The sequence below is a fragment of the Silene latifolia genome, chromosome X, assembly GCF_048544455.1.
Source record: "Silene latifolia isolate original U9 population chromosome X, ASM4854445v1, whole genome shotgun sequence".
Taxonomy (NCBI): Eukaryota; Viridiplantae; Streptophyta; class Magnoliopsida; order Caryophyllales; family Caryophyllaceae; genus Silene; species Silene latifolia.
The window spans coordinates 10,645,015-10,715,328 of NC_133537.1; the positions used below are offsets into that span (position 1 = coordinate 10,645,015).

The 70,314-nt window shown below is 35.2% G+C and overlaps 2 protein-coding genes across 2 annotated transcripts; one reads left to right on the plus strand and one right to left on the minus strand.

Annotated features, from left to right (window-relative positions):
- Nucleotides 1-12,647: 12,647 nt before the first annotated feature.
- Nucleotides 12,648-14,446, plus strand: LOC141621209 (cytochrome P450 94C1-like). The gene has a single exon (XM_074437869.1). The coding sequence runs from the start codon at nucleotides 12,676-12,678 to the stop codon at nucleotides 14,227-14,229; it is 1,554 nt and encodes a 517-aa protein (XP_074293970.1). The 5' UTR covers nucleotides 12,648-12,675; the 3' UTR covers nucleotides 14,230-14,446.
- Nucleotides 14,447-24,619: 10,173 nt separating this feature from the next.
- On the minus strand, nucleotides 24,620-46,146 carry LOC141622828 (DNA polymerase epsilon catalytic subunit A-like). Its single transcript, XM_074438848.1, has 48 exons — nucleotides 45,870-46,146; nucleotides 45,250-45,315; nucleotides 45,092-45,151; nucleotides 44,914-45,009; nucleotides 44,004-44,164; nucleotides 43,812-43,900; nucleotides 43,467-43,684; nucleotides 42,589-42,675; nucleotides 42,369-42,503; nucleotides 41,996-42,118; nucleotides 41,661-41,744; nucleotides 41,018-41,182; nucleotides 40,758-40,934; nucleotides 40,081-40,194; nucleotides 38,994-39,098; nucleotides 37,792-37,910; nucleotides 37,561-37,702; nucleotides 37,387-37,481; nucleotides 36,976-37,081; nucleotides 36,796-36,875; nucleotides 36,540-36,716; nucleotides 36,344-36,431; nucleotides 35,359-35,439; nucleotides 35,116-35,259; nucleotides 33,708-33,803; nucleotides 33,312-33,512; nucleotides 32,969-33,023; nucleotides 32,722-32,864; nucleotides 32,069-32,641; nucleotides 31,789-31,980; nucleotides 31,639-31,713; nucleotides 30,721-30,911; nucleotides 30,240-30,423; nucleotides 30,096-30,160; nucleotides 29,124-29,256; nucleotides 28,934-29,035; nucleotides 28,759-28,842; nucleotides 28,396-28,470; nucleotides 28,139-28,198; nucleotides 27,798-28,060; nucleotides 27,668-27,716; nucleotides 27,021-27,181; nucleotides 26,870-26,936; nucleotides 26,508-26,642; nucleotides 26,250-26,420; nucleotides 25,954-26,163; nucleotides 25,379-25,485; nucleotides 24,620-25,143 (listed from the first exon to the last, which is right to left on the minus strand). The coding sequence occupies exons 1-48, from the start codon at nucleotides 46,065-46,067 to the stop codon at nucleotides 24,783-24,785; spliced, it is 6,663 nt and encodes a 2,220-aa protein (XP_074294949.1). The 5' UTR covers nucleotides 46,068-46,146; the 3' UTR covers nucleotides 24,620-24,782.
- Between the last annotated feature and the right edge of the window lie 24,168 nt (nucleotides 46,147-70,314).

Here is a 70,314-nt window from a genome sequence, read left to right on the forward strand (position 1 = left end):
GTATTCTGCGCATGTCGAACTTCTTCCTCGGCTTGGTTCTGTTCAGGCCGTACCATATCCCCCCTCCACATGGTTGTGTAATGGACATCGAATGTGGAAAAGAGAATGGCGCTGGCCGAGACCAAGGTTGAGCGTGCCGTTTATGCTTTTGATTGCCCCCGGCCGGTGCTATCTTTGCTTTGTTGATCAGCTGGCCGTTAGCAAGTAGATACCAAGGAGCGTGTCAAAGAAGATTTGTCACTGTATGTCGATTGACATTCCGTGGTTACATGCTTGACACGTGGCCTGGTGCTGATTGGTGGACGCTTCATGGGCTTTGCTCTGATTGGTCCACTGAATGGGCTTTGCTCTATAACTAGAGCAGTGTGCCCCTCATTTTGACTTGCAAACTTCATTTTCTTCAAAAATTTTCTCTCTCTAGTTTTTCGAAGAGTTTTTCTCTCTCTTATTTTTCAGAGCGTTACTCGGCGTAACACTTTCTTCCAAGGTAAACAAACAAATTTTTCCCAACTTTTATTTGTTAAGTATTTGTTGTCACCATGTCTTCTGCTGATGCTCTGCCTAGTACCTCAACTCCGGGCGAACGTCGCGTCCCGATGAACAGGGAGCCACCGGTTGTCACCCCGATAGGGTTTGGGGGTCGCAAGTCGCCTTCTCCTGAAATTGATGAGAAATTTTTGGAGGATTTTGATGATGACGATGATGAGGCGACCCAACCGATTCCGAGAGGCCGCGTAGATTTGTGGCACGGCGAAGCCTGCTCGATCAATCCTGATCGCGTTTGGACAAACAAGTTCGCCTCTGTCTCCGGGCCTGAACTTTTTGAAGACCATTACTCCTTCGGCAGGGGGTATAGAATTATTGTCCCTGAGGGTGATCAGGCAGTCTGTTGCCCTCCCGAAGGCTGTATCGACGTGTACATCAGACATCTGGAGTATGGGCTCCGATTTCCTCTTAATGAACACGTCGCGGCCATAATCAAAGCCATGAACGTCGCCTTGGCACAACTGCATCCGTTGGCCATCAGGACGATTATTGGCTTCGTATGGCTTTGTCTCTTTAAGGGGGAGGCCCTAACGGTGAACCTTTTCCGCCGGCTCCATCATCTTCGGCAGACTACCCTAGGCGGTACGGGGTGGTACAGCGTGCAGACGGAGCCGGGTTACGTGACCGTTACCAAGCTGACATCTTGCAAATACTGGAAGGGGCGGTGGGTATATGTCGAGGTTCCGGAGGACTATCCACTGCCCCGGTCCTTCCAGAGCCGCGTCAATTTGCGGTGTGAGAGTCAGGGGGAGCATGATAGATATATCTCCCGTAATAAGATTAAGATGGACGCCAAGAAGGTCTATCTTAAGGAGGACGAAATGCGGGCAATGAGCATGTTTGAGGCCGAGAAGGATGGCACGCCGAGGGGATGGATGCCCCCGACGCAGATCGCCCTTCAAGACAAGCCGCTTTGCCACGTCGGCCTCATACCGGCCCTCGGCCAGGGTGAGTGGGGTCGGTATGAGGCCCACCTTTGCTTTTTATGCTTCTGTATTTGAGCCTTGTTTTACTTCTTTTGCTTAACTGTTGGCTTTGTTTCTTGCAGATCGATTTGGCCGGGATTTCTCCGTCTCCACTCTAAACAAGTTGGGACTTGACCGAGACGGGAGAGTTGTTGAGCTGCACCCTAAGGCCGCGCCACGTGATCGCAGACCGACCCCGCACGAGCTTATGGAGCAGGCGTTGAAGGCAATGGATGTGGGAGCGACTCAGGCAGAGATTGGCGGTAACGTGCCGCGCCGAAAACCAAAAGCAATGTCTTCGGCGGCTACGGCGTCAACTCCAACCCGATCTCCAATCCCCGTAGTCCAAAAGGAGCAGGTGGTCGTCGATGTTGAAGAGGACGTCACCGTTGTGGAGGGTCCTCCTCCTTCAAATAAGAGAAAAGAGGCAACGCCTGCCGCTGCTGCTGTTACCGAGGCCGAGAAAGAAAAGGGGTCAGCCAGCCCTCTGTCCAAGAAGGCTAAGACTGGTACGGATCTAACCCATGGCTCGGATTTAGCAGGTTCTTTAGGCATTCGATGACAAGGCTTTCGATATGTCAATGAATGTTGACATGGATGCTTTGTCCGGGTTTTTATAGATCGGCCGTCGCGCCCATCGTTCTCACTGAACGGCAATTGGAGAAGCAGCCTGTGCAGACGGGCGATAAAAATGTCACCGCCGACTCCTCATCCCAGAAGGTTTCCTGCGATCAGCTCAGGGCGGACGGCGTAAAGTTGGCCAAAAGGTGGTGAAGTGGGGTGAACTAGCTAAGACTCGGCCTTATCGAGCAAGAAAAGCTTATGGCTCAATCTGCCCCTGCGCTCGAACGGCTTAGGCTTGAGCTTGCCCCTGCTAAGAAGGAGGCCGAGAGGACGAAGAGGGACTTCCTCGCCACCATGAAGGACTTCCTCGCTGAGCGAAAGTTTAAGGAGGACGCTGAGAAGGCGGTACTGGCCGAGAGAGCTAAGGTTGAGTCTGCCTTGGCTGATGTTGCTAAGCTGCGGGAGGAGAGAAACAAGTTTGAGGGCGGCTATAAGGCCATGGTTGAGCAGAGGGAAAAATGGAAGTCCCTGCATTCCGCCGAGGCGAAGGAGCATAAGAGCACAAAGGCTATCCTTGCTCATAGGGAGAAGGATATTGAGATGCTTAAAACTGTCATCATCCCTGAGATGTGTGCCGTGCACGGGACCAAGTCAAGATGCTACCAGGGATGCGATTAAAGAGCTCCTTCTGAAGGTACCTTCCCGTGGCAAGATTTTGACAAGGCTTCTTGATGAGAAGGCGATTTGCTTTGTGGAGGCCAAGGCCGCGGATGAGGCGAAGGCGGCGAAGGCTGCTCAGGAAGCTGAGGCCAAGGCGGCCCGTGATGCTAAGGTGAAGGAGGCTAGAGAGGAGGCTGAGAGGGCAAAGACAAGTGAAACTGCCAAGTCATCCTCCGGGCCGCCCATCGTTGGTGATCTTTGCCTCTGCTGCCGCGGTGGTGGAGCAAAGAACAAGCATAGGGGGACGGGCGGTCGTCACCAGATTCACCCGGCCCTTCGTACAGCTTCAGCTGTTCGGGGGCCAACTATTGAGCATTTCCTCCTTGCCATCCTTTTGGCGCTTCATGTCTTATGTTGTAATCTTTTGTTGTACCTTCTTTTTTTTGTTAAACTTTGGTAGGTTGTGTTTAGGCTATCCCTATGGGGACGGCCGTCGACTTCGTTTTGCCTCACTTGTAAACATTTTTCAATAAAGTTTGTTTATTTGCCTTCGGCTTGGCCGAGGCTTTTGATCTCATCCTCCATTAAGTTGTCTTCTTACGTTTTTAAACATATTGAGCGTTTTTTTTCGTTTTACCTTCGGCTTGGCCGAGGCAGTTAGATTGCGTATCTCAACTGTACTTAAAGGTTTTTAAACATGTTGGCATGTCGGTCGCTTCCTCCTCCACTCCCGGTCTTAGCCGAGGCGGTCATATTTGCGCTTCCTAACTGCTGTTGTGAACATGTTAGCGTATCGGTCGTTTCCCCGTCACTCCCGGCTTTGGCCGAGGCAATCGAGGTTACGGCTCGACAGCGTTCGTATCTATAGACATATTGATCGCTTCCTCGCCACTCCGGATTGGCCGAGGCAATCGAGTTGCGTTCTCAACTGTACTTATACGTTCTTAAGCATGTTGGTTGCTTTCGCGAGTATCAACTGCATTTGTAGTGATTTGTCATTTGGCGTCTACTAAGCATGTTGGTCGCTTTCGCGAGTATCAATCGCATTTGTAGTGATTGCCGGCTTTGGCCGTGGCGTCTACTAGTGATTGCTTGACTTTGGCCGTGGCGTCTACTTTGGTACGACTACGGAGGGGACAAGCATTTCGATGGAAAACTTGGATCATTCTTCATAAGATATAATCACGCGTTAGGGTGCCCACAACGGTCTCGGACACCTCCGCCGCTATACAAAATATTTCCTAAGGTTGTCTGTGTTCCAGTGGCTCATAAGAGGCACACCCTCCATGTCTGTCAGCCGGTATGTCCCCGGCCTCATTTCTTCAACCACCCTGTAGGGTCCTTTCCAGTTGGCCGTCATTTTACCATGGATGTTTCCTTTGTTTGTTGCGGTTGACTTTCTCAGGACTAGATCTCCTACTCTTAAGTCCCTTTTGTGGACCCTACGGTTGTATGCTCTTCTCATCCGGTTTTGATATACTGCCAAGTTGAGCTGTGCCGTATCTCGACTTTCTTCGACCAGGTCTAGGGAGGCTCTCACGCCTTCCTCATTTTCGACTGGGTCAAAAGTTTGCGTTCTGAATGTCGGCACCGCTGCTTCAATTGGCGGACGGCCTCGAGACCCATAGACTAGGTGGAATGGGTACCACTGTTGCTTCTTTCTCCGTGGTTCGAAGTGACCACAGGACGCCGGGTAGTTCATCAGCCCATCTTCCCTTTAGATCTTCAACCTTCTTTTTCAACCCGTTCAGTATTGTTTTATTAGCTGCTTCCGCCTACCCGTTGCTCTGAGAGTGGCAGACGGAGGAGTATGCAAATTTGATACCGAGCTCTTCCAACCAATTCATCACCATGTCGCTCCAAAACGCTCGGCCGTGGTCAAATACAATGACTTGGGGTAGCCCAAAACGAGTTATGATGTTCTCCCAAATCACCTTTCTTACGGCCGCCCTAGTCTTGGCAGGTACCGCGACCGCTTCGACCCATTTGGTGAAGTAGTCAACGACGACAATCAGGTACTTCCTTCCTCCGGAGGCCGTCGGAAATGGTCCTAATAAATCCATCCCCCACTGTGCAAATGGTAGGGGACTAAGCACTGGTTGCAGGTCTCGGGAAGGTGCATGTATCACCGGAGCATGCATCTGACAATTCTTGCACTTCTTGGTTTTTGCTCTAGAATCTTTCAGCATGGTAGGCCAGAAGTAGCCGGCTCGGAGAGCTTTGTGGGTTAACTTTCTCGCCCCCATGTGGTGTCCGCAGATGCCTTCGTGAATCTCTGTCAGTATGAGCTCCGCGTCGGCTGGGCCAACACATTTCAAGAGTGGTCTTATCACGGACCTTCTGTATAATTCTCCTTCGAACACCAAGTACCTTGCGGCGATCCTTCTTATCTTCTGAGACAGACTGCGGTCCTCCGGCAACTCTTTTGTCAGCTTTTATTTCATTATCGGAGTCATCCACGTCGTCTCGGCTTCGATGTTGCCCACCATGTCGACGGTCTCAGTGATGCTTTTAGCATTTCTGATATCCACCAGCACGGTTCGACTGACATTCTTGATGCTTGAACTGGCAAGTTTTGAGAGAGCGTCGGCTCGGTTGTTTTCAGACCTGGGGATGCACTGTATTTGGAAAGATTTCAATTTTGAGGTGTCAGCTTTTACCCTTTCCAGGTACCTCACCATCCCATCGTCTCGAGTCTCATACTCTCCTCTGATTTGATTAGTCACTAAGAGTGAATCTGTTTTCACCACAACATGCTCCACCCCGGCAGTTCTAGCTAACTCGACTCCAGTTATCACCGCCTCATATTCGGATTCGTTATTTGAGGCCGAGAAGGTAAACTTCAAGGCGTACTCAAACTCGTTTCCGTTAGGGCTGATGATAAGGATGTCGGCTCCTGAGCTGTTCGCCGTGGAGGACCCGTCGGTATACACTTCCCACACGCCGGGATGTGATTCTTCTTGATATGTGCACTCGGCCAGGAAGTCTGCAAGCGCTTGCCCCTTTATCGAAGGCCTCGGCTTGTACTGAATGCCAAAGTCGGAGAGCTCCGCCGCCCATTTGATAAGTCTGCCGGATTTTTCGAATTTTTCTAATGCTTTCTCCAATGGCTGGTCGGTTAAGACCGTCACGGGATGTGTGTCGAAGTAGGGTTTCAACTTCCTTGCGGCAACGACGACGGCGAGGGCTGCCTTTTCGATTAGTGGGTAATTTCTTTTGGCGGCCAGCAGTGTATGGCTGATAAAGTAAATTGAGTGTTGCTGCTTATTTTCTTCCCTGACGATTACGGCACTGACCGTGGCCGAGGTAATCGCTAAGTATAGATATAGCGTCTCCCCGGCGTCGGCCTGGACAGGGTCGGAAGTGTTAGAAGGTGGGCTTTCAGTTGCTAGAAAGTCGTGCTCTGTTCCTCCCCCCAGCTAAAGTCTTTATTCCCTTTCAGCACTTTAAAGAAAGGAGTGCTCTTGTCGGCCGACCGAGAGATGAAGCGGGCGAGAGCCGCCATCCTTCCGGTCAGCATCATAACCTCTTTTCGATTTCTCGGCTCCGGTAGGTCTAGGATCGCTTTGAATTTCTCTGGATTGGCGTCAATTCCCCTGGCGCTGACAAACACGCCGAGGAACTTGCCAGCCCGGACACCGAAGTTGCATTTCTTTGGGTTAAGCTTCATTTTATATTTCCTTAGTGAACAAAATGTCTCGCTCAAATCGGCCAAGTGCTCGCTGTCAGACTTGCTTTTTACAATAGCATCGTCGACGTAAGCCTCGATGTTTCGCCTTTTTTTATTTTGGAACACTTTGTCCACCAGCCTAGTGTAAGTTGCGCCAGCGTTCTTCAAACCGAACGACATCATTTTATACATGTATGTGCCGTGAATGGTGATGAATGCGCACTTAGGCATGTCTTCCTCGGCCATGAATACCTGATGGTACCCTGAGAAGGCGTCTAGCAGGCTTAGCATATTGTAGCTTGCCGTGACGTCAATTAAACTATCTATTCGAGGCAAGGGATAACAATCTTTAGGGCACGCTTTATTAAGATTGGTAAAATCAACACACATCCTCCACGCCCCTGATGACTTCCTCACCATTACAACATTTGCTAGCCACTCAGGGTAAGTACAAGGCATGATAAAGCCCGCCTCTAATAATTTGTCTACTTCAGCTTTGATGGCCTCGTCCTTCTCGGCCGAGGAGTTCCTCATCTTCGCTTGACGGGCGGCGGTGGAGAGTACGTTCGGCTTGTGAACGATCACCTCCCGGCTCACGCCTGGCATCTCTCATTCGCCGAGTATGCGAAGACATCTTTGTTCTTCCTCAGCAGGTCTAAGAGATCGGCTCTGAATTTTGGCTCCAGGTCGGCACCGATAGTTACGGTGCGCTCTGGGTCAATTTCCACTTCCTCGGTCTCGGCTCCTTCGACCATACCGACATTAGTATCCATCGACTCGCCCTCCTGCTGTAAGGATGGGATCTTCCCTTTCTCCGATTTCTTCGCCACTTTGAGGGATTGCATGTTGCACCCCCTGGCAGATACTTGGATATTGACAATTTCATCTCTTTCGTCCTTTGAGACGAGCTTTTGTGCTTCCCCCCGGTCCGAGACGTACATTAATGTCGGGCCGGATGGACATTATCTGCATCGGCCTCGCTCAAAGTGACCCGGCCTATGAGAACATTGTAGGCGGATGAACCATCAATAACCACGAACTCGGATAAAACATTTTTAGCCGCGTCCGCTTGGCCGAACATCACGGCAGCGGTCTGATTGACCCTGGGGTACCAGGCCGGCCCCCAGAGAAGTCAGTATAGCGGGTTAGTGCGGGGGCTCGGGTCTCCAATCTTCAGACCGAGATTAAGAAAGCACTCCCTGAACATGATGTTCGTGTAGGCGCTTGTGTCAATCAGGCACCTTTTGACCAAATGGTTGGCTATATCCAGGTGGACTACAAGCGGGTCGCTGTGCGGGACAACGACTCCTTCGTAGTCCTTCTTTCCGATGGTTATATCGGGGATGGTGGAAGCGGGGATCGCTGTTTTGGGCACAAAGTTGATGGCTTGATACAACTCATTTAGGTGTCGTTTGTGCCCATTAGCTGACCCACCGTTCTCGTTTCCCCCGATGACAACCTGGATCACTCCCATCCTTTGGAATACGATTTTTTTGCCCGTCGGAGCTTGTTTGGGCCTCCGCTACATACTTCTTTGAGGGCCCCCTTTCGGATCGGCTCTTCGATGACGTTCCTCAGATGCCGACAGTTGTCGGTCTTATGGCCGGTGTGGTCGTGGTACTCGCAAAACTGGCTAGTGTCACCGTCCCCCCTCGCCTTGGGGGGCCTTGCCCACTTCTGTCCTTCATTCTTGCTTAGGGTAAAGACCTCGGCTGGAGATTTGACCAAGGGGGTGAGACTCTTGTACCGCTTACGGGTGTATGGTCCCGAACTCCCCGGCACCCGCCGAGTGTTGTTTCCTATTAAATCTCTCAGGCCGTGACCTATTCCCGTCACGGCGTCCTTCATCTACGTTGTCCCGGCGGCTCCTCCTTTCGAGTGCCCACTTCATGTGGCCTACCCAGGTTTTGTGATAGTCCTCCACCTTTACGGCTCGGTCGGCCATCTTTAAGCGGAGTCTAGGTTGAGGTCTTCGCACTTGATCGACTCATTTTTGAACTCGCCTTTCGGGAGGCCTTTCATCGGCGCGAAGGCCGCCGGTTCGGTGTTCGGCTCACGGATCTGCTTGAACCTTAGCGTCGAACCTCTTCACATAGCTTCGGAGGGACTCGTCCTCCCCCTGTCGGATAATTAGGAGATCCGAGGTTTCCACGGCCCTTCTCTTTGTTGCAAGCGTCTTGGGCTAGGAAATTGTCTCTCGGTCGGCATAACAAAGATACCGAGCCATTAGGTAGCCCCTTGTACCAACTCGAGCCATGCCATGCGGGGTCGTTGGGAAGACTCGGCACCACACCTCGTGTTGCTCCCATACCGACATGTAAGACTCGAAAGCCTCGGCATGGTCGGTTGGGTCGTTATCCCCTTTGTATGATAGGGCGGCATCTTGATTTAGTCGGCACGGGGACTTCGAGGACATAGGCACGAGGGGTGTCGACCACGTGTCGAATGACACGCGGCGATCGGCTCCTCGCAACCTTAGTCCGCTTCTCTCCCTACGGCGGGAAGGGCTTCTTGTTGTCCGACTTTGGTGAGTCGGACTTCTTTCATTCCTTCGGGGATGGCCTCGTTGTTGCCGCGGACAGCTGTCCTCCGCGAGTGGGGAAGGACTTAGGTCTCGCCATCGACACCACGGGCTCTGCCGGCGTCCTAGCATGCCCGGCTCCTTGTATCGCTCCGGACAAGTTGTTCGGAGTCACTTTATGGGCCCTGGTCACCTGTGGATGCGTTGCCGTCACCGTCGTCGTGATGGGGGTGATCGGCGTACTACCCATCAGGTCCAGGAATAGCTTTAGTTTGGTTGCATCGACCACATGTCCCATGACGGTGACTTGCCGGTAGGCGCGGTGAGCGGCTCTTTCGGCATCCCATACGCCGGTTCAATGACTCGGCCGGTGGGGGACTGCCCGATCTCAAAATTAGGGAACGTGTCATCCTGGAAGAATGCAGTTCCTTCACTCATAGTTTCTTGTTGTTTTGACATCTTCTTAGCTCTTTGAATGGTTTTGGTTCTTTTTTTTTTTTTGTAAGGTAGGTGACTAGCTTTTAGTATCTATTCCTCACAGATGGCGCCAATTGTTCCGGGTGTAATTCCGGAGCAGGATTGTGACCACTTAAGCTTGTTTGAATGATGTCGTTGCTTGTCTCTTCCTTTCACTCTCTCCTGTAAAGATGAACAAACTGAGGGCTCGGCTTGGTACCGAGCGTACTCACTCCGACGCTCAAGTCAGTAAACTTAAAGAGATAAGTTGTGTGTTAACTTGGCAAAGTATATTGTAGAGAGATAAGTGAGTTTATACCAGATTAAGATGATATTCAGATAGTTTGGGATCGTTTTCTCAATGGGAGATGATGAGTATTTATAGACTTTCACCTTTTGTCACGTAGTGGCCAAGTGGTCGTAGCAGGTGGAAAGACTATCTTACCCTCGGCCGAGGGACCCATGATGGCGGCAGGGCTGGTTGACTCCATCCGAGGGACCGGATGTGAGTACGCGGATATGCTTCTCGGCCGGCTAGTTGCCTAGCCGAGACCCAAGTGACAGGCCGACAGGCTGCGTCGGTTAGGCTGTTAATATGTTGACTTGCTGTCTTTTAGCTTTGACCTTGCTCAATGTGTTGACTCGGTCAGCGGGTGCAGAATATGCCCATCAATTTTAAACTCTCACTTGTTAGCAAATTAACCAACCCAAGTGGGTGAGACCATTATATTTTCTCCTCATTTCAAGGTGTTTTTGATTTTTTTAATAATTGTAAAATAATTAATAATCGTATATAAATCAATTGTAAAACATTAGTTGAGACGAATGAAGTATTATAGTTTGAATATTAATTTTCATGATAGTGCATGCATAATAAACACAGCCCATTAAGTTACTCTGTATAACCAACTGATATAAGTAAAGGCAATGGAACTTCTTAACCCAAAACTAACACAACCCATTGCATATTTGCATCCATTTCCACTTGCTGTATAAACCCACACTCATTCCATATCTTGTTACCGTATTTACCCATTTGGAAACCCTAATAAATCTTTCATCACCCATATTCATTTCCTTCAATTTCTGCTGCTCCTTTCAAATCCAATTTATGTTGCTTCGATCTTATTCCCTTCGCATCCTTTCTCCATCACTCGGCTAGTTCCCTCCTATATCTCATTCCGTTTACATCCGTTCTCCCTCCACTGCAACGCCGCCTCCATATCCCTGCCATTTTTTGGATTTCATTCTACCAGTAATATTATTTCATTCGCTACCTTACTCTCTAAAACTGGGCTTCCACTCAAACGAAGCAAAAAATCATGTATTTTAATGATTTTACAATTATTATATTTTAAATTCAAAAATTAAAGGTTCAAAATTTTTTATACAGAAAAATATTTGTTATTATAAAATGTTTCAAGTTTTTCTAGAATATATTTCTTGTAATTAAACTGAATTTTTTCATCTTGTATACTTTAATATACTCCGTATTAGTTAATTGATAGTTAGTATTTCAATTTCTTAGTAAATTAATAGTAAATTATTTTATAATTATAGTAAGGCACTACAATTTGTATACAATTAGTTAATTTTTTTATAATGTTCATTAGACAATGGGATTTTTAATAATTGTTCTAAAGTTTTTTACCTAATTTCTGTAATTTGTTGTAATGTTATTGATTTTTTTTTTCAGTTGTAATTTATTGTAGTTTAACTTTGGACTAAATTATTTTGGTGTAAAATTGTTTACTTCTATTTACATACAAAATGTGTATAAACCCATGTTTCACCAAAATTAAATTCATAAGTATTGCTGCGGGTCCCACATTTTTAGTTTTTTTTTTTTTAAAAGGTTGTATGTGATGAGGTGGCGTAATGAGGATGAGTTAAATGTTTTAGTATTTATAAAGATAAGATTTCAAAGGGGAGAACGAGTAACAAACTAGTCACAATATAAGAAAAGCTTTAAATATTTTCAAAAATTATAATTACAAAATTCAAAATTTCCATCTTCAGCGGAAATGACTAATGAGCGTTTCTGTTACTCCCTCCTTGCTCCACCGGTGGCGTGACCACCGTAGCATGTAGGCTATGGCCAGCCCATTAAAATACGCACATGCTTATATAACAAAAATGTACTTTAATCCACATGTTATTCAATATTCATGATATTAGTTTAAATGGTTTCATGGTAAATGTCACTATCCCTCCATTTTTAGTACATCTGTCAACTAGCTGTGTGTATCTACTTATGAATCGGCAATGACATAGGACTAGTTGTAAAGCCAATTTGGACTATGACAATCTATTTTTCATAATCCATTTGCATCATATGTGAAATTGAACTTGCCAATATAAAAAATTCATAATATTTTTCATCATAAATCGACGAATTAAAGTTCGAACAAAATTGATGAAACGGAAAAGAACCGAGTGAATGAAAAAGACATCAAAAATTCTCAGTTTTTAGAAGAAAGATATTTCTAATTAAATGCAGTTAAATAGTAAACTAATTAGTTAGCTTGCCCAACAACTTGATCTGCCTACTAATGCACGCAGAGTTACTTCACATGATACTTTATTAGGAAACATGTTTAAACCCTGTAAATATAACAATTCCACTATTATATTCGGTATAGGCTCTAACTCGTATGAAACCGTAATGATTTTATATTACCTCTTTCATCAGCAAAATAGTTATGATGAATTCTTATTAATTATTTCCTTTGTTTTCATTTTCGTTTAAGTTTCTTTACTTTTTCTTGGATAAAAAATTGAAACGAGTTAAAAAAAAAGACGAAGAATATTGTCTTTAGAATCTGTTAAATTGTAAGTCCTATAATATTTTAATAAATCGACCCGATATAGTGAATTTGAACATCACCGTATCTATATTGATGCAAAAATATATGGATTAGGCGTGGCCAAATAATATACACACATTTCGTTCTCAATTTAATATTTATAAGTGGATCTCTCCAAATAACTATTGTTGCTTTTATTTGCCACACTTCTTATTCCTAGACCATTTCTTAATCTTTAACTAAATAAAAAAATGATCCATTGGCCCCCCATCATGAAAAACAACAAAACTATAAAGGTAAAACATGAATCTATTAAATAATACAAAAGTCATGAATAAAATAGACTTTGATTTTCCAAAAAAATTAAATTAAATTAAAAGGACATGATGAAACCAACATTATATAAACCCCTCTCACCTCACAACTTCTTCTACCACATGCACAATAACATCAAAAAATTCAACCATTTTTCTCTCAAAAAAAAAAATGGATTACAAAAATTATCTATGCTATATCTTCTTCATATTCTCCTTCATAATAACATTTTTATTATTTTCATACTATTTATTTATTACAAAGTTAAATAAGTTTAATCATTATTATTGCAAGTGTGAAATATGTCATGCATTCATAACTTCAAGTTGGAGAGAAAAATTCACAAATTTACCAGATTGGTATACTTATTTATTAAGAAATTCTCCTACAAAAACAATCCATATTCATGTTCTTAACATTATAATCACAGCAAACCCAAATAATGTGGAATACATGCTTAAAACCAAGTTTGATAATTACCCAAAAGGCAAGCCAACCTTGGCTATCCTAGGGGATTTGCTTGGCCATGGGATCTTTAATGTCGACGGAGATCATTGGCGGTTTCAGAGGAAGTTGGCTAGCCTCGAGCTGGGCTCGAACTCAATTCGAGCTTATGCTCATGAGGTACTAGCTCATGAGATTACTGGTCGTCTGGTTCGTACTCTGGTAGAAGCTGAAAAGGTTAATAATGAAATTTTTTTGAGAGGTGGGTCCAATATTGACTTGGGGAGGTCAAAATTGTCAATGTTGGACTTACAAGTTGTCTTTAGGAAATTTTCCTATGACAATATTTGTAAATTTTCCTTTGGGGTTGACCCATTGAGCTTACCCGGGCTTGACGAGGCGTTTGACGTCGCGTCAAGCCTTTCAGCTCAGCGGGCCCTCCATCCATCTTCGCTTGTATGGCGGGCCAAGCGACTTCTCAACCTAGGGTCCGAGAGACGGCTTCGGGCCGCAATCAAGAAAGTCAACGTATTGGCTGAGAGTATTATCAAGGAAAATAGGGAAAATAAAAATATCAACAAAGGAAACTTGTTATCAAGGTTTATGGGAAGCGTTACGGATGACAAGTACCTTAGGGACATTGTGGTGAGTTTTCTATTAGCGGGCCGTGACACAAATGCGTCCGGCCTAACCGTGTTATTCTACCTCCTGGCTCGACACCCGGAGGTAGAAGCTCGGATAATTGAGGAGAGTGACCGGGTCATGGGATCAAATAAACCTGATCACGAGGCCCGGTCATTAGACATTCCCACATTGGACCAATTAAGGGAAATGCACTACTTGCACGCTACAATTTACGAGTGTATGAGGCTATTCCCACCCGTACAAATGGACTCGAAATTCGCTAATAACGCGGATGTGTTACCCGATGGGACCATCGTGGAGCCTGGCATGCGAGTCGCGTACCATCCGTATGCAATGGGCCGAATGGATGAAATATGGGGCCCGGATTGTATGGATTTTCGGCCCGAAAGATGGTTAAGTAATGAGGGTGTATTCAAGCCCGTAAGCCCGTTTAAATACCCGGTTTTTCAAGCGGGTGTACGGGTTTGCCTAGGCAAGGAAATGGCACTATTGACTATGAAGACCGTTGGTCTAGCACTTGTAAGACGGTTTAAAATTCGATTGGCGGATCCGGGTTGGGTACCGCATTTTGTTCCGGGTCTTACTGCCACCCTTAAAGGTGGCATGCCCGTTATTGTTGAACATCGTCCATCATAATTAATAATTAATTGTGATTGAGTAGTTGACTCGAATAATGTCAATCGTAATTAGTTATGGGCGGTGTTAATTGATTAATTAAGGTCCCTCTTAATTGTATAGCACATGCAATTATTGAAATTAATTAGATTAGATTGGGTTTTAATTAGCTACATAATTTTGAATAGATTTATGTTGTTTGTAGTTTAAAAACAAAAAAATATTATATTATTAAGTATTCAGCTTATCATTCTTCATTCTTCAATTTTAAATTTTTTTTATGCACGATTTTTTATGTAAGAGGGTAATACGGCTTACATAATAACCTGTATAAACAGATTATAAATCTTATGACTCTACGGTTCTGAAGCTGTTTCACAAAATAATAATTTAAGATGACCTTATAAACTTACAACATCAAAAAAATGTTTCTTTTATTTTTAACGTCGTAACTTTATTATTTTGTCAGAAATTGTTGTTTTCTACTGCATGGTAATGAAAAGGATCGACTTTTTCTTATTGTATACATATTTTTAGCATCCAATAAATATGTATGCATTGTCGTACGAAATGTCAAAATTATCTTGTCGTTAGACCAACGTTTTATTATTTATATAATTGTAACTAAATGTGGAATTTTAGTCATTAATGATTTAGAATTGGTCCAAAGTAAGACTATGCTATATCACATTATTAAATGATATAGAGTATTATAATGTGAAATATTTTAATTGTAATATGCTAATACTATGACACGAATCAATGAACCATGTTTTAAGATTCTTTTGCACAACATAATCAATACATATATATAAAGCAGAAACTTTTCGAGCGATATTAGAGAGTCCAACTTTTTTAGAAATCCTAACAAAAGTAGATTTCGAAAAAAGTTAAATAAATAAAACTATCCTAATAAAAGTAGATTTCATAGTATTTAAAACAAATTTTAATAAAATTATCCTAATATAAATAGATCAAATATATTTTAATAAAATTATCCTAATATAAGTAAATTAAAATTATCAAATAGATAATAATAATTCAAGTTATCGTATTTATTTTCCCCAACTTATGGTCTCATATATTTTTAGTTTGTATTCTCGCATGAAAATTCAAGAAGCTGGTGGATAAAAGATTAATTTATTTATAAAAGTGTTATGTTAAGATGATGTAGTGTAATCTTACGCGATTACACGAAATATAAATTACGATTTCATCAAAATGTAATCACTAAATAATCATTGGAGTGTGTGTATAGAAATCATAAACATAAATGCCTCTATATACATTCAAGTTATCAATACATAAAACATTTCACTAATCTATATATGTTACTATTTTTGTTTAACTAATTTACTTTGTATAAGAATGTGGAGATCATTAGATGGAGGAATGAAACCGAGAAAAACTGAAGTATAATTTGGGGGTTTAAACAACTCAAAGCTTTTGTGTAACAATGGAAAACTCACAGTGTTATTTATATGATGAATTGACGATGGATTGTAGACTCACGCATTAGTAGTATCACCTAATTTCATCTACTACAAAATTTCATATAAACCACCCGCATATATCTAAGTAATCTAACCATTACGAAATAGTAGGTGCTACATACTCAAAATACACTATGTAACTAATTATATTGTATATTAATGTCATACACATTATTCATATACTATATCTCAGATTTCATTATAAAAATTAAATGAAACCTAAAAAATGAGCTTAGAAGATAACTGGAAATTCGGAACCGATCAGTTAACTGACTAAATAAAAACTGCTTTTTAAACTAACCGAAAGATAAGTTTTTTTGATAATATGGCATAAAAGGACATAGTAAGTACTTCATATTTAATATTATAAATTGAAGTATTTAAAAAAAAAAAAAAAAAAAACAGGTAACTTATTACTCACATGCTTCGCTTATTTTGGTAAATAATTTATCCACCAAATACTTACAACAAAAAACATAAATGAAATTTTGGTTAGATAAATTTAAGTTTATTTTTCGAAAAAGGAGCCTAAATATGAGATTTTTAATTCCATGATCTCTTAACCTTCATAATATTAAATTAATTTCTTTTTGATATTTTTTTTGGGTCCATGTTTACTTACTTTTGAACCTATTGTTAGGAGTTAATCTTATGTTCCATTTTTAATTTTATAAACTTGATTAATAAAATAAATAGCTATTGGTTCAGAATAAATATTAGCAATGAGACATTGTAACACAAAGTACGTATATATCATAATCATGAGAAATAGAATAAATAAGCAATTGGTTCAAAGTAAATAGCATTCCATATTAAAAAATTGTTAACTCTACAATAACAAAAAAAAAAATGATCAAAAGGAAAATCTATCACAATTATCCAATTATATCTCTTTTGTCTTGGATACAGTGAATATAAATAAAGTTTCAGAATCAAACTGAATTTTAAATCACGTCAACCATGGGTGTTAGCTAGACATGGGTAAACAAAATATCGGAAATATTTGAAAACTATAGAATAAGCGAGAATATAACATTTTTATGGAACAAACTATTTTAAGATTTACACAAGTTGATCTATGGTTTTGAAATTTTTTACTTGTGACAAATAAGGGCATGTAATTTTTCTAACTAATATGGGTATGAGAAAACCTACATTCGTCCCGTCCCCTCGCCCATATGACATCTTTGCTTTTAGTCTTTTTTTCCCTATTATTCGAGACTTGGTAGAGTATTTTAGTTCCGTTAGACTTTGGGATCAAAATTCATTATCTTTTAGGAAATTCACACTAAATGTACGTCCTCTTCCCAATGATCCTATGTATTTCTTTTGCAGAGTCGTCAATACATTAGTCTAACCATAAAATACTTATTTGGTAACTCAACGATTTTAAATGATTTCATAAAACTAATAAATGATGTTTCCCCGTGCATTCTATGCAATAGAATCACAAATATTTTTTTATTGTTGTTTAGAGAATAATAATTCTATTGGAATTCAGTTTGGATTTGATGTTGCGATCGAGAAATTATACAAATAGGATTATACATCCAGTTGTACCATAAGCATTGTACAACCAGGTATAAGAACCCGAGTTTATATGTATTTTTTCTGAGCCAATTCAAAGTTCATGTTTTTAATGTGTAAATGGATGAGTTCAATACTTTCTAATAAAGCTCATATTATTTAACATGAAGCTCAGATACTTTATCATAAAGCTCAGATTCTACATTGTACACATATACAACTGGTTATATAATCAATGAATTGGAGAAGTTAATAAGAAGCAAATACTCTTAATTGTAAATATATATAATCAAGGTAAAATATGTTTAAGAAATCTAACATTTTATTTGAACACACTATATATAATTATGATAATTGTTGTTTTACGTAACATCATTCAGTTTTACGTAGTTGTTGTAGGTTAAAATAATTTACAAGACTCATAAAAGACTGTCTCCGTTATTAGGATTCATTTTGGTGAGCTCCACCATATTTACAAAAAAAGCGTTTTTTATTGAATTAAAAACCAATTGTGCTTGCGATAATGAAAAAGCAAAGTACATATTATAACTAAATCACTTGATGTTTTAAGTACTATTGAATGTCAAATTTTTACGGTAAAAGCACTAATAATTCATCAATCAACTATACTAATCATGAATTTTTTTTCATCAATGATTCAACATAGTTGGATTTTTTTTGTTACTTAAAAATATATTTTTACAGATAATCCTAATAAGAGCCCCGTGCATCGCACGGACTTTCCAACTAGTACTATAATAATGTAAAAGTTTCTGCCCAATTGATTGGACGCGAACTGATCTAATTGCATAAGTGTCATTATTATGTATAATTCCAAATCTATGAAGCTAAATTGATCACTCCTTAAATGAGCTTGTTATTAATAATCAATTTAACCTCGAGTCAAATCTAATTCACCAAAATTTTAGGTACGATTTAACTAGGCACGAATAATTTTGTTCTTTAAATCAGGTTAGCTTTTATCAGCTTTATCCTTTCCAACCTTTCCATCTAACTACAAACGGCGGAGTACTTCGTATATATCTAAGCTATTTATGTAATTACTCCGTAATTAGTTAGCCGTAATCGTAAAACACGTTTAATTAATTTGATTAAGCTGCGCCGTAATTAAATGTAATTAGTACATACACGAGTGTTTAAATTTGACTTATGAGTTTATAGTTATATGCTCTTACTCTTCTTAGAGCATGAACTAGCTAGCTAGCTTTCCCTTTATGGAGCCGACATTGTCTATTGCTACTCCTTTTTGCTCTTGCATGGCATTGGCATGCATGCAATTTTAATTTCAACGTGATTAATTTAAGAGAATCTTACCTTTGTTTGTCTTGCCTGTGATGTCTTTTCATAAAAATTCTCATAATTCTTTTTCCGTTTGCTCTCTCACTTGCGAAGTTACAGCTTGTAAGAGATCTTTACAAAGTGATTAAAAATATTCGTCTTCAATGAGAATTTGTTTTTTTTTTTTTTTTTTTCTTTTTTCCTTTTGTTTTACTCATTGACCATTATATCCTATGTTTTTAAATCAATTTCAAATCTAAGCTTGCTTTCTAGCACATCGTACTTTGGGTGAAATTTCGCTTTTAAGGAAAAAATCGTTTCTTAAGGCAATCATTCTGTCTTAAGTAAAACAGGTTAATTACTACCCTATATTTTTACTTTTGCTTTCTAGCACATAATTCAGATCAATCATCAATTATTTGTCTTCTTAAGTATTCTGTTTCTTTTTCCTCATCCATATATTCTATTTAACCTATCCATCTTAAATAAGAACTTATGTTTAAGAATAAGAAATTCATATTATATGATTATATGGATTTAGGTTGTCAAAAAACTAAAACTTTGATATAAGTTGAAAAAACCATATCAAAATGTCAGCATGGATATAAGATGGTTTCATAAAATAAGATCCTCCATTTACTTTTGCCCTAAACTCGCCGAAATGTGAGGAATATAAAGTCTAAAAGTTAGCACCGTAATCACAATTAAGGTGATCATAGCAAACTTGAGCACGGCATTCTTGTTAAAGAACACAAGGAATATTAGATTTTTTTTTTTTTTATTTTGAAAAAAGAATATTTGATTTTTTAATTATTTACGTATTATCGTGTAAGACGGTCTTACACAAAAGTGTTGTAAAATAGATCCTACCGATTGATAACTGTCTTTTAGCGTCCATGAGTGTTTTACACATTACTCCCTCCTATTCTAAATAACTCTCCCTATTTACTTTTTCGTCTATTCACAATACTCTCCTTATTTCCTTATTTGGCAAACTTTTATACTTATTTTAATCACCCAACCCCACAACAATACCCCAAAATACTCATACTTTATATTATTTTAATCACTTTACCCCACAACAATCCTTATTTTAATCATCTTACCCCCACAATAAAACTATTTTAATCACACAATACCTTCCCTCTCTCCAATCTCCTACCCCACTCCAATACTTTATCATATAATACTCCCCTCCCTTAATTTTCGTGCCCTCCATGAAAGGGGAGAGTTATGTAAAATAGGAGGGAGTATTAAACTCTGTTCTTCTGGGCTGAATGAAACTGAATTGAGCTGTGCTGAACTGAACTGAATTGTGATAAACTGAAGTGAAGTGAACTGAGCTGAGCTGAATGATAGCTGAAATTAAGACGAAAATTTAAAAACAAGTCCTTAGAAGACCGTGTGTTGCACTGTTGCACAATATTAATACAAAATCGCTTTACAAAAGAACCGTTAATTATTTACCATTTTTCATTACCTAAGGATTAAGAATAAGGATAATGGATTAATGGTGTAATGTTTAATAAGGAAAAAGGTGCATGTTTACAGCATTATTGATGGAGATGTCCACTAATTATGTAACCAATAATGTCAATGCGTCCCCTTTTTTTTTATTATATTCGGGATAAAATATATTTTCAATCTACTTTTTTGTTGTTCTATTCATATATAGAATATTAATTATTAATGTTTACGTAAAAAGTCGTAGCAAAAGGAATGAAGGTTTCAAAACCATGGGCTGCATTCGAGTATTGAAGTAGTGTACGTGTTCAACTGTTAATTACTGTAACGTGTGTCATACAATAAACAATTCTTTTCCAAAAGTTTATTAACCCTCCCTCTCGATTAATCGTTGTCCTTTGATTTTGGCATAAAAATCAAGAAAAGGAGAGAAGACCAATTATTAAATGACAAGTGTGAATGATCGAATTGATCATCAAATTCATTCTTAAAATAGAAAGGACAATCATTGGCTAAGATACCCAAAATAAAATAGAACAACAAATAATCGGAATAGAAGAAGTATTTAACACAATGAACTGTGAACTTAGTTGGATAATCAGTACATATTAATACGATCAGTTTGGGACTAACGAGACCACCCAAATTCCCGATCTTGTATGAAACAGTCTCGAACTCTCGATTTCGTATTAAACAGTCTTATGATCAAATATGATCAGTGGCGGATTTGAAAGGGAGGGTGTTTAGCAGGTGCGCTTGTCATAATGGCGTTTCTAGGACTCTAATAATGGGATTTGAGTTTGACTTATACTTTTTTTTACGAAAAATTTATATTGTACTTACAAGTCTATTGTTGTGCGGAAGCGTGAATATTGATGTGGGACATGTGTTTGCATCATAACATCTATGTTACTCTAACTCTTTTAATTTCCTCGCTTACCCGTGTCCGACACTCGACACTCGGACACCTCATTTTACACCAAAATATAGCCGAGTCCCGACACTTGGACTCATACCCGTGTCAGATACTTGTAAACGAGTCTGAGTAACATATATTACAACACAATTTTTTTTGTAATATGGTAGTAGATAATCATCAACGAACAAATAATATTGCTATGATCACATGTTTTCTATTCCCAATTAAAAGGAACACAATAGTTTTATAAATTTATAGGGGGATAATAAAATGAATTGAATAGAGTAAGTTATACGGTCAAATATTAAAACAATACCAAAATTTCATAGAGGAGTGAAAAGGAAAAATAAGCGAGAAAACTAAAAAGATATGAAAAAAAGAACACTAAAAGAGATAAATGCTACAATGGGAATTGAACCCCAGGCAAGCCGAATACTTGATTTTGGGACGTGCTAAATCCCGCAAAACATTTTACAAAATCCAACACAAAATCGCCGCTCATTCCAATTTTGCCCCTCCATTTCACATACAGATTTCACAAAAAAATAAACCCAACTTCAATCCCTTCTCTTTCTCTCTCCTCTCCCAATGACGTCGCCAATTGTATACAGAGGCACACAACACCTCAAATTAGTTTTGAGAATCACAAAATTGTACAAGCAAAATTGTTGATAAAGGAGAAAAGTTAATAAAATTGTAAACACAGGAATTTAAATTAAAATCAAAATTATCAAAATTACAAAAACAGACGGAAGAGAGTTTCTACTAGTTGTCTAGTCAAACATAGGGACATCACTCAAAATCGACATCGTTTGTCGGATAATTGAAGGACGTTAATTTAATCGCGCGACATCGGCGTTCGAGTTTTAAAGAATTCGGCGCCTGACGAATGAGGTGTGGGTATTGAAGAGTGACGACAAGCTAGCGGAGAGGTGATTGACATAATTATCGTTACCTATCGGTGGCCAGCGAAGAGGTTTGAGGCGGCGGAGGAGGGTAGACGGCTGGAGAGGAGAGAGAAATAAACGAGGGAGGGAATTGGAGTTGGGATTTTTTTTTTGGTGTGAAATGAGAGGGGTAAAATTGGAATAAGTGGTACTTTTGTGTAGGATTTACTAAAATGGTGTGTGGGATTTAGCAATTGCAACCAACACACCAACCGTATCTAGTGACCAAGGTTGTTTGATAGCCAATGACTTCAACTTATTTCATTTATCATTACTTGTTCACCCCGCTGAAATTTTTCGCCCCTAACTATAAATCTTGGCCCCACTATTGAATATGATTATAAATCTTGGCCCCTAACTTAATTTAGTGATCTGATCTAGCATTCTCATAGCTTGATTTCGTCTTTTAATACACCTGCTATACCTAAACAATATTTCTGTTCAAGAAATTGGCCATTTAAGTAAAAACAAAATTTAGAAGTCGATTTTACTAAGATATATCTCAAAACGGCTTGTTAAATACCCATTGACAACATAAAAACGTTATTTTTCAAACGGAATTACTTTTTCACATACGAACTTTACTTTTTCACATACATTTTGAGAAATAACATTTTTTTTTTCTTAAAAAAAAAAAGAAAAAAAAAAGACATTGTGCTTGTGGTGGACCATTCTTGTCCAAACAAGTAGTAGTATTTGTAAAGGTAAGTGTAAGACCAAAATTCAAACTACTTTAATATCAATCTACCTTAATTATTTTAAAAAATGTCAAGAATATGTCACTATATATTCCGTATTATTAATAAACATAATAATAAAAATTATGATAAAATGGTCCAAAATTGAAGGACGGCCTAATTAATTCGACTTCATAACAAAATATGTGATATAGACTTAGCAGTCCATAATACATAGTATAATGGATTGAAGTACATAAGTTAATAAGTTATTATGGTATTTTATAGATTAGCAATGCAATGAAAGCAACAAGTGAACAACCATGTGCTTTACTCATTATTTAATCTTGGCCTCCTCTTAATGAGGGTCTAATATTCAGAACGGCGATTTTGAAAATGACGAGGTTTGAACCAGGTTATAAATATCAATGTACCACTGCTCATGATTTTACCAACTAACTTAGTTATCATATTCTATTTTGTTTTCTTGACGTAATTTTGGTTTTTCAGGTTTCGTCTAATATATTGGACCATTAGCTAGTCACTACTACGGATATGTTCACTTAGTGAGTAGCTAACCATTTATCCACTAATATACAAAGATTTGTCATTCTATCTATAATTCATTTTCAAGACATCTTATCATGAGATTGCCTTACATTTTTCTCTTTTTTTGGTGTAAATGAGTCAAAAGAGCAATTTTAATCCTAATAAATTTAAACTCGGGTCATGAACATCGCTTTCATGACTTTACTAGCTAGTTGACATCTACACAAGACACTTTTAGATAAGACTATATAGTAATCATTTTCAACTTAAATCATTAAATAAATTAACGGGTTTTTTATCTTATGTCCGGTGGATATAGGTTAGAAAAACCCATTAACTAATTGGCTATAACAAGTAATTACTAAATCTAATTAGTAAGCTGAGTCAAGGACCACTAATACATATTTATATTATTTTATATAAGCTTTAATTTTTTTTTTTTATTCATACAATCAAACGTGCCTAGTACTAAACTTGGTTAGTTTGGCCGTTGCATTGTACAAATGGTCCATCATTTCTATTGGTCTAGTCCCACATCAACACTTAATTAAGTATAATAACTTTCCATTGGTGGACTGTAGACCAATTGAGACGATGTTTACTAATTTGAGGTATCATCCTTAATTTTTCACATTATTGTATACCTAAATGTCAACCTGCCCTAGAGGGATGGACACCATTCTTGTGTACTTGGTTTTCATGTTTTGTCTATTAGTGGTAATCGGAAAACCAATAGGGGGATGGGATCATACTCGGGAATTAGACGTGTTTGGGCGATAGTAGTATTAGAATAGCTGATCTTGTGGGAAGATCTCGTGTCGTGTTGCATGATTAAGTGGGTGTAAGTGTGTTTGCCACTTAATTTACCCCTTCATTAATAATTATGATTAGTAGTTCTATTAGAATGGTTGATCAAGGTCTCCTGTTACTTTACTTTACCCCTTAACCCTATAATCATGATGTCACTGGTTCAATAGGAATAGAGCAAACTTCTTGATTAGTTGATTAGCTCTTTGAAGAACATTTCCAACAAAGGGATTACTCATTGTTGTCGATGGTGGAAATCTTAAGTTACACCAAAAATAAAATAAAATTGAATGACCAATCAATTACTATTTTTGTATTACTAATTAAACGAAAATGAAATCCGTAATGCAACATTTAAAACTGATACCCTTAAACCATTTTACCGGACTAATTTTGTCGATTTTGATGTTGGTGGAGCAACCATGACTCGGTGTGGCAAAAGATGATCGACGACCATACCTAGATGAAGTCGTGGATCACCAACAGCTTTGCTTGGCTCCAACCAAAGACACAGCTAAACTATATATGGTTTGGATGCTCTTGGTCCTTCATTCTCGCTTGTAAACACCTGACCATGGTGATCTTGGTACAGGCAACCCCCGATGAGTCGTGACTCGTGACCATCATTCTCCACAAAGCATCTTTGTAAAGGTATTGTATATTTTACGGTTCCAAAAAAAAAAAAAAAAAAAAAAAATCACACCATCCATGTTTCATTGTCTCGCTGTATTTCAAAAACTCGTGATCTTTTGTATAACTGCAAATTAGTCTGACATACACTATTAGGAAAATTTCTAGCAAAAAATGCTCACATCTAATTTACAAATAAATTACTATGAATTCACATACCTGCAAATATACATCCCTCTGAGTAACATTCTAAACTGATGTTTTACCTAATTTCCAGAATCCAAGCTACACAATCTCTCAAGAGTTGGAAATTTTGTTGGACAGCTATTTTATAAAATATAAGCATTTTCCTGCGGAATTCAGTCGGATCTTCAAGACATTTGAATGGACCGGCACATTTACACTGCTCGGTCAGGTGACGATCCTTGACCATATGGCACTTGACGCATACCAAATCCTGTAAATGGTAAAGGCGTTCGCGCTGCCTTGCTATTTGGAGAAGCGAGTTTTCTACCTTCTCTCGGTCGTAAGGATGCCCACATTGTGGCACTCCACATCGCCACTCCTCTGTCAGCAGGGCTGGGTCCCTCCCCAGGTCGAGGTCTCTTACATCATTGCAGTAGCTATTCAATACAGACCAAACCAAGAGTTAGCCATCCATGATAATTTAAATGAGTATTAAGGGAACACGTAAGTTTTATAAATAATTTTTTAAAGTGATTTTATTATTAAGATTAAAAGGCAAGGAATGAAAATCGGTAATCTGGTACTACACTGCAGAAACCGGGAACATAAAAAGAAATACAAAGAAAAAATAAGCAAGCAAATTAAAGCGTGCTAGGCTTTAGAATTATTTACCTGCAAATCATGTTGGGTAACACAAAGGACGGATGAGAAAGGCTAAATTCGGCTTCAGGAGCAAACTCTTTGACACGTATATATCGTAACAAATTCCTTCTCATGACCTGTCAGATAGCACAAAAAAGTTGTCACTACTCAGAGAGACACAATAACAATCAGAAAACCAGAAAGAGAGCAAAGTTCATGACAATTCTTGACAAGCAATAGCTTTCCTACTCTTGGAGGAGTTGGACAATATCTCAAGTTAAAGTTTAGTATGCACCCAACCAAGCTTGCAGATAAGCAAATATCTAAAAAACTATGGCCACTATGAGCATTTTCGCTTCAACAAGCACCATACCAACTGATTAAAAAAACACCAGCATTATGGATTTATGGATTGCGTCCAAGTTCATACATTTAACTTTATGCCCAAGTTGTAAGAATACATAAGCCAGAACAAGCACCACCGGTATGAAGGTCAAGAAACAATTTCAATGCAACAAGCAAGCTATGATCACAAAAAAGGACTCCTGGGTCAGGGTGCAACATCCTATAATTACATCAAGTAAAGAGTCCTTGAGAAGTGTTACCAGGACATCATGCTGAACATTTTGGTCCAATGCCAAAACAGCACAGACATGCTTGATAAATTCCAATGCGCTGTCCCCAGTATGAACATTTCCAGAAAGTTGAGGATCAACTTTTGATAACTCATCGTTTTGAGGTATCTTCACAGCTTTTGAATGACGGACTATCTCGCGGACGATTGTAAAAAGTTTGTCTGAGAAATAACAGCTGATCTGAAGCATAATAAAGTTTCATCAGTCTAATACATTAACAATAAAGTGTGCCTGCCAACAGAAGATTTCAGGTATTTAATGAATACCTGATCTCTGAGATATTCATTCAAACGTGCCTCGAACTTCTCGGCAACGGGAGCTGTGATCGATGGTGTGCACAGGTCACCATCGTCAAGAAATGATTCATTCGTAGTTTGATTCAGGGCATACTCCCACGGTTTATACATAAACTCAGAGACTGTAACAACAAAATGGTCCTGCAAGAGGGACAAAATAGGGGAATTGTGAGTTTGGAAAGCAGAATATCAAACAATGGAGAAAAGTTTTGCCATTAAACAACTTACTTGAGTTGTCTTTGGTAGGTATTCAGCAATATTCCAACTGGACACAATATCCACTTGAAGTTCACCAGAAGAGAAAGTTGAAGAGCTGGTAGATGCTGCATCGGAATCTTTGGCCTGAATGCCTCCATAATTGTACTACAACATCATAGAAAATCTTTGAATTTTTGAGCATGAAAGTAATCTATTACTCATTGTGGTAATTCAAATCATGTTTAAGCAAATGCGCCAATGGCTTTGTTTAATTGTGGATGTAATGCTAACTCTGTTTTTTCAGTTAGGTAGGTTATGTGATCATTGGTATCAATTCAGTCGTAGAAAAGATGTTTTAGATGACATGTAAATAACGTACAAGAACAGATTACCTGATCCATGAAAAGCAAGGAGTGCCAAAAGTGTAGTGGTTCAATCTCAATCCACTCAAACATGTCCCTGTATAGAGTGACTAGTTACATACCAGTAAATTTGCCATGTAAGAAACAAATAAAATAAAAACAATAACTGCAGATGCAGTACCTAGTCTGTAATGCTTTAAGCAAGCTCTCACAGTATGCTTTTGCCGCTGATAAGTCTGCTTTTCCAGTGTCCAGAATAATTTTTGAAAAATTTGCGAAAACAATTGTGGCGCCCAATTTACGGAACTCTGCCAACAGTAATGCGAAAACCTTTTGCATCACCTGTTCAAACAAGATTGATTGATATCAGTGTTAGGATTTTAACTTTGAAAAGAAAAACAATACATTTACATCAAGAGTATGCATACATCTGCTAAACAATGCCCAAACAGGTATATGCTCAATTGCACCCCTCACATGCTCAATTGTGCATGTCATGTCCTATACCTCCTCTAGTCTAGTCATGTAGATTCATTATATAAATTTCTACCCATTGTAAGAAATAACCCAAAAACTTTTCCATGCAAGTGTGGGTCTCATTTCTAAAAAAACTTGGTCCAAAATCACACGTGTATTCAAGTGAGAAGCGGGAGTGCCGTAAAGATGTCAAAGGCTCAAATGAGAGAGGTATATCAGTTTGAGAGAGCAGCAATGAAACGACATCAAGCTCATGTAGCATGGTGAATATACATATCAAGCAAAAGCTTTTCTCCTATGAGTAACCCAACAAATCCGGTGGTTTTATGTAATATAGAAACAATAATTTACCTTGCAAAGCATTGTGTGAAGGGAGGGATCATGAAGTTTAGACTGTGGGCTGAAATGAGAAAGGAAGGTAACTGATTACGAGTAAGTCCCAGCAAAGGCGGATAGGAAATAAGCCTACAAAATCACATACCTACAAAGCCATCGATAAAGATGTTGTAGTATTGCATCAGCAAAAACATTTCCAGATGTAATTGCATCCTGCAGGCATCTTTGGACCAACTGTTTCAGAACCCGGAATGCAGATCCACAGGAAGTAGTCTCATCAAAACTATATTGATCGCTGGACGTGTGTGGCTCTGCATCTGTATCTTGCTCAAATCCATATAAACCACTGCCCTCAATTTCATTGATTAGACTGCTCTTCAGAAGAGCATTAACAGCTAAGTGATGAATCTGCAAAGCAAAATATTTCCTTAAACTTACAAGCACAATGCAGAGCAGAGCTGTAAACAGAATTCTATAGATCTGAACCTTAAGCTCCACTGTGACCTTTCTATATGCTCCAGGGTAGACTAGAACGGGTTGATTGACCTGTAAAGCACAAACGGGGAGTTAAATACAGACAAACGCAAAAAAAATTGTTGCAGTGTGAAGTATGTTACTCCTGTCCAAAAAGATTAATGACTTATCATGCACTCATGATATATGAAGATAGATCATCTAAAATAACAGTGCCTAAAGTTTCTTTTAATCAATAAGCTTAGTCGAGTTTAACCACCAATGCAAACCTCATCAACAAAGCAAGAGTCATCTTTGTTAAAGCCACCTAAATCTGGAACACCATCTTCAGAAATCCAGAGTACCTGCAAAAGTCCGAATATATCTTTTAAAGAAACACACGCAAAGAGGATTTGAAGTTTCGGGCTTTCTTTTACTCTCTATCTTTCTCCTTTTTATTTCTCTGGAGATAAGTAACCAAGTAGGAATAAATGAAAAGACATAAAATCAGTGATATGCCATCAGATCATCCTGATGCCAATGTGGCAAGCCAATTCCAATTTATAACTCTGACATAAGAAAGCCTGTCTAGGACAATCTATGTTTATCCCCAAGCACCATCAATCAATACTAAAATAAGAACCAGATGGTACCTGCTGATTATCACGCAGAGCTCTAGAGAAGAAGATATCTATAGTGTATATAATCCAGTCAAGGTCAAGGTTTCCAAGAGGTACCTGTATGACATAAAAAAATTCAAGGCTCGTGTATGAGTCTAAGTTCATTTAAAGAAGATAAAACAACATCAATTTGCCTTAGGAATATTACATGTGCATATCTTGAAAGAGAAATCCTCTCATGCAGCCACTGGGATGATGCTGCGCATCTTTGCAGGGCAATTTTTGCAGCAACAGTTTGCCACCCAACAGCCTACATACATGAGAATCAGTCTTACATATTAAAACAAAGATCCGGTGCATCATATAGATGGTAGAGGAACAGTGAGGCTAGGCAGTACCGGATATTGACTATCACGGGCATTGGCAGGGATGCTCACGCAAGGTAGGTCATTCAGAACTTGAATACCGGTCTTCAGCAGATGAATACTCGGGCACTCAGTAACAGCAAGGCAAGGACGGTTGGTTTGTGGTCTGAAAATGAAAGGCAGATTAATGTAATAACTGTTTAGCTCATCCGTAATAAAGCTGTCTAGTAATAGAACCATCGTGTAAGACCCGCTTCTCCGAGGCCTGATGGTGAAAAACTTCTATCGATGGCATTAGTGGCTGGTGCACTAGGCCATTGTGCAAAAAACATTTTTTTTCTCCCCAACATGCACCACGCCTCGGAAAGTGGGTCTTACGCAATGGCCAAGTGCACCAGCCACTCAAGTCATCGATGCCCGAACCCATCATAGCCGGCAAATAAATTCCTCAGTTTGACATTTGCCAGTACCACTGGGAAACCCTAATATTTTGGGACCGTGGCTTTATTGTGGTTGTTAAAATAACTGATACTTCTACGAACAAATTACATCTTTAGTAACACGCATAATCCCCTCAGATTCCAGTTTCCACATATAGATAAGTTACTCAACTAGTGTAGTGTCTTATAGGAACAAACTTTTTACATTGGTATAAGAAAAGGAAAACAGAACTGTAGGTGTTCAAATTACTGAAAAGTCACATACAAGTATTAGCTTAACTGTAACAACAACAAAAAGTCCATCTTTGCAATCAATTAAAAGGCAATAATGCCAGTGGTCTGCCTCCAAATGGCATACCTAACAATAATTTAAGAGTACAAGAAAGTATAAGATCATTTGTCTTTAAACTACTTTAGTTATCTAACAAAGTTGCTTCTGCCGGCATTTTCTTAAACTATTCGTGTGTCCCTGAGTTAGTTTTCCTACCGAGTGGTGCAATAAGTGGGGGTACCATACCATCCTGAAACATAACCTAGTGAATAAAAATCATATCTAGAATGAAACCTGTGTTCGCTAATAGTTCTCTGCATAATCCTTTCAGCTTCATGATTCTCAACAACATAGTCAACCTGAATATGGTGTGATGAACATTAGTTCAACATGTACAGAATAGAAATGCAAAAATTTCGAACAAGTTTCCAGACTTGCCTTGTATGAGATGACACCTTGAGAAATAGAAGGATCTATGGACAAAGCTTGGCAAGCTTCATGATAAAATCTCTTGATGTTAGTAGGATTCAACCCTTTATTTTGATGGGGATCAACCACAACAAAAGAAATCATATTAGAAGCTGGGAAGTACCCTCCGTATACTGCCCGCCCTTCACAACAGCTGAGAGAGAAGAATGAACAAGAAATTAAATATTTAATATACTTATTACGTAGTACTTGCAAACAAATGTCCAGTCAAGTGAAAGAAAATTTATAGCCATGAACTAAAAAGTAGCAAAAGACAAAAGAAATTGTACCCTGCTTACTCATTAAGCAGTAACTGATCAAATCTACGTGCGTTAATGTACGTGTTCAATATGAAAATCGAACCATGCATATTGTTTATACCCAAGATGAACCAATGAGTTGCTCTAGCCCACCAAAAGGTTGTAAACAAAAAACAAATGAAAATATTTACCTGTGGTACAAGTAAAAGAAAGAGAGGGACATCTCAAGATAATGACATTCAGCCGTTGTTTTCATCTGCAGTTCATTTACACTCCACTCAGCTTGGGCATTTCTTTTTTTTGCACCTTTATCCACTTTACAGACACAGCCTATCTGGAGGACAGCATTAAATTCTGGAGGAACTTTGGTTTCATATATGCCCTGATAATACAATAGCATCATTGAGATATCGGGGATAACAGACATCTGCTATTGGCAACTTAAGAAACAGAAAACCGGCAATTCAGAATGTAAGATCACAAATTTTCCCCCTTTTCTACAAAACCCAATTGAAATTTAGCACGGGATCTAATAGAAGTAATTAGCTATTTGACCCTCTCACTCCTCTGTTTACATTTTTAACGGAGCCAAAGATTAATTATCCTTTGGTTCTTGCGACCAAAAATAATATTTTTTGGTTCTAAATATGATGGAACAAAACAAAAGGGCTGCGCTTAAGTTGTAAAATACCATCATTTGATTGAAGTCTCAACGTGATTTCATTTTGGGTCATTCGAAAATTGCCTCTCTACGTTGTTAATCACAAAAATCTCGCCGGTTGATTGTATCATAAAAGCATCATCGTAGTGCCTTTTACAAGAAACTGCTACATGACGTTTCCTATTTTTCTATTTCAACCATGCCCAAAATAACAGCTTATGCAGAAAAAGAAGACTCGTATAAAAAACTAGCCTCTCTACGTTGTTAATCACAGAGATCTTGCTTGTTGATTGTATCATAAAAGCATCAATGCAGTGCCTTTTACAAGAAACAAGTACATGCCATTTCCTATATTACCATGTCAACCATTCCCAAAATAACAGCTCATGAAGAAAAGAAGACTTGTGCAAAAAATAACGGAGATAATCAAGGTGTTCAATGATCAGACCTCTACTTCTGGATCTGCAAGATGGGCCATTAGTCTCTTGCTTTCTTCTCTAAACTTCATCTCGTCTATGATTATCTATGGAAGAAACAAAAAACATATAAATAATTCCCACAATTACAATTAAAACAGGAAGATGTTGATCTGCAGCACCTCAATCAAGTTATAGCTGCGACCTCCATGAGGGAGAATCTTGTTAACCCGCCTTCCAGGAAATTCTTCAGTAGCTCTGGAGTTGAGATAGAAGACTCTAGGAACACTGATGGGAATCTTAAGCATACTATCCTCCACAACAACCCATGCAAAAAATTGACCAGGCAGATCACTTGGGACCAGCTGCAAAACCTGAACGACAACAAGTAAAGGAATCAGATGCAAGAGTAAAGCCTACTATTGAACACACCACCCTGAAAAACGTGGAAGGCAGTAGTACCTGCCAATAGCTGCTTGTGAGAGACAATTCCTGCCTCTTGAAATATGAACTGACCCCAGATCTCCGAATATTTTTCTTATTATTCACACATTCACGTAGACTAGAAACACCAGGACCATGTTTTGATGTTTTTGCATCGCACAACTTTTGTCTTTTTCTCTTCTCCCGGTTATCTTTCCATTTCCGCTTCTTTTGCTCAAGCCATCCTGCATAATCAATAGTCTTATCTACTTCCTCAACTGACACAACATTCTGAAATTCTACACCACCGTCACGACCTTGGTCATGTATTGTCTGGTTAGAATCTCGTCCAATAACTTCGTAACTTTGGACAACAGGTCTACTGCCAACTCCAGTTCCATCCAAGTTTCCAAAGTCCTCCATATCGTTGATATTGTGTTTATTGTTTCCACCGTTCACAGAGCCAGAAGTAGCAGCACCATCTTTTTCTAAAGCATCTCGTTTAGAAGAGAACAAATCCTTTATCTTCTTTTGCCGAAATTTATCCTCTTTTTCTCGCACCTTCTTGTGTAGCCAATCGGGATGAACCACCCTGGGTACAGGATTCGTTACCTGACACAGACGATAGTTTCAGAATAGGCAACTGTATTAACAACATTAACGTACACAGGTACACAAGTAGCAACAATAACCTTTTGCATCGCAGCTGGAATAGTAATGATCTTCTGAATGGCCGAACTAAGACGTTGTTTGTAATAAGACCAATCAATGATGGATCTAATGCCGACATCTGATGAGATCTTGCACCACTTCCGCACGTAGGATTTCATGATTTCTGTAATCACAAGAATTAGCCAGCTTTCATGATTTCCTTGGTAAAAAGAATTAGCCAACTTTCAGTCAACTATTCAAATACTGGAAATTTTAGTGTGGCAATACCGTTTTCAGTTTCAAATATTGCAACTGGAATTGCTCTCTCACTTACTGGTGTGCCCTGTCAATTAACAGAAGGACAGCAGTTGAGAAAGACATACCAAAGAGATAATAGAGCGAAGATTATTCCTAGATTACTATGGCAGGCCAAGAGGGTATTCCACTTACAAAGATATTGAAAAGCAAGGCATTATCACTCATAAACCATTGAGCAACATAAAGAATATATTGAGAAATTACTTCACAACACGTAGAAGGTATTTACCGTTATTTAATGAGATGAATACTAAGAATGACATTCTACAGCTGATGCATATAACGTGAAATTTAACAAGATGAGCTAAGGTACCTTTGGCTCACATGCAACTATATACTGACAGCGAAGCCCCTTATCTTTGACCATGGTATCTCCTAGGAAGTCAGCAAGACGCTTAGCAGTGGTTACGGCACAAGATTTTTGTTCACCATAGTCTACCAAAGACTTGCTCATGGTGCTTGATTCAGAAATGTAATCCAGGAGCTCACTATCTGCTACATCTTTCCCTTGATTCTGACACAGTACTCAATGGGTAAGTATTCTCTTTCGTGACTAAACATGTATTATGTCCTCTGAGATGACACTTCAAAAGACATACTAGAAAAATAAACACTGATAGAGGGGGGAGGTCTAAGACCGCGATGTGATGTGATACATGTAGAAAATCAATTAATAGTTATTTTTCAATTATTATCCCTTCTTACATACATCAAGAAGATCAAGCCAGCGATTGGCAACATTAGCAACAGCAGCATAGCATTCTTCCAAGGTTGATCCATCCAGAAATTTGTCAAACATCTCCGCCTACAAACAAAAGCATACTACATTAAATTGTTTCTACAAAAAAAAAGGTTTGACTGCTAAACTAAATACCAATATAATCTCACTGAAGACAAAGAAAAAGAACGCAAGATAAATGATTGTCACTGTACTGTGCTTAAAAGGGCGGTTTTAGGAAAGGGGTTTAGATGATGTTTGGTTAGCCCAAATTTCCACACCCTTTACCCCATTTTCAGTTTTAATTACCCCCTCACCCCCCCTAGGGAATGGGATACCCTTTCCCCATTACCTTTTCCTCACCACCACCATCCACCACTCAACCACCACCACCATCCACCAAAATACACCTTCAAAACTGGCACCGGTGTCGGCGCCGACGTCCAGCCTCCGACCCATCCTGCCGATGACGCTCCCTAAAACTTCACCCGCCACAACAAACCACCACCCTCAACCCTTAATAAACCTTCTCCCAGCCTCGACATCTCCTTCCCCTCCTTTAAAAACACCAGATCTGGTGTTTTTGAAGGCGGGGGAGGAGATTTTGGTGGTTGAGGCGAGTTTTTAAGAGTTGGAGGTGGTGGTTGATGGGGATTTCGACGGGTGTTACGGATGGGGGCCCAGGAAAGAGTAGGGTGGCTGAGTTGGAGCGCCGCTGACGGTGGGGTGTCGCCAGTGCCGATGGCGATTCTAGGCGGATGTGGTTGGTGGTGGTTTTCAGTTTGGGTTGTATGTGAATCATTCCCTGTGATTTGTTCAATCAAACAAGCAAGTACAGCAAAGGGAAACCATTTCCTTTCCCCTTGTTTCCCTTTCCCTTTCCGATTCCCATTCCCTTTTCTTAGGGCAAACCAAATGCCCCCTTAACTAATACTCCCTCCAAATCATTGGAATCATACCACTTTCTATTTTCATCTCATTCACTGGATTCATATCATTTCCTTATTTGGTAAAAGTAAAAGTATTAAATGACCAACAAACCCTCATAAAGCACCCCAAAGGCCCACACTCACCCGTCTTCTAATAAAAAGGGAGGGTATGTTGGTAAACTCCAACCAATTGGCCCACTTTTCTTAAAACTCAACCAAAAAGCAAATGCTATGTTTCTAGTGAATTAGAGGAAGTATCAGTTTTGACAATTGTCAATCCGAGTTGGCTGATATACTATGTTTAAGACGATTAACCTCATAGTTTGCTATTCGCCTATTCCTGCTAAAACAAGTGTATCTTAAAGAAGAGCATTTTAGAATTGCGGCACCGAACTCGACATGCTTAGAAAACTATATACAATGAGGCTGATATGTGTGACGCATCAAAAGGTATCTTACAAAAGTGTTACCTGGAACACCTTGATGAGCTTAAGCTCACCTCTGCGCTTAATCTCAAAACCTTTCAGCTCTGCCAAGGTTCCATCATCGTTGAAAACTGCATACCTCTTCTTGATCAGTATCCCTTCTGCCTTGGATGCAGGAAGAATCATCGCCTTCATCCAAAATAAAATAAAATAAGAACAAAATGACAAGATGCTTATGCTTATCGGACTTAAAGACCGAAAGATTGAAAAAGCAGGCATCAAAACTACCTTGTAAGGACCATCAACTTCAAATTCGATTGAGCATTCACTATGGGTTGCATATGTTTTATTGACGGGATCTTTCAGCGTCTGTGGAAAAGAGATACAACAACATTGCCCCAATGACAAGAGATCAGAAGACTAAATTATCTTGGGACAAATGGATAGAAAAGGCACAAAGCAATTTTTTATCCTCTTAAGGCAGTTCAGTGAAAGACGGCATAAAAGATTATCATACATGAAAACAAATGGTGTATTTGGATTATAAGATCCCTCGAATAAATGTTAGTTTTCTGATTAGTCATATTCCCCATTAAACTACCTTATACAGAGTACCTTTCAGATGGGGAATATATATTCCTACAAATAATGGAGGACAAGCGGTACTCGCTTGAAAACAATCACAAAGAAGTCCAATTCCATTGAATAAACATTCTTGAAATCCACTTACAAACAAACCCAACTTTAGTCTACAAAGAAGCTAGTACAACAATGACGTAGTAATTGAGGAAAAGGGGTCATCAATTGCAAACAATCACAAATAAGTCCAATTCCATTGAATAAACATTCTTGAAACCCACTTACAAACTAACCCAAGATTAGTCCACAAAGAGCTAGTGGTTCAAACCTTCCCCAAATATTAGTGACTTTTCCCTGAAAGAATATCGAAATTTAATTCTAACAAAATGCAACACAAGATATCTGACGGTATAACATCGCCAACCTCCTCTGCAACTTCCTATCTTTGGTATAAACCAAATCTCAAAGCGTAATATTAAGAAAAAAAATTATCTTACAAGTGTTGGCATCGAAACTGATGCCAAAAAAATGGGAGACGCAATATAAAGAGAGAGAAAAATTTGATGCTAGTAGACTAGAAGTCTAGTACACATCTCACATCATATAAGCAACGATTAGTTCACCTGATATATTTAGTACAACTAAGGTGAGAGGTAATTAAGGCATAGAGGGAAGGAAATTTAGCCATGCTGACCTGATACTGATCATTTGTATTATTTCTAGCTACGTCCACATTCAACATAACACACGGATAAGAAATTGTCAGCTTCCTCTTTGAGTCTCTGCCACAAAGAGTCGGTTAAAGTGTCATTAACTTCTCAAGGTAGTAACCGATGCAGCTACAGAATTATGTTGGGGTATGTGGGAAAATCCAATCAGTGAAAACTTACTTTGTTTTAAAGGTAAAGTTCTCAGGGAAAGATCCAGGTAAGGCACACCAGATTCCATCTGTATCTAATTCAAGTGGTCTACCAATTTTCTCAACCAGTAAGCGAGCATTCTGAATGATTTTTGCCCCTGTGTAGGTGACCACACCAGCCATTTCCATAGAGTACCACCTTGCACCTCTACACATGGTTAGGACTAAATTTAGATCAAGAATCAGAAACATATAACAATTTAAGGGGTGTCTCTTAACCAACTTACTTGCGCATGACATATCCGTAAAAGGAATTGAGGATACACTTATGAGCAAGTTGCAAAGAATCATACAGGATAACCATATTCTGCAAACAGAGCATAGACCAAACCAAACAAACCAAAACAATTAGGCAACCATACCAAAGAAGAGATAATCTATAATATGATCTGATAAGATAATATTACCTGAGCCTCCTGGATCTTTATTGGATTCCCACTTGATTTTGCTTCAGACAACTTCCCTTTCCACACTTTGTTGAGTCCTTTATACTCATACCTTCTATCTCGAAAGCTTAAGCAAGAGAGAAAAGAAACCATTCAACACTTACACCTACATCTGTGAAACTCAACCCCTATAGTTCACATTTCATAGAAGTTGAGCAGTCCATCTAAATTAGACAGCTTGTCCTGAATCAGGATCAGTTTAGATTTTCGACAGTATGATTCATTCATACATTACCTCCAAAGGGGTCAGATGTACTTGACAAAAATAGCATCGAATTTACAGATGCTCAATAAGAAAAAACGGGAGACAAAGATTCCTTGCAGCCAACACATGGTAAAAGGAAAAAATCACTGCGGGGCAATGACACCAACCTGCGAACAGTATCAACATAAAAAGAGTTTTCCCTCATGCATATCCCTGCTTCACGAACCTCAGTTGTTGGCTTGTCAAGAACCCGCTTGTATGCCTATGAGAGCAATAATAATTAGTGCAATCCTCAGTCTAACAAACCCAACACTAACGTCAAAGGCCGGTGCTGATATTACCTTTTGACAGTATTTGCGTAGACGATCTTTGAGCTTTAACTGTTGATCTGCCTTTGGTAAGTCAAGGAACGACTTGGAGGATTGCCCATCAATACTTTCCACTGATTCAGACTCAATTTGTCTCTTCAAATGATAATAGTCACTGTAGTGTTCACCAGAATGCAGCAGTTAACTCACAAAATTTGAGATTTATCAAAATAAATCAACTTTATTGCAAAAATTGTGAAGTACCTTTTCTTAGCCATGTAGGTTTCTCCACGCCAAACCCATTCAAGTTTACGAAGACAAACTTTTCCAGGACGATTAAAATTGCATGCAGTGCAGTCCTCATCTGTAACTATAGACGGGGGCTAGAAGTGACAGCAAAAGTAAGAATGAGCAGCAGCAACAATAACAACAAAACTAAGTCAGTGCCTCAGGGCTTCCCACAAATTGCAGGGAAAGAGGGGTCGGATGTACTTAGTCATACCCCTAAATAGAAACTGAGTGCAGAATTAAATTAAATGACCAGTATTTTAGATACTACTCCCTCCCATTCACAGAATCATACCATTTGAATAAAAAATTCCTCACATATATTCAACTAATGGTATAATTCCACTGAATGGGAGAGAGTACTCTTCATGGAGCCTACTATGTGCTTCTACATCAAAATTACCAAGAACAGCAAAGAAACACCAGTACTGTCAATATACCACCACAACTAATAAAATGAGTGCTGTCAATTAGAATTCTACAAATGTATGTTACATAAGGGGCTGATAATAAGCATAGTCTCTTCTCTCAGCTCTTTTATACTCCCTCCGTACCACACCAAAGGTAACGTAGGAAAAATTGGAGTATTTAAGAAAAAGTGGAAAAAGTAAGGGTAAAGAGGGAAAAAATAGGTGGGGTATGTAATTGTTGGTTTAATTATGGGTTGGTAGGTGGGGTATGTAATGGCATTTTGTGTAAATATCAAATGAGTATAAGGATAACTTGGTAATGTTGTGGGTCAAATAAGGAATGTTACCTTTGGTGTGGTACGTCCGTTTATAGTAAGTGTTACCTTTGGTCTGGTACGGAGGGAGTATAAATTAACTGAACTTTTGCAACCTCTCGGGTCAAATAGACATAGCATTAGATTATACATATTATTCAATATCATATCTTCCGTTCTTAATGATGTATTAACTCTTTGTAAGATCTAAAACAACCATGACAAACACCTGCGGCATTCTCCAAATATGGCATCATTACTTCCAAATAATAAACACCTATATCAGAAATACTGTGACATCATAAATTTCTCCACTGCAGCTTACTAAGAATACTAAAGCTGTAGAGCACCATCATGGTCCAGGAAAAGTAAAAAAAGTATGTCTTCTTCCATACAAGCTAGCAATCAGCTGTAAAAGTTCGCAATCAGTGAGGATGGCTAGCGAAGGACACACCTGAAGCCTATTAGTCAAGATAATGTTAGGGTACATAGCAGCCACATCCAAATGATATATCAGAGGCCCTTCTTCCCGTATGGGTCCATCCCGTAAGCAAGTAAGCTGCAATCCAAAGAAAATAAAAATAAGACATGCGCAGAACCAACAAATAACATTCTGTCAAGGCCGTCGGCCATCCCAGTGGTTCTGCGGGGATCTGTAATTTTCACAGACTACACATGATTTAAGTCTATATATACACATCATAGCATGTTTTGTCTAAAAAAAATCATAGCATGTTGAAAGTATATTTTACTATGGTGTATAATTACTTTAAAATTCCTTGAGATTGTATATTTACTATGTTGTCTAAATAGAAGGGAGAAGTTAAGTTTAATAATTGCTTTTTTTCATTCTTGGATAAAATATAAAAATTATATACCTTTTTACCTTTTAAGTAAAAAAAAAAAGGGTTTGTAGCAGAAGAATATCTAAGGGTGTAGTGTGTGATGTTAGAAGGCAAGAACAAAGAAGGCCAAGATTAACTCAACTGCACATAGAATGATTTGAATATAGAGGTGTAAACATATAATTAGGCGCACTTAGTAAGTGAATAACCGTTGCACTATAGTCAACCTACAGCTACATCCATGTTTAGAAAATAATAAATGCAGCTTTGGGCCCTCAAAAGAACTGGGCCCAAGTTTGCTGAACCGATGTACTGGCAAAGGCCAGCCCTGCATTCTGTGTGAGAGGATGACACTGGACAGGCAAGAAGTGAAATAGCATTTAGTATTTTAGTGTATTACAAAACAGAAAGCTAGGAAAAGATCATGTTAACAATTTTTAAAGTACATGCAGACATCCATTCCAGCAAAAAATAATACCTAAAGTCGACACTAAAAGGGCAGCCCGGTGCACGATGGCGTCCCCGCTAGGCGAGGGTCCGGGGAAGGGTCCCACCACAACGGTGTAATTGGGGCAAGCCTTCCCTTGCCATTTTGGCAAGAGGCCGCTCTAAGGACTTGAATCCGTGACCTCGCGGTCACAAAGCAACACCTTAACCGGTGCGCCAAGGCTCACTAACAGAGAAAAAAAAATGCACCTTATCTCTAATTGCATCCTTGACTTCATCATAATTAGAGACTATATCCAAGTCCATCTTGCCCTCCACTTTAATTGCATATTGCAGGTCACGATCAAGATTGTCAATGAGTTGCTGAAAATGAAAGACTGGAAGGTTAATTGATTAGACAGGCCAAATTTTGAACTACTGGTGCCAGGAAGTGTCATGTAAGAAAAGGCGAAAAAGATTTGAAGTAAAAATGCAAGAAAAGTAAATTCAAGAACAGAAATGAAAAGAATAGCAGTACGAGATTCGCCTGAAGAAGGCTAGTCGTTATTTTGGCTTTAAGAGAAAAGTGGCTAGTAGCCATTCTTAATTTTAAAAAGTGTCGCAAGCGCGCCTAAGGCGCACCTTGGATGAGGCACTAGCCTTGGTGCGCCTTGCGCCTCTTCAAACTAAGTTGCCATTGTTGGAAGTCTTCCAGACACCAATTTAATGTTGTTCTAGTAGTTGTTGAATAAGAACACTCAATGGTTGTACGGGAACGATTGCATGCAACTGAGAATCCCCCACCCCACCCACACACCGGCATGTATGACTATATGAATGGGTAACTGTCTATGTAATGTACCTAGCATGAGAAGTTCAATTGTACGTATCCCCCATCCCCCCCCGAAGGGATCATGTTACACCCAGCAACAAATTACATGACAGACCTGATACGCAGATGGTTCAAGCTTGAAACTGGTTGGAAGATCAGATCTAAAAACACCACTTTCAAGGCATTCCACATGACCACCAATGTAAGTCTCACTCTCCAAAAGTTTACTGTTGTGGAACTTTTCCGGCTCGGATTGATGTTTGTTAGGACAGATAACATTTGCGTTAAAGGCCTGGAAATGTCATTAAAGGGTGTAACATGTAAGTTAAGTACAATATAAAACATACAGTATGAACTGCAAGTGTCAAAACTAACCTGGACCATCAAAAGCATCTCACATAGAGTCCCACTTCCTTTTCGCAAAACCTCGTCTGGCGGCATCGGTATTATAGTGGCAAGGGAAAATATGAAAGGATGAACATATGTCATGTACAAATAATAAGTTGCAACAGCATCAGAGACTGAATATGAGGCCATCATCTGTACAATATTTCAAGGATATACAGGGAGTTTAGAACAGTGAGCTAGTCTAACAGAGTAAAAAAATTTAAAAATCACAACAATTTATGAAGTTCACTGAAAGTTGAAAGATCAAACTATTATATTACACAAACTAGAAATCAATTTGCTTCGCAGCATGCACAAAACTAGTGAGCAGATATAGTCAATATTGTTTTAAGACACACACAACTCCATTTTAAATTATTAATCAGGAAACTAGTTCGTACCCCACAACAGGATTCTAGTTTCATGCTGTCGCACCTTAAGTGAGTACAATACGGCAAGTTATAGGGTTGACAAGGCTCAATGTCTCAATGTAATTTTAGTCACGGCAACCTAGAGTCAATGTCCAAAGGAGAGCCAGTTTCATCTACTACTCAAACAGTATATTCCACGAGACTATTCAAGTAAATAAAAGCAACAGTAACAGAGAAAGCAATGAAACAGAAATCCATACCTGAGGTTTATTTTTTGCAAAATCAACCATGTCTTCAGGATTCACCTCCATGGGATCATAACCTAATTTGGCTTTTGTAACAGCCTAAAGATGTTGGCGCAAGGAAGTCAGTAAGTGTAATGTACATCAATCTAGTCTAGTGGACGAAGCAGAGTACATATCAGTGAGGTCACGTCTCAGAAATGAGAGAATGTGCCCTCTTAGAAGTAACTTTGTTCGCCTACACCCACCCTCTACATAAAGTTAAAAATACATATGTAAAATTGAAGTATTCAACTAAGAACTAAGAATTGGTGTAGACAAGTCATAATGTAGACTGCTGGAAAATGGGTTACCTTCAGGCCCTGACTACCCTGAGGGAGATAACTATCACGCTTTACCCAGGCAAAGCAATCCAGGTGGCAAGAAAATCTTGCACGGCATTCACCTTGAACCTTGTCACACTGGAATCCAATCTCCTACAAGTTCCAAGCAAAAAGATGACAACTATTTCTTTATTTGAATATAAACGGGCAGGCTAGGAGTGAAAAAACCATTAACATTGGTCAAGCTTTGCAAAATCAACATATTTAACATCTTGGATTAAGCTGCAACACTGCATGCTTCTTGCAAAGAAAACCAGAATGTGTTTGACCACACATAATCTTAGTACAATACTACATTAAAAACAATTGATGCTTAACAAAATGACTCAAAAATAATGCATACATCACTCATTTTATAACCATGTTCGGCTGCTCTCCGCTCCAAAAATGGCCAATCGAAGAAATCTCCATTATATGTCACATATATACCAGGTTTTACTTCTTGCATGTGAGAAAACCAGGATCTCAGCAGCTCTTTCTGTAACAAATAAATTACTTATTAGCAAAGAGACAAGAGTTGCAAAACAAGTTTGCTCCAATTGAACAAAAAGAAGCCATATCACCTCATTTTTCACATTTGTAACTCTGAAACATCCTTCGAACTCTGGTTTCGGTGTGTACTCCAAATCCTCTATATCATCCCCAACAAACTGAAAATACACATTACACAACGTAATCACCATGATGAAATGCCATCCTCATAAGAACGATTACACCAATGAAATCTGAACAGAGAGAACCTACATAGCATATTTTCATGGTCATAAAACAACAATTTGTCTACTGGTTGGCTGATTGCAAGGGGCTTTAAAGATGGAAAGAGTTAACATGCATTAAGACAAGAGGTAAAATACATACACCACTCAGGAATAACTAGTAAACTGGGAAGAGAGATTATCAAAAGCTATCGTTCACACAACCCACATGATGCGAGATGCTAGCAAGATAAACTAAGCTTACAAAGATAAAGTAACCTTTCCACTAGAAGTAATTTATAATGTTTTTATGATCAATGAAAAAGCACCTAGAGATTGAATTGAACGAACATTTTTTAGGTATGAAGGGCAATAGTAACGCCATCTACATGAGTTAAAAACCTATTGACAATGTGTCACATTCTAGAACAATCAATGACATAAACTATTAGGCAGGTCACATGACTACATTTGGCATCACCGTTGAAAGCTTTTTTGTTTCAAACTGCTGGAAATTTTACACCACTTTTATAATCGTAATAGCTTCCAGGATTTGATATTGCGAGACGTTGGGTAAAAGATTCCTATGATGTCAAGTAATTGTCAACATTCTTAAAATTTATGGAAGAAAGAACTGTGCAAAAACTTATTGCACCTCATACGCAAAAGAACAGGTTAAGGAACATGAGCAATAAATCTTTTAAGCAAGGCATGGTGCTTAAAACAGTTGGATTTTTCAGACGTACCTCTCGGTTGATAATTAAATATCCTTGCCCGTCAACCATATATGATATCATCATTATTGAGTCATACTCAGCATCTGGAAATCTCAAAGGAAGTTTTGTTGTCTCTATATCAAATGCACAGACATGAACTTCCGCACGTTGTAGCAAATCAAGTCTCCTATCAAGGACAACTCCAGTAGTAGAAATACTAACATCGTACCATTGTCCACACCTTACATCTGGATCACACAAAAGGCATAAACCCTTTTTATAAGTATACCGCATGTTACAAGTTCTCAGTTGCAGAAGAACAAACTGAAAAATGTAAACGGTGGATTACAGCGAAGTATGAGAGCATAAGAATACCATTATCAATACAAAATCGAACATGATATGGAACGTCGTATTCACGGAGATCAGTTATACAATCTACAAAATCCTGAACTCTTTGCTCACTGCATATAAAAAACAAAATTACTACAGGTACTGAAAAACTTTATAGATGGTGATACAAGCCTACTGTAGCTTCTCTATATTAACTCCATGTCCATCAGTTACCTTTTACCCGTGATTATAGACTCATATGCTTGAGCTGCTTCAAACTTTGTCCGGTTTCTTTCAACAACACGTAGCAAGTCATTCCTTACATTCATCAACTGTTGCACAGTGTCAAATGATATCTTCAAGTATGACTTCCGAAGCCCAGATAAGTGGTTTTTCTGACTCCAAGACACACAGAAAAGTTTAGCGATTGAATTATGGGTACAAAACAATAGCCAGTCTCATAACAGATAAAAAAAAACAATAAAAAAAATAGTATAACACCAAAGCATACGAACAAGATACAGAGTTAAACAAGACAACGGATCAGGCTCGATGATAAGGATTAATTGAACTCAGATGAAATCATGCAATTACTAAGATAGTGTAAAATGATGCCGCTAACCCCTGATATAAAGTTATTTTCTCAGCAGTGAAAAATCCACAAAAGTCTCTAAAACTAGTAGATCCAAGAGATTCAACCTCAATGTCCCAAACATCTCTTGAAATTAACACCCTGAAACTGATCTCCACACTACCGCCTTTATAGTAATGAGAAATTGAAGGGACTTGTCATTGGCCAAATAGACTAAAATCTCAGTTAGAACAGTTGGTGTAGTTTTGCAACTTAGTAAGGCAGTGTTTTCTAAATTATCGGTGAAACTCAAAGTTAAGATTCAATTGGCTGTAAGGGTAGCTTACTGAAGACTTTTCACAAGCCATGCCTCATGTATAGATTTTCTCCAAAACAAAAATCATTAAGGCCAATTGTATCAAAATAGAACAATAGAATGTCAAACTCCTTCAAGAATGGAGATGGTTATTCAATTAAACTAACTCCCAACATGTCTAATATTTTCAGTAAATAAATGCTGCTGTACTTCGTATGTCCTAAAATGCATTAACTGTACAGCATACGAAAACTTACAAGATCAAGGTCTTCCTTCTCTAATATTTCAATTCCGGCTATGTCATTCTCGTACCGTCTTTTTAAATACATTTCTACATCAGTTTCCATTTTATCCTGCAAAATTCCCCCATTCATCATACAGTTGCCAATAATTACAAATCAATACAATTCTAAAGAATCACTAAATAGTACTTACTTTTGTGGCCGCATAAAAATATGGCCGGAACTTGTATTTAACCTTAAAATAACCACCTTCCTACAAAACCAAACAAAAAGAACACCCAATTCACCAAAAAAAAATCAGCTGATTCTAAAATGTCATCACATAAATTATGGTTCTCAATCTTCACTCACCTGAGTAACGAAATATAAATCTACGCAACTGTACACATTCCTCGTCTCTTGATCTTGCACCGACGACTGAACAAAACAAACAAACCAATTCATCAGCCAGTCCACTCCTAAAACCCTAATTTCAATCATTTCCAAAATCTCCCAAACTCAGCTAGTCAATTACTACGTCAACTTAAAATTGAGAGATAGGTCCGAATACAGATCCCTAATTCAATAAAAAAATCAAACAATGCACTCTTAAAACCCTAATTTCAGTAATTTCCAAAATCTCCCAAACTCCGCAACAGCAAAATCAATTACTAAATAAAATTGGGAGAAGGAGTTGAATACAAATCTCTAATTCAACAAGGAAATCAACCAATTCATCAACCAGTGCACTTCTAAAACCCTAATTTCAATCATTTCCAAAATCTCCCAAACTCTACTCAATAAAAATCAATTACAACGTCAAATTAAGATTGTGAGGTCGAGTTGAATACAAATCCCTAATTCAATCAACAAATCAACCAATTCAATCTTAAAACCCTAATTTCAACCATTTCCAGAATCTTCCAAAACTCAGCTAAAACAAAATCAATCACGACAGTAAGCTAAAAAGTAAGAGATAATAAGAAGAATACAGTAGATAAGGTGAGAAGCCATCCGAGCCGCTTATCGCCTTCAGTGAAAATATCAAACCCTAATTTAGCTTCTAACACATCTTCAGCAGTTCGGAATAACTGTTGCTGCTGCTGTTTCTTTCTACCATCGTCTCGACGACGTCGAAAATCACCGCCTCCGCCTCCGCCTCTGCCTCTGCCTCCGCCGAATGGATTCATGTGATCGGGTGGGAAAAAATTGGGTGTTTTGAGGAGAGAGAGTGTGTGTGGTGAAAATGTGAAGTGTGAAGAGTTGGGGGAAATGGCGGGAAAATAAAAGGGTTTTTGAGGAACAAATCTTGATTTTCCCGCGCTTTTTTTGTGGGTCGTGTGTGTGATTTTTTTGTATTGACCAAAATGTCCCTGTGTCTCATTAAATATAGAACCTCACCATTGCCCATAGCTAGGGGTGTTAATGAGACGAGACATCTCGCGAGCTACTCGAGATCGGCTCGGTCAAAGCTCAGTCAAAACTCGGCTCGGGCTTAGGCTCGGCTCGAGGGCTTAACGAGTCAAGTTGAGCAAAGGCTGGCTCAACTCGAAAAGCTTGCAAACGGCTCGAACTTGTGTTATTACTAGAGGTGATCATGGGCCGGGCCACTGTGGGCTTGGGCCGGGCCTTTCTAACAAAAACGGCCCATTTGTGTGGGTTGGGCCAAATGTGTGGGCTTATTTAGCAAGCCCAAACCCAGCCCTTATGGGCTAATTCGAGTTTTTGGGCCCTAAAATTTACGACTTACCCTAGAAAATAATTAGCATTATACCTTCAACTACTACTTTAAAAACATACGTAGTTCATAAAATTGTACAAAATATGATGAAATACTTATGAATTGCTCTCCAAAATAAAATAAAAACAAACACTGCCACTTTAGAATGCTTAATCATGCATTCGTGATAAGATTTATGTTATACACACATTGTTTTATAAATCTAAAAAAATATACTTGAGCTTTTGAAAATTTGTTTACAACTTTAACACCATTTTACTAGGTTTTATAAGAAAACAAATATTCATTTATTGATAAATATGGGTCGGGACGGGCCAAAATTTGGGCCGAACGCTTGATCCAAACCCGGCCCAGCCTTTTCGGGCCGGCCCACGGGCTTTTTGAGCCAAAACGAAAGGCCCAATCCCTTGTAAAAAGCGGGCTGGGTCGGGTAGGACCAATGGGCTTGAGCCATTTGATAAGCTCTAGTTATTACATAAGATATTGCTCATATTTTATAAAAATATTTTATAATGATTATATTTTTGTATCACACATACCAAATGTCTAACTGATTTGCCAAATATTTTTACATATAACCTTTGAGACTTGTTGTGGAAAATATCGAAGGAAAAATAAAATTAAAAAATAAATAATTTTATATAGGCTTAATTTGGGCTCGAGTTTTGGCTCGAGCTCGCATTAAAGCTCGCAAACTTGTTAATGAGCACATTTTTTTCAAGCTCGGGTAAACTCGAGCTCGAGTTTTGGTTCTTGAGCACAAATTGAGCAAGGTCAAACTCGGGCTCGGCTCGGCTCGTTAACACCCCTACCCATAGCCACATACCTCCCCATAATATGACACAAATAAGACTATATATCCAGATGTATATGAGCACGGTACATCCAAGACAAATCTAATTGAGCTTATATGTAATCTTTTCGAGCTTTTAAATTTTTTGAGTTGAATTTTATTTTTTTTGGTGTCAAAAATTAAAATCTAATTGAGCTTATCTTATATATCTATCTATATTAATAAATGAAGATTTTTTCGAGCGATTATAGAGTCTCCAACTATAATGAATCACTAAGATAAATAAAAATATAAAAAATATACTAAAAGAAATAAAAAAAAATATACTATTAAAAGTAAGATGTGTCATATGGAGTAATTTGCTTACTATTAAACTTCTAAGATGTTAGCTAATGTGATACGTCCACAATTACTCAAAAGAGTTTCATAACTTCTACACTTCCTTTTATTTTGGGAGACTATAAACTAGAGTTTATAAATAGGCATCTTACATGCACAATATTATTATGACTTAGTTGATTATTTATTTTTTATTTTTGAAATATAATGTAATTTTCTTTTATTATGGTGCTACGCATTCCCCTCTCATAACTCTTTTTCTACATGTTTTGAACGCTACCTTTAATTTTCTTTTACCAATTTGTAATTGGTTTGAATATTAATAATTTGTTTTTTTGGTTCTGTGTTTGCAGGAAAGGAAATAGGTCGATTGCCAATTTTACGTAAACACGGCATATGAGAGATCTCACCGTCTTCTATGGGAGTAATTGGTAAACCATGTCTCTAATTTTAATATGCCTTTCATACTCCGTATAATATAGTATAGGGTGTATGTATATATATGATGTATTATATGAAACTGATGTATTATATAGTTTAGATCTCTACGAGAAATTGATATCGCTTATCACTAATTGTGGTAGAAGTTTTGTTGGAAGTAATTTTATCATAATAATATCTATTTAGCATTTAATTTCTATCAAGTGTTTCACGTTGCTCGAAAGTATTATTCAAAAGTTGAATTATTTATAGTGGCTCAAAAATACTCTTTTTGTTGTGCAGTTTTTATACCTTGGTAAGACTATATTATACTCATATCTAAGACTTGAAACCAAATACTCCGTATAAAATAGATAAAATCTTATGTCAGGTGGCTTTAATACGGAGTTTTTAATGCAATTTCGTCATTATTGTTCGTGTAGTTTACATGCATGATCTTAACATGTACGTTGACAAGTTGTAGTATATTTTTGATTAGAGATTGTTTACAACAAATAGAGAACCAGTGGTTATTTAACATCGATACGAGTATAATTGTTTGTATTAGTTCAACTAATTTGTAGTCTTTATTAATGCATGGTGAGTATATCATACCATAGTAAATCAGTAATTAACGCCATCGTCCAAAGCTTTTGAACCCGAAATAAAGAAGGAGTTCCCCTCTCTCTCTCTCTTAATTGAAAGTCGGAGGTAGTGGACGTATTCAATACATTCAAAATAGCAATTTTCAAAAAATATTATAAAGTACTCCCAATAAGTTGGAGAATACAAATTATTACTGTAGATTATAAAACAAAAATATTTACACTTATTTTCATGACATCTTTCACGAAAAAAAAAAATTCAAGAAAAAAAAGTAACATATAGACTTCGAAAAACACGGTCAAAGTGTCGTCTTGGAGACCACAATAAAGTAAATGGGGGTGAAAATAGGTTTGTGGAGGGAGTAATTACTAATTAGCATTATTGGAACGATTTTAAGAGAGTTGCTAGAAGATTAAATTTCAATGGAAGCTATTAAATTCTATTAAGACCGGTATCGAAATTCAACAATGTAAGTTTTATCATAATAGCTATTTTTTTTTTCATTGTAGTAAATCATGCAAACATGCATATACACGATATAGAACAAGGTGACAGTGATGCATACTCCCTCCATTCAACTCAATACAACAACTTTGCTTTTTCACAATTGCCAACGCGTGTTTTACGAAATTGAATATTTAATTATGAATAGTGTGCAAAATAAATAGTGGTAGTGTGGAGTTGAATAGAGGGAGTATATCATAAGAATTATACCATCGACATTAAAATTATTAGACTAATTAAGGTTTAACTAGTTTTGTGACCCGTGAGAATTACGGGCTTGATTGTTTTTGTTCTTTTATTTTTGCGGTATCGTTCATGAATGCGTTATTTGGCTTGTTTGTCTTCTTGCTTATTATCTTGGAGATATGTTGGTATGGTACCTAAGCAAGGCAATAAAGAGGGTCCTGTCATAATTCATGAGGGTAAGATATATTATAGCACCAAAACCCATGAATCCCTCATTTTAAAGAACAACGAATGTCTATTATCTGATTTCGAAAACTGGTATTGCATATAAATTAAATGGGAAATTGTATTGCCTTGTGTTTCATTAGAGCACTTTAAACAATTTATTCTCAAAGCCTATAAGCAAAGTCAACACAAATTATCGGAAACGTAAAATTGCATTCAAACAGTGGAATATTAACTTTGAAAACTACTCTTATTTTGCTACGGTCCTCATTGTCTTTGTCCTTTTACTGAATGTTGTCTTGTTGTGTTAATTACTGTTAGTCCCTTTTTTTTTGTCTGTGCTTTTCTTTTTACGGTGTTTAGATTGTCTCTGGATTTCGAGGGCGCTTGGCTTTGTCATGGTGGTTATTCAGTTCACTCAACATTGACGGCTTTTGGCATTCTAACTTGATAAATTGTTTTTAGTGTTGTTTTGGTGCGTTCGGAGAACCTTGGTTCTATTTTTATCCGACAAAGAAACAAAATGTTGGACACTTGAACATCTAATTCTATTCTTTATTACCTAAGGTATTCTAATGAAAAAAGAAATGTAAAATAAAGTAAATATGTAAAATATATAAATGAATGGATGGTAATGATTTTTATAACTGAATTTTACATATTGCCTTTAGTCAATTAGAGACGATATGAATAATGCGCAGAAAGCGCTATGTTAAAGTACAACTTATGTTTATCTTACGAATTAGGCTAAAATTACAAGTTTATTTTCTTAAATGGAATGGAGTTTGTTAAACTTTTAACAAATAATACATTTACAATTCTTGTCGGCTCGTCGGTCTTGCAACATCGTCCTTGTAAATTCAATTGATTTCCAACGTATTGGGAAAAATATTATTGAAATGATTTTTATATAACGAAATACCTAAGTGATATACTTAAATTATTAGCAAGGAGTTGATGACATGTGACTTATACAAATAAAATTCTAGACTAAATACGCATTCAATAATTTTAAAAATAAATTTTATGTGAGCAATTTTTGAGAGGATACACGAGAAAATGTATTTATTAAACAATAGACATCATTCTAGTTTCATTTCTACTATATCTCTTGTCAATTAGAGTCATCTCTATATCTTTTGTTGTTGGTAAACTTTTATGTGAGGAGCTTTAACGCCTATCCAAATGAATTTCAAAGAAATAAGGATACACAATTTGTATTATTATACTTCTTCCATTTTATTAATTATCACCTCATTTGCTTGTGTGCAATAATTAAGATTAAGAAAAGATAAAAACCAATTGAAAATAAAAGGAAAAAGGTTGCAATTGGTGGAGTAATGCGAGAATTTAACCCTTAAACGATGACATTATTTTGTAATTTTAAAAAAAAGTTATAAGAAACATTGGTAAAAAGTAAGTCCCAAAGTAGAAATTAAAGAAAAAGGGTGATAATATAGAAATGGACAAAAAAAGAGAAGTGGGGTGATAATTAAAAAATATTCGTAACAATTGATTATGAGAAAACAAAAATATATACAAGCAATAAAAGTAAATATTTTTCGAAGAAATATTGAGAGTGCTAGAAGAAAATATTTGATGGAAAACAAAAAATGATTTAAAGGCTTGAAAACATTCAAAATGGAACAATGGATTGGAAAATGATCATTGGATTTCAATAAAAAACCATGCAAAATATTTACCTTGATCCGCATTAAAAGATCCGATTTATATCCTTGGAGCTTATAACTTCAACACTTCCATTAAAACATTTTATTTATAATCTGTTTGTCGACTAATATATTTGATTTATACCCTGATTGACAAAATACAAGTTGAAGAGTACACGGAAAACTAATAAAGTGCACGAAAGGATATAAGACAATTTAGTACAATTTACAAAATTTGTCAATTAATATTCCAAGGGTTGGAATATATAATGTAACATGTCACCAATAATTAGAGATTCATAGTACAATTTGATATTGCGCATACATCATAATAATAATAAAAAAAGGAAAACTCAATGAAACTGAAAAATTATTCAAGTCAAAAAATAATTACAAAGAAGTTTCATAACCATTATTTTCAGATTTCATGCAATGTTTTTGATATGTAAGTATGTCATCCTCCTGCAATTTTAATACAAATACAAAAATAATAATTAAATAAGATTCTAACTATTAATTAATTTAAAACATAATAAGAATAAAAAGTTAAATAATTCAATTGTTTATATATGCATATTTTACCTAACAACTTTTTGGATAAAAATGAAAAATAGGATTGTTGTAATATTTATATAAGATACAAAACTATTAATTAATTCAAAACATAATAAGAATTAAAAAGTTAAATAATTCAATTGGTTATATATGCATACTTTACCTACCAACTTTTTGGATAAAAATGAAAAATAGGATTGTTATAATATTTATATAAGGAAATTTGTGTAATTAATTTCAATAATTTATTTGAGAGAAGAAGAATGTTGTGTGAACTAAGGGGGAGATAAAAAATGATGAAATAAATACAAAGTATAATAATTGTGAGGAAAAACCAAAAGATCATCTATTAAATAAAAGAAAAAAAAAAGTTAAATGAATAGGTACATTAATACCAAATTATGAGAGGAAAATAAAGAGTTTTATTAATTTGTTTTTTGTGTTTGCCACTAATATTTTTTTATTTTGTTTGTATTTTATAATCATGTAACACATGATATTTAGAGATTACTTTTAGTTGGATACTTACTTAATTTTAGTTAGATAATTAAGTCATTAATATAATTGAATTATTAGTAACCAATAGAAAAATTACACGTGGATTAAAATTAAATGCAAAGAAAAATAACATAAAATGTGTCACTTAAAATTGCTTAACATGACACACGTCAAATAATAAACTACTCATCTTGTCTTCTTATTATATTGTATAGATACTAATAATTAAGTCATTTATCATACTAAATTTTAAAAAAACAATTAATTTGAAATAAATTTTAATGGATAATTAAACAATAAAAGTGGAATGGAGAAGGTCTCATTTAAATTATCATTTAAGTGATATAATTTCATGAACTAAATACATGGTATTACTACTCTTTTAAAATTCTATTATCTATAAATACTATTAAAAGGCTAGCATAAAAATGTCACGTAGACAATGCCACATGGGATGAAAAAAAGCCACATACACAATAACAATGTGACTTGGCAAACTAATATGACATGGAATATCAATTTATTCATATATTGCATTAATTTCATTCACTTATTTTCTTTAAAAATCCATCCATATTCCATTAGCTTTAAACTTAATTAACTCAAAAAAAAAAACTACAATAAGAAAATACACATTAACTATAAGTTAATAATTTCAAGAAATTTCATATGGATTAGTATTATATGTATTCGAAATAAAAAAAACTGAATACATAAGAAATTAAGAACGAAGAAGAATAAATGAAGTTGAAAACAATTTTTTTTTGTATTGTCAGTTTTGTCAGTAATTCACTACTTTTTTTTTTTTGAAAGGCACCAATTCACTATTGTTGTTATTATAACTTTGTTGTATATAGAAGATATTTTATAGAACTAATTAATCAACAATTGAGTATTAAATATCATATAAAATATTTTCTTAGGAAAATATAAAATATATGGAAAAAAAATATTTATTTAATTTAAGTAATTTACAAACAAATTCAGTAAATACTTAAATGAAATTAAACACTAATAATAAAATTCTAAAAGGGGAGTAATACCGTATATTTAGTTCATGAAATTATTTCACGTAAAGGATAAGGTTTTGGAAAATATAAAATATATGGAAAAGAAAATATTTATTTAATTTAAATAATTTACAAACAAATTCTGTAAATACATAAGTAAATTAAACACTAATAATAGAATTTTAAAAGGTTAGTAATACCATGTATTTAGTTCATGAAATTATATCACTTAAATGATAATTTAAATGAGACTTTCTCCATTCCACTTTTATTGTTTAACTATCCATTAAAATTTATTTCAAATTAATTGTTTTTTTTCAAAATTTAGTATGATAAATGACTTAATTATTAGTATCTATACAATATAATAAGAAGACAAGATGAGTAGTTTATTATTTGACGTGTGTCATGTTAAGCAATTTTAAGTGCCACATTTTATGTTATTTTTCTTTGTATTTAATTTTAATCCACGTGTAATTTTTCTATTGGTTACTAATAATTCAATTATATTAATTACTTAATTATCTAACTAAAATTAAGTAAGTATCCAATTAAAAGTAATCTATAAATATCATGTATTACATGCTTATAAAATACAAACAAAATAAAAAAATATTAGTGGCAAACACAAAAAACAAATTAATAAAACTCTTTATTTTCCTCTCATAAATTTGGTATTAATCTACCTATTCATTTAACTTTTTTTTTTCTTTTATTTAATAGATGGTCTTTTGGTTTTTCCTCACAATTATTATACTTTGTATTTATTTCAGCATTTTTTATCTCCCCCTTAGTTCACACAACATTCTTCTTCTCTCAAATAAATTATTGAAATTAATTACACAAATTTCCTTATATAAATATTATAACAATCCTATGTTTCATTTTTATCCAAAAAGTTGGTAGGTAAAGTATGCATATATAACCAATTGAATTATTTAACTTTTTAATTCTTATTATGTTTTGAATTAATTAATAGTTTTGTATCTTATATAAATATTACAACAATTCTATTTTTCATTTTTATCCAAAAAGTTGCTCGGTAAAGTATGCATATATAAACAATTGAATTATTTAAATTTTTTATTCTTATTATATTTTGAATTAATTAATAGTTAAAATTCTAAAAGGGAAGCAATACCGTATATTTAGTTCATGAAATTATTTCACGTAAAGGATAAGGTTTTGGAAAATATAAAATATATGAAAAAGAAAATATTTATTTAATTTAAATAATTTACAAACAAATTATGTAAATACATAAGTAAATTAAACACTAATAATGAATTTTAAAAGGGTAGTAATACCATGTATTTAGTTCATGAAATTATATCACGTAAATTATAATTTAAATGAGACTTTCTCCATTCCAGTTTTATTGTTTAATTATCCTTTAAAATTTATTCCAAATTAATTGTTTTTTCAAAATTTAGTATGATAAATGACTTAATTATTAGTATCTATACAATATAATAAGAAGGCAAGATGAGTAGTTTATTATTTGATGTGTGTCATGTTAAGCAATTTAAAGTGCCACATTTTATGTTATTTTTCTTTGCATTTAGTTTTAATCCACGTGTAATTTTTCTATTGGTTACTAATAATTCAATTATATTAATTACTTAATTATCTAACTAAAAGTAAGTAATTAACTAACTAAAAGTAATCTCTAAATATCATGTGTTACATGCTTATAAAATACAAAAAATAAAAAAATATTAGTGCTAAACACAAAAAACAAATTAATACAAACTCTTTATTTTCCTCTCATAAATTTGGTATTAATCTATCTATTCATTTAACTTTTTTTTCTTTTATTTAATAGATGGGCTTTTGGTTTTTCCTCACAATTATTATATTTTGTATTTATTTCACCATTTTTTATCTCCCCCTTAGTTCACACAACATTCTTCTTCTCTCAAATAAATTATTGAAATTAATTACAAAAATTTCCTTATATAAAAATTATAACAATCCTATTTTTCATTTTTATCCAAAAAGTTGGTAGGTAAAGTATGCATATATAACCAATTGAATTATTTAACTTTTTTATTCTTATTATGTTTTGAATTAATTAATAGTTTGAATCTTATATAAATATTACAACAATCCTATTTTTCATTTTTTATCCAAAAAGTTGCTAGGTAAAGTATGCATATATAAACAATTGAATTATTTAACTTTTTTTATTCTTATTATGTTTTGAATTAATTAATAGTTAAAATTCTAAAAGGGAAGTAATACCGTGTATTTAGTTCATGAAATTATTTCACGTAAAGGATAAGGTTTTGGAAAATATAAAATATATGGAAAAGAAAATATTTATTTAATTTAAATAATTTACAAACAAATTCTGTAAATACATAAGTAAATTAAACACTAATAATAGAATTTTAAAAGGGTAGTAATAACATGTATTTAGTTCATGAAATTATATCATGTAAATTATAATTTAAATGAGACCTTCTCCATTCCACTTTTATTGTTTAATTATCCTTTAAAATATTCCAAATTAATTGTTTTTTCAAAATTTAGTATGATAAATGACTTAATTATTAGTATCTATACAACATAATAAAAAAGCAAGATGAGTAGTTTATTATTTGACGTGTGTCATGTTAAGCAATTTTAAGTGCCATATTTTATGTTATTTTTCTTCACATTTAATTTTAATCCACGTGTAATTTTTCTATTGGTTACTAATAAGTCAATTATATTAATTACTTAATTATCTAACTAAAAGTAATCTCTAAATATCATGTGTTACATGCTTATAAAATACAAAAAATAAAAAAATATTAGTGCTAAACACAAAAAACAAATTAATACAAACTCTTTATTTTCCTCTCATAAATTTGGTATTAATCTACCTATTCATTTAACTTTTTTTTTCTTTTATTTAATAGATGGTCTTTTGGTTTTTCCTCACAATTATTATACTTTGTATTTATTTCACCATTTTTTATCTCCCCCTTAGTTCACACAACATTCTTCTTCTCTCAAATAAATTATTGAAATTAATTACAAAAATTTCCTTATATAAATATTATAACAATCCTATTTTTCATTTTTATCCAAAAAGTTAGTAGGTAAAGTATGCATATATAACCAATTGAATTATTTTTTTTATTCTTATTATGTTTTGAATTAATTAATAGTTTGAATCATATATAAATATTACAACAATCCTATTTTTCATTTTTATCCAAAAAGTTGCTAGGTAAAATATGCATATATAAACAATTGAATTATTTAACTTTTTTATTCTTATTATGTTTTAAATTAATTAATAGTTAGAATCTTATTTAATTATTATTTTTGTATTTGTATTAAAATTGCTGGAGGATGACATACTTACATATCAAAAACATTGCATGAAATATAGAAATAATGGTTATGAAACTTCTTTGCAATTATCTTTTGACTTGAATAATTTTTCAGTTTCATTGAGTTTTCCTTTTTTTATTATTATTATGATGTATGCGCAATATCAAATTGTACTATGAATCTCTAATTATTGGTGACATGTTACATTATATATTCCAACCCTTAGAACATTAATTGACAAATTTTGTAAATTGTACTAAATTGTCTTATACCCTTTCGTGCACTTTATTAGTTTTCCGTGTACTCTTCAACTTGTATTTTGTCAATCAGGTTATAAATCAAATATATTAGTCGACAAACAGATTATAAATAAAATATTTTAATGGAAGTGTTGAAGTTATATGCTCCAAGGATATAAATCGGATCTTTTAATGCGGATCAAGGTAAATATTTTGCATGGTTTTTGATTGAAATCCAATGATCATTTTCCAATCCATTGTTCCATTTTGAATGCTTTCAAGCCTTTAAATCATTTTTTGTTTTCCATCAAATATTTTCTTCTAGCACTCTCAATATTTCTTCGAAAAATATTTACTTTTTTTGCTTGTATATATTTTTGTTTTCTCATAATCGATTGTTACGAATATTTTTTAGTTATCACCCCACTTCTCTTTTTTTGTCCATTTCTATATTATCACCCTTTTTCTTTAATTTCTACTTTGGGACTTACTTTTTACCAATGTTTCTTAGGACTTTTTTTTTTTTAAAATTACAAAATAATGTCATCGTTTAAGGGTAAAATTCTCGCATTACTCCACCAATTGCAACCTTTTTCCTTTTATTTTCAATTGGTTTTTATCTTTTCTTAATCTTAATTATTGCACACAAGCAAATGAGGTGATAATTAATAAAATGGAAGAAGTATAATAATACGAATTGTGTATCCTTATTTCTTTGAAATTCATTTGGATAGGCGTTAAAGCTCCTCACATAAAAGTTTACCAACAACAAAAGATATATAGATGACTCTAATTGACAAGAGATATAATAGAAATGAAACTAGAATGATGTCCATTGTTTAATAAATACATTTTCTCGTGTATCCTCTCAATAATTGCTCACATAAAATTTATTTTTAAAATTATTGAATGCGTATTTAGTCTAGAATTTTATTTGTATAAGTCACATGTCATCAATTCCTTGCTAATAATTTAAGTATATCACTTAGGTATTTTGTTATATAAAAATCATTTCAATAATATTTTTCCCAATACGTTGGAAATCAATTGAATTTACAAGGACGATGTTGCAAGACCGACGAGCCGACAAGAATTGTAAATGTATTATTTGTTAAAAGTTTAACAAACTCCATTGCATTTAAGAAAATAAACTTGTAATTTTAGCCTAATTAGTAAGATAAACATAAGTTGTATTTTAACATAGCGCTTTCTGCGCATTATTCATATCGTTTCTAATTGACTAAAGGCAATATGTAAAATTCAGTTATAAAAATCATTACCATCCATTCATTTATATATTTTACATATTTACTTTATTTTACATTTCTTTTTTCATTAGAATACTTAGGTAATAAAGAATAGAATTAGATGTCCAAGTGTCCAACATTTTGTTTCTTTGTCGGATAAAAATAGAACCAAGGTTCTCCGAACGCACCAAAACAACACTAAAAACAATTTATCAAGTACTAGAATGCCAAAAGCCGTCAATGTTGAGTGAACTGAATAACCACCATGACAAAGCCAAACGCCCTCGAAATCTAGAGACAATCTAAACACCGTAAAAAGAAAAGCACAGGACAAAAACAGAAAGGGACTAACAGTAATTAACACAACAAGACAACATTCAGTAAAAGGACAAAGACAATGAGGACCGTAGCAAAATAAGAGTAGTTTTCAAAGTTAATATTCCACTGTTTGAATGCAATTTTACGTTTTCGATAATTTGTGTTGACTTTGCTTATAGGTTTTGAGAATAAGTTGTTTAAAGTGCTCTAATGAAACATAAGGCAATACAATTTCCCATTTAATTTATATGCAATACCAGTTTTCGAAATCAGATAATGGACATTCATTGTTCTTTAAAATGAGGGATTCATGGGTTTTAGTGTTATAATATATCTTACCCTCATGAATTATGACAGGGCCCTCTTTATTGTCTTGCTTAGGTACCCTACCAACATATCTCCAAGATAATAAGCAAAAAGACAAACAAGCCAAATAACGCATTCATGAACGATACCGCAAAAATAAAAGAACAAAAACAATCAAGCCCGTGATTCTCACGGGTCACAAAACTAGTTAGTGTTTAATTTACTTATGTATTTACAGAATTTGTTTGTAAATTATTTAAATTAAATAAATATTTTCTTTTCCATATATTTTATATTTTCCAAAACCTTATCCTTTACGTGAAATAATTTCATGAACTAAATATACGGTATTACTCCCCTTTTAGAATTTTATTAGTAGTGTTTAATTTCATTTAAGTATTTACTGAATTTGTTTGTAAATTACTTAAATTAAATAAATATTTTTTTCCATAAATTTTATATTTTCCTAAGAAAATATTTTATATGATATTTAATACTCAATTGTTGATTAATTAGTTCTATAAAACATCTTCTATATACAACAAAGTTATAATAACAACAATAGTGAATTGGTGCCTTTAAAAAAAAGTAGTGAATTAGTGACAAATCTGACAATACAAAAAAAAATTGTTTTCAGTTTTTTTTATTTCGAATACATATAATACTAATCCATATGAAATTTCTTGAAATTATTAACTTATAGTTAATGTGTATTTTCTTTTTGTAGTTTTTTTTTGAGTTAATTAAGTTTAAAGCTAATGGAATATGGATGGATTTTTAAAGAAAATAAGTGAATTAAATTAATGCAATATATGAATAAATTGATAATCCATGTCATATTAGTTTGCCAAGTCACATTGTTATTGTGTAAGTGGCTTTTTTTCATCTCATGACCTAATCCTGTTAGCATGTTAAGAATATGAATTTGGGAAAGATTGAATTGTATTATTCAATTGAAAGTGTAATACATATATACTCCCTCCTATTCTACATAACCGTCCCATTGTGAAAATGGCACAAGAATTAAGAAAGTGAGTTTAGACCACACAAAACGGACAATGGGACAGTTATGTGAATAGATGGAAATGGAATTGAATTTGGACCACACAACACTTACCAAAATTAGACAATGGGACAGTTACCCGACTAGACGGAAATGGACAATGGGACGATTATCTGAAATAGGAGGGAGTACATAGTTTGCCTTGCGGAATAAGGTAAAATCAACAGAAGATACAAGATATTCCTAAATATAGATTATATACCAAAACGAGTGGAAACGCAAACCCCAAAGATCCCGGTTTCCTAATTGAACTATTATCCATATATATTTCAATCTCACATAAAGGATCATCATAAGACATACGGTCCGTTTTTCTTAAGACCATTGTTTTTGGTCTGAAATAAGACGGGTAATATGACATCATTTAATAAAATGTTGTTATTTTTTTATAACATGTTACCATTATTGTTCACATCATTTTCAGGGTAAAAAATGACACCTCTAGTCATAACATTTTGTGAATTAATTGGTTACATTTTCTTAAAAAATGGCAACATTTTATCCGTCTGACAAATAAGACCAAAAGTGTCCATCTAAAACAAGAATTTGTGTAAGACATAAGGTTATCTGGTCAGTACTCTGGAAGTTGGAAATAACTTGGAACAGATCATTAACCTATTTATAATATGAAATTATTATGTGAGACAATTTTACACGGTAAGATGGTCTTATTATGTAAAACGACATCTCATTTATTACCACTAAATAAATAGTTTTCTTATAAAATAGACCGTTTCACGGTATAAAACCGCCGTATTACTCTATAATTTGAGTTTAGTACTCCGTAAAACAATAGAACAATTATTAATTAGTGGTGGTCTGTGGCTTGGTGTCATATGTAAATATTTTATATGATATTTAATACTCAATTGTTGATTAATTAGTTCTATAAAACATCTTCTATATACAACAAAGTTATAATAACAACAATAGTGAATTGGTGCCTTTAAAAAAAAGTAGTGAATTAGTGACAAATCTGACAATACAAAAAAAAATTGTTTTCAGTTTTTTTTATTTCGAATACATACAATACTAATCCATATGAAATTTCTTGAAATTATTAACTTATAGTTAATGTGTATTTTCTTTTTGTAGTTTTTTTTTGAGTTAATTAAGTTTAAAGCTAATGGAATATGGATGGATTTTTAAAGAAAATAAGTGAATTAAATTAATGCAATATATGAATAAATTGATAATCCATGTCATATTAGTTTGCCAAGTCACATTGTTATTGTGTAAGTGGCTTTTTTTCATCTCATGTGGTATTGTCTATGTGGCATTTTTATCCTAGCCTTTTAATAGTATTTATAGATGTCTGAATATCACTAATTGAGGCTCAATTAAGATTATTGTTAATCAAGTTGACTTTTATAAAAACTAGATACTACAAAAGCTAAGTTTAACGCATCATAAGACACTAACATAATTAACCATCTACGGAGTATTTATTTAAACAAGTGCTTCTCACACATGAGATTCTACACACTAAGTGCTTAAGTGGCCCTTAATTACATCGCAATTTTTTTTCCAAATTTTGCACAAAATTTTCAAGTCATATAGAGAGTCCAATATACACAGCATAATAAACATATAAAATAATTATAACTGACAAAGTGACAATAAAAATAACATGATAGTGTTAGGGGATAAGGATAGTTATTAAGACAAAGTTTTGAAATCATAAGATAATAGAATATACTACAACTTACTACTTAGAGCTTTATTTGAGTATTGTCACGTATTTAAGACTAAATCTAATCTCTATTTCGACACAGCGAATACAATTTAAAGCTCTATTGAAGTTCTCATTATATAATTAGTCGGGCCGGATCATTTCGGATTCAAGTCATTTGCGAGTGGGTTAATTTTTTTCCAAGTCATTTTGGGATAATGGTAAGTTTGTAACAAAAACATTCGGGACGGGTTGAATAGAGTCCGATTTGAATGAATATATGAAGCACTAAGGAGTATGAATTTACTTAAGTAAAGGTTAACTAGAAAAATTTAGATTATGCTCTTTAAAATCTACGATTATTACATCATACACGATACTACAAAAAGACCCGTGCATCGCACGGGCATTAAATCTAGTATATATATAAAACTGGGTTGAAGCACTGTGGATGCGAAACATGTCAACCCAGCATTTAATACACGTATTAATTACAGCTGAACATTAAATATAAACATAATAAATGACACATAAATCTCATCAAAATATTAATTAGAGTTTAATAAATGTATTATAAAATTACAGATAACAATTACGATGATTTGATTTTAAATTTATTAAAAAATTATCTTCATAAAAAATTTAAAATGTAAATAATTATGTTCATTGCGAAAAGTGCTTTCAATTGAGTATAATTTTCATTATATTTATCGAAATATTTTTATATGCAGAGAGGATTAGAGGGAGTGTCTCACAATGATTTAAATTTACGTAAAAAAATATTTTGAGAAAGTGATAAAACTTAGACATCCATTAAGAAAAACATATTTGGAAGAGTTATTGTATTTGTTAAAAACAAAACGTAAAGAAAATTACAAGAGATAGGTTTTTGCGAAAGTGGTAACTAAGCACCGTAACTTTGTTTGTGAAATTAGGCCTCATAAGTTTCATTTGCAGCAATCATGCCCCTTAAGTTTCACAAAAAGTGAAATTCAACCCCATTTTTAAAAATTTCACCAAATTTTTATATTAAAATCACTTTTAATACTATTTATCAAATATAAAATATTTTGTTTTATAATTTTAGAACTTTCATATTTAAATTAAATACTGAGTTTTTTTTTTTTTTTTTTTTTAATTTTATAGTATATAGACAATTTATTATATATGTGTGAATACTGTATAAATTATAAATAATTTACTAAATATGTATGTAAAAGCGTTCTTCAATGGTTAATAAATTATGTAGAAATTCGTAAAGTTTTAATTAGTTATTTTTAGTATTTAATAAATTGTTTAATACTAATATAAAATAATTTTAATATAAGAATTTGGTGAAAATTTAGAAAATGGGGTTGAATTTCACTTTTGGTGAAACTTAAGGGGCATGATTGCTTCAAATGAAAATTATGGGGCCTAATTTCACAATTAAACAAAGTTAAGGGGCTTAATTAAAACTTTCGCGAATAAGCCTTTATAGTGTGGGAATGAAAAAAATTATATTGCGAGAAATTTAAATACATATGAGATTTTGATAGGTTTAAATAGTGTGAAAACGAGTATGTGTACAAGTATGTATGTACACAGTGATCGCGAGTGCATTTGAATAATTAAAAAAAAATTAATGATTATCAATTAATATAGTATTAAAAAAGACATAAAAAAGTAGAAAATACGTTACATTTTTATTTAATATTTCCAATTATGTATATACGTCAAGTATAAAATATTGATTATGACTAACTACATTACTTTTAGTTAAATATTTTATATGTTATCTTTTAAATACTTTGAAGTTAAACCTAAAAAAATAATATTTGAGAAAAGTTCAACCTATTTTATTTACAGAAAACTCTTAAACATCATTATATATAGTTGTTTAAAACACCAAAAAGTGCAAATTTCTTATAGATATGTTTGACACATAGCACATGCAAAACACAATCAAAACATTTGAATAAGTTGAGTTTGGACCATATATGTTTGATACATAAATATCATACGTTATACATAAAAAATCAAAAATTACATAAAATTATATTCACATCATTTTAAACAAATATTAATTGATTTGAAACTTAACGTATCGTGAAATGATATAATTTGAGAATTTAATGTTGATTGTTGCATTATTCGAATAAATTTTATTTTAATTAATATGATATTTGATCAGTCACAAATTTGTTTATAAAATGTTGATCATGCATAATTAATTATCACTTATTAGTTTTAATTAAAAGTGTATGTATTTTTATTTTAAAACATTGAAGTTAAACCTAAAAAAATTAATTTATTTTATTTATAAGTAACAATATTAAATGTCATATATGAATTATTCTATTTTTCTTTAATTATAATAATAAAACTAGTTTTATACCCGTGCAAATTTGCACGGGTTTATTCATTTAACATTTATTTGTAAAACCTAAATAAATGAATACAAATGGGAAAAAAAATTGTTTACTACCTCAATCTAATTCTTAGCAAATATCTCCCTTTTTTGCTCTATAGTAAGGAGTATAAAATTGTTCCATTTCTTACTTGAGAAACCATCTAAAATTTTTGAAAATGGAATAAGTTATACTCCTTCCACTCAACTCCAAATAATCAAAGCTGCCAAAAAAAAAAAAAAAACTCCAAATAACCCATTTTTTTGACACTATTCATAAGTGAAGAGTATCTTTATGATCCCTTGCGATCTATAAGAAAAAATATGGTCATGTGGATCTTGTTTGATTCATCTTTAAGAGTACGATAAGAACATGAAATTTTTATTTTATATTATTTCATAATGTAAAACTAAAGATTTACGTTACAAATCGTGCATTGTCAAACGTGTAAAAGGGAAATGTTGTGTTTGAAGTTGAACGGAGGGAGTATAAAATTCTATTATACAATAGGAGAACACAAAATCTCATTGAAGACGGGTACTATCCGTCACAAACTGAAGACAGATAGTACCCCTCCCACAATATGCAAGTGGCAGTATCCATGAAGTGCTCCATTTTCCCCCACTTGCCCTCCACTTACCTTATTGTGAGAGAAGCATTATTCGTCTTCAGCTTATGACAGATAGTGTCTGTCACAAGTAAGACCAATTAATAGGAGAAATTCATGTACACACAAAATTTCGTTTGGATTGAAAATTGAGGAACACCTCAATTATACATGCTCCAAGGTCGTGGCGGTCTCCTTACCTTGACTTGCTAAACGTATAACCGGGTCGAATGTGAGTCTTGTCGGTTCGGCCGTTCAGGTATGATTAGGTTGGACCCGCTCGTTGGTCAATTCTTATAAATTTTTTTAGGGATAATTATCATTGTGTAATAATTAAGATTCTAGTCAGATCACATTGGGCGGCTTAATTCAAATTACGACTCAAATCTCGTACATCTACGACCACTTTATTTATTTGTCACGTGACTCACGTCTATGGGCGCAGATCGGATTATTTGGGCTGGTTATTTTTGTCACGTTTATGATTCAATGCACTTCTGTTACTTAGAGAGTTATGAACCAAAAAAAAAAAATGTTACTTGGGGGAGTCGGGAGATTAGTTATCATAATCCAAGTACTCCGTATAAAACAAATTTGTTTTATATTTATCAATCCACAAAGAAACAAAATAAACAACCAAACAATTAATAAAGTTAAATTAGCATATTTACAAATTCTCATCTAAGAGAAGTACACCCGTCTTAAGCTTAGACGGATCGAATAGCTATGGAAAAATGAAAATAATAAATTTGTCTTATATGTACTTGTGAGATGATAATTAACCCGTTTATATTATGACGAATTAAAGTAGAATTGTAGCTAATTAAGTAATCACAAAAACTTCGGAGAGACGGTTTCTCAATAGCGTTATTGAGAGACCTCTCACATGATGGGGTAAGAGACCCACTAAATTTCATTTTTCCCTATTATGTCTCTCACTAGATTAGTGGGAGACGGTCTCTCATAAGACCTACTGGTAAGTAATTATCTATCACAACACTCATCACCTTAATAAAACTCTTGTTTTGAAGATAAAACCTACCGAACTGGGCTAATCCTACACCAAATGAATCAGCCCATTGTCTTGAATAAACTTGGCTTAACCTAACTATAAACTACATCTCATCAAATTTATTTAACCTATGACCTCATTCACTTGTCCACATGAACGGCTCCCTCCTTGCTCCTCCACGGCTTCACCACTGTAAAATTCAATTTCGCTCCTCGTTCGTATGTATCACAAATTTATCTATTCCGTCTATCATCCTTTAAACCCTCCCTCATTTCACTCCCCCGGTCATAGTTGGCTATTTTCTAACTACTCAATCGCTTATCTCCCTCATCCTTCCTCTATATCATAATATTATCTCTTCCTCTATATTTAAGTCATCTCTAACTCTATACAATTTTCATGAATTTGGAAGGAGATATGGAATTTACTGAAGTGAGTTTGTGCATTTATAGATTTTTTTTTTATTATTCTCTCCAATTTCATCACATGCATTTAAATATTTGGGCTTCTTTTACATTATTTATCAAAACTATTATTTTTTGTCATTTTTTTTGTTCCAATATCCTAAATCTTATGATTATTGTTGATTTTTTTTGATTTTTTTTATTATGTTCATAATAGTAATTGAAACCCAAGTTTTTTTTTAATTATGAGTTTGTAGTGTATTTCATAGATTTTATGATTTTTTAATTTTTAAAATTTTATTTATATAGTAATTTCCCAGATTTAATAATTTTTTAAAATTTTTTAATCATATTCTTAATAGAAAATAATCCATGATTGATCAAGGAACCAGTTTGTATTGTATTTTTTTTTTTTTTGGTGCACTCCAGTTTGTATTGTATTGATATCAATATTAACTTGAATAAAAGAAAGTCACCGCTTTCAGAACCCATAACTAAAAAAGTAATCATCGGTCCAAAATTTGATTTTTCATGAAAATAATTTTCTAGGTGTTATAATACGGAATACACTTCATATATATTAATAAAACGTATTTATAATTTTTGGGTATGTAATTATTATTTATAATAATTTCTTTGTTTTAATTTGATTATTTCAATGTTAATAATCATATAATATAATATAATATAATCTATCATATCATATAATATTTTCTGGATTATAGGATAATAATAAATAAGAGAGAGGATTAAAAGGAAGGAAAGAAGTAATTAATTTGGCTAACAACGTGGGGGTCCTTTCCTCAGTAAAAAAAAAAAAAATTGCTTTAACAATCCCTGATTTTAAGGAGCCAATAAGATGAAGCTAAATGCTTCAGCTTTTATAGAAAGGGGATTTTAAAACAGGCCGCGCGGAATACTACCTAGTACATAAGGAAAGTCGGAGGGATTGGAATTAGGAAAGAATAAGGATGTTGTAAACCGACCTATGGACATATACACATATATATAAACAGAGAACCCTAAGAATGAATGAATCAATTGGAAATCATCAAATCCCAAAATTCAGCGAATCGTCAATTGGAAATCATCAAATCATGGATGAATCAAGTGGAAATCATGAAATCCCTAAGTTCAGGGAAGAAGAAAAAAACGGAGAAAGACTTGATCTTCATGAGTTACATGAGAAGTATGTGAGGTATGGATTCGGGCGTCGTCGTGAATATATGTATTACGTCCATTATTTCCCTGGGATCTTCAACCAAGAAGTCATCCCTTGTGAATTCAAGTCAACACCTCAATATAAAGACTACCTCCAATCCATATTGGATTACTTGATTTCCTACCTGGATCGGGCAGGTATGAAGAATGATAATGTCGACGAGGTGGAATGGGTGGGGCGTGATCCGTTTATGAAGATAATGAGGGAAGAATTGGAGGGTGATGAATGGCCGGGTCTGGATTCGTATTTAGAGGGTATCGAGGAAGGCTTCGAGGTATACTGGCCGACATGGCCCGAGAGTAACACCCAAATTGATAAGGACACGGGTTTGCTCCAAGTCAAAGTCGCCATGTTGTGTGGGTTGCTCCGCATGACTATATTTGAGACTAAACATCACCTCTTTCAAAGACGCTCAATGAATCTCATCGTTGATGCTTGATCGTCTTACCTACACTTAATTTAATAGGGACTACTATTTTACTTTTGCATTCTACTTATATAGTTATGTATTACTTTTGAGTTTCATTATAATATATTGAGTTTACAATTTTTATAAAGACGCTCAGATTCTTTCCGATAAAACTCGTAAAATGTACATACAAACTCAAATCCTTTATTATAAAGCTCCAAATCTATAACCAGATGTATACAACTGGTTATATAGTCTACTAATTGATAATATGAGGTTCCGCTGTTTTTAGGGGAGATCTTCAAAGAAAAAGTAAGAGTCATTTATATACTTTTAAGGAGGTTCTCAAATTTTTAAATGTAAATTAATATTGTTGGTGAGTCCTGCATATATGTAGATATAAATTAGGGAAGAGTAGATGAAAAAGCTATATCTAAATTGTATAATATAGAATATAATAACTTAATTAAATATATTTTCCATGTATATTATATTTCTTATTTGTAGAGTAACGCCATGGTAAGGCGTAAGTCATCGGTTCAAATTTGATAAGAGGCTTTTTTTAGGTGTTTCATAAAAATACACCATCATATTTACATGCGGAATAGAGTTTTTGTTGATATCTAGTATATAATTATATTATTAAGTTGAACTAATCTTCATTATAATGACTAAATATAATAATAATCGTATAAGCGGTCTGTTGAATCATTAAATATTTAGATTTTCTATTATTTTTGTATTTCAATAAAATTGTTTAGAATAACAAAATTTCCCCTACTACTAAGAGAATAAAATTCTCAAGTAGTTTTCCCGCCTAACTTACACTACTCTTTGATGGGTCAATCTAAGTTGGGCCGTCGACTTTTAATAAATCAAATTTGCTTTTGCGTCAAGTCTAATGTATGATTTGAATCAATTGAAAACCTATACATGGAAACAAATGTATGCTTTGACTTTTCGAATAAATGCAATCCTATACATGGAAACAACCTCTCAAATTATGCAATCTTTAAAATATTATCCCGAAAATATGTAATCACAATCAATTACCCCCTAATATATTATGCAATTTTACAACATATCAATTGCACTCTCGAATTATGAAATCTTTATTTTAGTAATATGGAGTATATGGAGTGGAGTATTTTTTCAATAATGTACAACAATTTTTATGTATTTTCTTATAGGAAATAGAAAGTGAAAATGTTAGTTTTAATATTTTGTAAATTGTCTTTTTAGACGCGTAGTATATTATTTTTACCAGTTTTCTTAATAAGGCTAATAGGTTTTTTAACTAGATTTTACATCTAACTTAATTTCATAAATTAGTTCCCCTTATAGATTTAACATTATAGTGTTATTCTTAACAGTAAACTTTCTTTTCTATCTACTTACTATTATTATATTTAGTATATTATAACATTAAATTAAAAGTAGCTTTAATTTATGCAAATAATTTTATTAAAAGTTCCTCTTTATAAATTTCATCTTAAAAATACCGTGCTATAGCACGGAACTACACTAATTATAAATCAACAAGTGAAAAATGAGATGGACAAATAGAAAGAGAGATAACATATGGGGCATCCCACATTTGCGGATGCTCAAACTGCGCTTATTAAGACTATTGACCAAACCGGGTCAGGTCAATTCAGATTTACGTATTTTAGGCCTGGTCGAGTAATTTGAGTATCGAGTCAACTATTATCAAGTTATTTATGGAAAGTAATCAATTTGCAACAATAAATATTTGGGTCGTGTTATAATGGTCGGGTCAATTTGGGTTCGAGTCAATCTCGTTCTTGAGTTCGGGTGTCGGATCGGGTCAATTTTTACCATGTCTAAATTTAAGAGTATTGGAGTTTACCTCGCAAAACGAGTCAATGGGTCGGGGTCGGGTAGGGTCAGTTCGAGTCTCTCATATTATCAGATTATTTCTGGTCGGGACTGGTCGTTTCGAATTTCGGGTGTATTTCGGATATGTTGGTCGGGTCATTTTTGAGTTAAAGCGGGTCAGATTATTTCGGGTTAGGGTCAACGATTAAGACTAAAAAGTACATTTAATATTATTATCTATTTTTAATTCAGTTTTGATAATTGATTCTTTATTTTTAACACTAACAATATTAAGTGTACTTTTAAATTAGTCATTTTAATTTTTTTTCTTCAATTAGGGTTGTGTTTTGTCGGGTCATTTTCGGGCCGGGTCATTTCCGATCGGGTCAATTTGGGTCAATAAGATCGGGTCGGGTCGAGTTAATTTGGGTCTCCGGTCAAAGTCGAGAGTTGCAGTTCAGATCAATTTTGGGTCTCGGGTCAGCCTTTTCAGATCGGGTCAATTGGGTCGGGTTGATTTTGCCAGATCTATATTGAACCAAGTAAACAAGAGTGCTTTTATGTCGGCTTCTTCGGCCCAAAACGAATTCGATCCGGGTTCAATCGAGGCCAATAATCTAAACCGGTCTATTTTATGGTTCCCAGTTCCCACATCCCACATCCCACATCCCACTCTAAACTTGCTCACCCCCCCTAACTAGAACTAGAAGTAGCCAACCAGTGAACAAGAGATGAAATGGGGCCTATGCAGGCTTTTGCCGGGCTAAGACCAAAGAACAACTCGTTTATATGCTGTTGACGAGTTTCACACACCAAATACGAGTATCATTAACCA

Bases quoted from the DNA above. Each gene is read 5' to 3' on its own strand.
- LOC141621209 (XM_074437869.1), top strand. From the start codon at position 12,676: ATGGATTACAAAAATTATCTATGCTATATCTTCTTCATATTCTCCTTC.
- LOC141622828 (XM_074438848.1), bottom strand. From the start codon at position 46,067: ATGAATCCATTCGGCGGAGGCAGAGGCAGAGGCGGAGGCGGAGGCGGT. The intron at 45,316-45,869 runs GTATTCTTCTTA...TGTTTTGTTCAG, and splicing joins GGCTTCTCACCTTATCTACT to TCGTCGGTGCAAGATCAAGA. The intron at 37,482-37,560 runs GTAATATCAGCA...TTGCTCTCATAG, and splicing joins TACGCAAATACTGTCAAAAG to GCATACAAGCGGGTTCTTGA.